Genomic DNA, 72,089 nt, shown 5'->3' with positions numbered 1-72,089 from the left:
ACGGCGTTTGGAGTTGCGCAGAATAGGTATCTCAAACTTGCTCCAATTTCAGGCCAGTATTCCAGCTGCCGGCATTCTCCCTCTTCATGTAAACCTTGCAAAATAAGAGAGAAAAGGCATAAGTATTGTACCGTGAAGTGAAATAACAGCCCAAGAAGCGATAAATATCAACATGAAAACATGATGCAAAATGGACGTATCAATGCTGACCTTCTTGATTTCGCGTGCCGATTGGAATGCAGACTCGGAAGCTGGCTTCTTCGAGCGCATTAGTTTGGCGGGATCTGTTGTGTGCCGGTACTCATCGAGCTCTGCCATTGCCATCTGCTGGTCGGCAATCTTGGGACCCTGCTGCAAACATACTTCTGCTCTATGTCGATCGCGAGTGATGGTGATGACTCCCTTCGGCCCTGGCATCTTCATCTGCAAATAAACGTAACATGGTCGGGCCATGAAACGTACATATGCTAGACGACCAAGTATGGCGTGGTAGGCACTCTTGAAGTCCACTACCTCGAATGTGAGTTTCTCCTTGCGGAAGTTCTTGTCAGAGCCGAAGACGACATCTAACGCGATATGGCTGAGTGACTTGGCCTTCTTCCCTGGGATCACTCCGTGAAACTGCATATTGATGTCCCTGAGTTTGGACATCGGGATGCCCATCCCCTTGAGAGTGTCGGCGTACATGATGTTCAAACCACTCCCTCCATCCATCAACACCTTGCGGAGTCGAACTCCTTCTACCACCGGATCGACAACAAGAGCCTGACGTCCTGGAGTGGAGACATGGGTCGGGTGATCCGAATGGTCGAAGGTGATGGCAGTCTGTGACCACTTGAGATACTTTGGGGCGGAAGGAGCTGCCATGTTGACCTCTCGGTTGACCACTTTCAGTCGACTCTTATTTTCAACATCAGCAAAGATCATCAGAGTGGCATGGACCTTTGGAAAGGGGTCTTCTTGTTCTTCATCCTCTTTCTCTTGGTGTTTCTCACTCGACTGATCCTCTCTGAATTTCTGGATCAACAACCTGCACTGCTAGGTGGTATTTTTAGGCACTATGGTGTTGCCTTCTTCGTCTATCTTCATGTGGATTGCACACGGCTGATCAAGGACATCTGGTCCCGACTGCTTCTTGAATTTCTTGGTGGGGAATTGGCTCTTGGCCTTTCCCGTGAATTTTCCCGCTCCCACAGCGGCTGCTTCTGCCGGCGATGTGCGCTCCACCTTCTACTTCTGCTTCCGGTTGGAATTGGCATCTCCGTTGACTGCCTTGCCTTTGCCGCTGCGGAGGCGGTCTTCTTCTTCTCCATTGGCATAGCGCGTTGTTATCTCCATCATTTTGCTCATAGACATATCTCCTGTCCGACCGAACTTCAAGTACAACTCTCGGTACATGACGCATGCTTTGAAAGCGCAGATTGCGTGATGCTTGGTGACATTCTCCACCGTGTGGTGCAGAGTGGTCCAGCGCTGGATGAAATCACGCAAAGACTCACTCGGCTCTGGATACAGTGTTGTAGCTCGGAGACACCAGCAGGGCGCTTGCAGGTGCCCTCGAAGGTCTTGATGAACACTCGGGCCAAGTCTGCCCAGCAGTATATGCTTGATGGAGCTAGTTGATTCAGCCAAGCACGGGCCGAACCATCCAGCATCACTGGCAAGTGCTTCATTGCGACGTTGTCGTTGCTGCCGCCGATCTGAACTGCCACTCGATAATCATCTAGCCATGTTTCTGGCTTAGATTCTCCAATAAACTTGCTTATTCCGGCCGCCAACCTGAAGTTGGGGGGAATATCAGCGGAGCGGATTGCTCGGCTGAAACACTCGGGGCCGGAGATGACAAAGCCATTTCCACTCGGGCGATCACCGTCGTATCAGTCACGATGGTCTCGGCCTCTATCAACTCTCTTCTGAGTGAGATAGTCCCTTACATCACACCTTTGGTCGCGGTCATCGCCCATCGATCGCCTTTCGTCGTTGCGCCGGGGAGCGTACGAACCACTCCGCGAAGGAGAGCGTGAGCGATGGCGATCCTCGCGATTGAATCGGGGGGAAGCGGATTCCCCCTGGTCTCTGTGTCGATATTCTCGGTGATCTCCTTCTTTGTGATGCTCCGGAGAACCTGGGCTATAAACCGACCGAACTGTGTCTGCTCGGACGGAATTGTTGTGCAGTCTGTTGTGAAACGGAAACACAGCAGAATTATACTGTTGTGCCGCCTGCAAGAGGGCACGGATCTGCTGCACCCCTGTGCCCGCTTCTGAATTTGACGGCTGGATGGAGTCTGCAATCCTTGCGGCCGCAGCCAAATTGAGGATAGGCGTGCGGAATACCTCGATGTTGTCGTGATGAGAACGCTGACCGGATGCTGGAGGGCGCGGATGATGACGTGCACCCGAAGTCTCTCCGGTTTCCCGCTTGTCCCGATTGGTCCTTGGCGGGCTCTCGTGTGAGCCGGTCATGAAGATCTCCGCCACAGGGCTACATCTCTCGCACTCGGAAGAAGAGCCAGACGGATCTCACACCGAGTGAGATCCAGCACACGGAGGTGTAGCAGGTTCGAGGGCCGCTACCCGCTGCAAAGACGCTTGACGCGCGAGTGCATGACGCACCCAGCGCTGGAGCCCCGAGCGACCGGATCGCTTGTTGCGACGTGCGATGGGGTGCACAGTCGACGGCGGAGTCAACGGTTGGCGAAGGAGAAGTCTGCACGAACTGGCGCAGAATAACGTTGCCCCGCGAACTGGAAGCGCCTCGACATCGAGAGGAGCCTCCTGAAGCCATGCCGAATCGTCGGCGACGAAGACAAGTGTGCCGAACACGATCTCGTGACCCACGCACAAATCACCGCTAGAAGACACGGTGAAGGAGAAAAAACGCAAACTTGCCGGAAGTCGCCTAGACGCCTGCCCCACGGTGGGCGCCAATTGTCGTGGGTATAAGCCTGACAGTAGATGTGTAGGGTATGAAAGTAGAGGGCAGAGTCCTAGCTACGGCAAGGTTGTATGAGTTCAGGCCCCTCTGCGGTGGAGGTAACAGCCATACGTCTCAGTGCTCTGGAGCTTTTGTGTCGAGTGGAATACAGGTGTTACAGAATGCAAACCCTTGTGCGAAAGGGGAGGGGTGGCTTATATAGAGTGCGCTGCCCCTCATAAGTGCCAGCCTTCAAGTGTGTAATAAGTGAGACTGAATGCACACGTTATAGGTAACGTATGCCATAAATGACATTAACTACAGTAGTCTAATATCCGACCGTTAGCCTCGCTGGGGTGGCTTCTGACCTTCTATGTCGACTGGCTTCTAGTCTTCACCGAGTTGAATCGAGTCGTCGAGTATAAGATAATCCTCCGAGTGGTTCTCTACCGAGTGGACCATAGATTGTCTTAATCTAGTCGGTAGGTCTCTTGTGATCTTCAAGCTAATAATGAGGTGCCCTTGGGTAGGACTTATAGGTCAGGCCTATGACCCTACCCTAGGGCTATAACCCCATCACACACAGTTTTGGTGTTGATCATGTTTCTCTCGTGGAAGAGGCTTAGTCAACGCGTGTGTGACATTTAGATCCGTGTGCACTTTGCAAATATCTATGTCCTCCTCCTAGATGTAATCGTGGATGGAATTGAAGCGTCGCTTTATGTGACTGGTCCTCTTCTGAAAGCTTGGTTCCTTGGCTAGAGCAATGTCACCAATGTTGTCACAACATAGAGACATTGGATCCAGTGCACTCGGCATAACTCCAAGATCTTGCATGAACTCCTTCATCGAGACACCTTCTTTAGCCGCCTCCGAGGTAGCTATGTACTCCGCTTCGCATGTAGAATCGGCCACCACGCTTTGCTTGGAACTGCACCAGCTTACTGCTCCCCCATTGCGAATAAATACGTATCCGGTTTGAGACTTAGAGTCATCTGGATCAATGTCAAAGCTTGCATCGACGTAACCCTTTACGATGAGATCTTGATCACCTCCATAAACAAGAAACATTTCCTTAGTCCTTTTCAGGTACTTAGGGATATTCTTGACCATTGTCCAGTGTTTCATTCCTGGATCACTTTGAAACCTACCCACCATACTTATGGCAAGGCTGGCATCAGGTCTTGTGCACAACAATTGCATACATGATAGAGCCTTTGGCAGAAGCATAGGGGACGACACTCATCTTTTCTCTATCTTCTACAGTGAATGGGCAATGAGTCTTACTCAACTTCACACCTTGCAATGCAAGCAAGAATCCTTTCTTGTACTAATCCATTTTGAACTTCTTAAAAACTTTGTCAAGGTATGTGATATGTGAAAGTCCTATTAAGTGTCTCGATCTATCTCTATAGATTTTGATGCCTAATATGAAAGCAGCTTCTCCTAGGTCCTTCATTGAAAAACTCTTGTTCAAATATTCTTCTATGCTTCCCAAAAACTCTATATTATTTTTAATCACCAATGTGGCATCCATATATAATATTAGAAATGATATAGAGCTCCCACTCACTTTCTTGTAAATACAACCTTCTCCATAAACTTGTATAAACCCAAACGCCTTGATCACCTCACCAAACCGCCGATTCCAACTCCGAGATGCTTGCACGAGTCCATAAATGGATCGCTGGAGCTTGCACACCTTGTCAACATTCTCTGGATCGACAAAAACTTTAGGTTGCATCATGTACAACTCTCCCTTAAGTAAACCATTAAGGAACGCTGATTTGACATCCAGGTGCCAATTCATAATCGAAAAATGCAGTTATTGCTAACATGATTCTGACGGACTTTGGCATTGGTACGGGTGAGAAAGTCTCATCGTAGTCAACTCGTTGAACTTGTGATTTTTTTGCCACAAGTCAAGCTTTATAGACGACGACATTACTGTTCGCGTCCGTCTTCTTCTTAAAGATCCATTTATTCAGAATGGCCTTTCTCCCTTCAGGTAATACTTTGAAAGTCTATACTTTGTTTTCATACATGGATCCTATCTCTCATTTCATGGCCTCTAACCATTTGTTGGAATCTGGGCCCACCATCGCTTCTCCATAGCTCGTAGGTTCATTGTCGTCCAACAACATGATTTTTAATACATGATTACCGTACCACTCAAGAGTAGTGCGTGCCCTTGTCGACCTACGAGGTTCGATAGCAGCTTGATCCGAAGCTCCATGATCATCATCATTAGCTTCCTCTTCAATTGATGTATGATCTACACAAACATATTTCCGCATTGCGCTATTCTCTGGTTGAAGTGAAGGTTTATCAACCTCATCAAGTACTATCTTCCTCCCACACAATTCTTTTGAGATAAACTCTTTCTCAAGAAATGTTCCGTTCTTAGCGACAAACACTTTGCCTTTGGATCTGAGATAGAAGGTATACCAACTATCTCTTTTGGGTATCCTATGAAGACCCATTTCTCCGCTTTGGGTTCGAGCTTTTCTGGTTGAAGCTTTTTGACATAAGCATCACATCCCTAAACTTTAAGAGACGACAACTTTGGTTTCTGGCCAAATCATAGTTCATATGGCATCGTCTCAACGGATTTAGATGGTGGTCTATTTAAAGAGAATGCAGTTGTCTCCGACGCATAACCGCAAATGATAACGGCAAATCGGCAAGAGACATCATATAACGCACTATATCTAATAAGGTACGATTACGATGTTCGGACACACCATTACGTTGTTGAAAGGATCGATATGGTGACTAGAGGGGGTGAATAGACAACTAACAAATTTTAATATTTTATTTTAATAAATTAAGAATAGCAACAAATAGCTTCTCTAGATATGCAACTAAGTGAGCAACATATATGATGCTAACAACAACAATAGTAAGCAAGAAGTAAATACAAGTAAAGGTAAGAAATAACCACAAGTGGAACCGATGAAGACGAGGATGTGTTTCTGAAGTTCCTTCCCTTTGAGGGGGAGTACGTCTCCGTTGGAGCGGTGTGGAGGTACAATGCTCCCCAAGATGATACTAAGCCACCGTATGGTCCACACGCCCTCACACAATGCGACGTGTCGTGATTCCACTGAGTGGTGCCCTTAAAGCCGGCAATCGGACCTGTACAAACAAGGTTGGGGCTCTCTGCACAACTTAATTGGAGGCTCCCAACGAAACCACGAAGCTTCATCATAATGGAATATGGTTTCGAGATGACCTCTTCCGTCTATGGTGCTCAAACACCTAAGTGTAACAAAATCCTTACAAGAAACTTTGGACCAATATGGCTTCAATGAATGACTGGTCTACCGGCCTCATCTCAAAAAGACCCAATTGTAGAAGGATGTCCGCCTCCATGGTGATGCTTATCTCTTGAGAAGTTTGGAAGGAGTGGAGAGTTCATGGGCCAGTGCGAGAGTAATTGTAATTTATCTCCAATGTGTGCTGATCTTATTTGTGCTAGCTAAAGTGACATTTAACTCTGAATACGCAAACAAGCTAACGCTAAATCGATAATATGAAATGAAAGTGACATTTAATTATGAATACGCACACAAGATAATGCAAAATAGATATGAAGAAACAAAAACAAAGAAAAAAATGAATTTTACACCCATAGTTATTTGGAGACAAGTGGACTATTATTTCATAGTATAACATGAGTGTCTATTTACCACTCAACCAAGCAACACATCCATACTGTCACTACTTTGTATTGTTTTTTGACCGTTGTTCCGCGGTATTTTTTTTATCTATATCTATATTAGTATAAAATAACCCAAAGGAACAAATCCAATTAATTCCGGCCTTCAACTCATGTCGGTCCAACGACCTAGATTGCTATGGTGAGCGCTCAACATAAATTTTCTTCCTAATTTCAATGTGCATTCCACGTATGCATGTACTAGTTTATAAAAAATAAAACTATATTCAAAGTAATAAGAGAGAACGAAAAAAAAACATTCAACAATTTATCTCTAACACGAAGGGAAAAAAAGTTGAAATCATACCAAGGAATTCATCCAATGATCAAGTTCTACCTAACTCTTGAAGTTAGTTCTATGGTCGACCGAAATAAGATCTTGCTTAAGCTTGAAGCACACACAATTCTCTTTAGGGATACCATTCTTCAATGAATTCATTCTTTTGCATCCAGATATTCCAGCAACCCTAATATTATGGAGCGGATGGAATATATGATACTAGTGTATGATACTACATCTATAATGCATAATATTATAACTTTGGAGTTGTTCGATGATCCTCCAGCTCCATAGAATCTAAGGATCTGCGAAGCATCCTTTTCCCCGTTTCATGATTTTTAGTTGCTGCTCCACCAACTCCGGAAGTGGGGTTGCGGAGCCGGAGGGCCTCCGAACAGGTCCCTAGTATCATAGGTACATTATTTGTTGTTATGCATGACACATAATAATAAGTCATTTAATGTCATACAGTATCATATTGTGATACTCAATCCTCTTTTTCTTCATTTAATCGTGTGACACGTTAATAAAAATGTCTAGTTGTCATGCATGATACTAGTTATGATACTTTTATTTTGACTAGCCTAACAATTAGAGTGAATTTGAGATTTACCCCCTCTTTTTTATTTTTGATGCAAATTACCTATTCCTTTTATCACACTTAACAAAACTTGTGCCGCATTTTATCTTTTCTTTTAAACTAATTTCAGGACATTCTATCAAGCAAGTTCTACTTTTCAGGGCACACATACGAGATACGCCCTTTTTTTCTCCATGGACGGTTTTTTCACGCCCTTGTTCACCCTCTTAGGGACTGAGCTCTTAGGGACCGAGCTTCAGTGACTTACTGCATCTTTCTTTGAATGTATGACAGATGTGCCCAACAGGTGGCTGGCACACATGTCATACATCCAAAAACAGATGCAGTTACGTAAGTGAAGTTGCCTCCCCCTCCTAGCCGGTCCGGCTTTCTGCCCACCGAAACACATCGCGTGTCTTTCCTGCGGTACATGGTCGAGACACACCGCATCATCTTCCGCACTACTACAAAGCAGAACAAGACCCCCATCTCCTTCCCGCCTTAACGAAATTTGTATCACATTTTATCATTTTCATTTCTCTCAAATAAGATAAGTCATTCCAAAAATGTCAAAAGAGGGGTGAAAACTGAAGTTTACTCTAAAAACAAGTACTTCCTTCGTTGCAAGATAAGTGTCGTCGGTTTTTGGCCAATGTCTTAAACTAAAATGCAGCCAGTTTTTCCGTCGACATACATAACGAGAAGGTCGTTTATTTCGTTGTACACCGATGACTGGGCATAGCGAGAGAAACGGTGGTTCTCTTCGTCCTGTACGAGTGTAGACGGACAGAGCGATGATTGGGACGCCGCACTTGCTAATAGGAGGAGGCCCCAGCGCGAAAAAAGCAACGACATGATTAGCCTAACATGCGGGCGGAATCCATCTGCTGTCACACACGCGGGGCCCCTGGGCTTCGAAGAATCGTGGTCCTGGCGCTTCCAGACTTCCAGTGCATGGCAGCTGTGCCTATGTACGTGGTACAATTGTAGGGTGCTCGTGTTTGGCCAGGGATAAAACCGGATAAGATACACAGACGAGCGAAGAGCGTGATGTCGAAGCGATTCGTTTTGTGGGTGGGAAATGCCCGATATAGGGGCGTCGTCGAATGTCAATTCCATTTGCCGCTGTCATAACTTTATATATAAACATGACAACTTGTAACGGTGGGGCTTTCCTGCCTACAAACGCTCAAGGGGAGACACTTTTGTTTGTTTTGTTCTGCCTCTAAACAATATACTCCAACATAGTTCCAAATGACCTAAAAACAAGTACTCCATCGGTTATAAATATAAAATGTTTTGAGTATTTTAATATGAACCATATATAAACTTAAATGAGTGACTAAACACATTAGAGCATCTACAGCCGCATATCTCTAATTTCACTCTTCAAACGTCCGTAGACGTGCCCCGTCGGTGACCAAGGGTGTTCGTTTTAAGCCTCTATTCGTCCGTCCCTACAATCATGCTTTTGTTTTCTTTCTCGTAAGTTCGGTCACTTACACGTGATTGATGAAGATGAAGAGAATGAAAAAGAATGAATAAAGAAAGAAAAAAGATGATCAAGTGTGGGTTCGTGTTCTATGTGTCAGACTGACTCAACGCGTGTGTGAGTCCTTATATCCTCCCTACATTAGTTCTCAATATGAAGGTTCATGGTTAACTCACACGTATAGTTATGATATGAGGGATTCATTTAGGTCAGTTTTCTATTTCTTCGTTCTCTCGTGTCACTGGCCGGTCGCGTTTGCAAACATTTGAAGAGGATTTGAAGACTCGGCGTGTAGATGCTCTCAAAACGAGTGTGTGCGTACATTCATTTGTCTTAAAGCATCTTATATTTTGCGAACGTCAAAGAGCGTGATGCAGTTAACCGTTATACTTATGTCACAGCATCTACAGCCAGATCCCTTAACCTTCCTCAAACGTCCGGGTAGGTCGCCCGATCATTGTTCGGTCACAAAAGTTCGACCCATACGAGCCTCTGAAACCTGCATCAAACGGTCGGGTTGATCGGCACCCCATTTTCAGGCTAAATATAGGGCGGATATGGAGAGCACGGGCACGCCCGCCTCGTCGGCCTGGCGGCTTGGCCGCATGCGGACTCGCCGGAAACCCGACGGTCTGCCGCTCCGGCTCCCCGCCCGAGGTCGGGGCCGGCTATTTAAGCCGGACGGCTCCCCCGGCCCTAGCTCATCCGCCTCCGTCTTCTCTCCACTGCCACCCAAGGCCCTCCTCCTCCTCTCGCAGTTCCCTCTCTGTCAGGATGGTCCAGAGTCTCATCACCACATATGCGAGCTCACTCCAGAGCGACAACTTCAAATCGAGGCGGTGACCCAGGCTCGTGCGCGTGTTGAAAATATGCCCTAGAGGCAATGATAAATAGTTATTATTATATTTCCTTTTTAAAGATAATCGTTTATTATCCATGCTATAATTGTATTGAATGAAAACATAGATACATGTGTGGATACGTAGACAAAACAATGTCCCTAGTAAGCCTTGATACGTCTCCAACGTATCTATAATTTTTTTATGGTTTCATGTTATTATCTTGTCAAACTTTGGATGTTTTGTATGCCTTTTATATATTTTTTGGGACTAACCTATTAACTCAGTGTCAAGTGCTAGTTCCTGTTTTTTCCATGTTTTTGACCCCTTTCAGAGGAGGATTTTGAACGGAGTCCCAACGGAATGAAACTGCCAAAAAGATTTTTTCTGAAACAGAAAAAGATCGGGAAGCCGGAGAATCAGGGAAGGGGGCCTGCAGGTACCCCACAAGCCCTCATGGCGTGGCCAGGGGGCCCGCGCCACCCTGGCTTGTGGGCTCCTTAGGCCACCTCTGCCCTAGGTTTTGCGCCTATATATTCCCTAAAATCCCAGAAAAAATCAGGAGATCATCGAAAGTACTTTTTCGCCGCCGCAAGCTTCTGTCTCCGCAAGATCCCATCTGGGGCACGTTCTGGTGCCCATACCGTGCGGTGACCTCACCCAGTGGCAGAAGGGGTAGCGAGGCACGTATCGTGTTGATTCCATCAAGGGTAAAAAGATGGGGTTTTCATCATTGGCTTGAGATTATCCCTCTACATCATGTCATCTTGCTTAAGGCGTTACTGTGTTCGTCATGAACTCAATACACTAGATGCATGCTGGATAGCGGTCGATGTGTGGAGTAATAGTAGTAGATGCAGAAAGTATCGGTCTACTTGTCTCGGACGTGATGCCTATATGTATGATCATTGCCTTAGATATCGTCATGACTTTGTGCGGTTCTATCAATTGCTCGACAGTAATTTGTTCACCCACCGTAATACTTGCTATTTTGAGAGAAGCCTCTAGTGAACACTATGGCCCCCGGGTCTACTCCACACCATATTTTCAGCCTTACACTTTTTACTTCGTTGCACTTTCTGCCTTCAGATCTCACTTTGCAATCAATCTTAAAGGGATTGACAACCCCTTTAAAGCGTTGGGTGCAAGCTCTTTTGTGTTTGCGCAGGTACTCTGGACTTGACGAGATTCTCCTACTGGATTGATACCTTGGTTCTCAAACTAAGGGAAATACTTACTGCTCCTGTGCTGCATCACCCTTTCCTCTTCAAGGGAAAAACCAACGCAAGCCCAGTCTCCGTCAACGTGTCAATTTCTGGCGCTGTTGTCTGTTGCCGTAGCAAGCCTGTAGTTGGCTAGCCAGTTGATCAATGATAGTCAAGGTTGTATGGCTATGTGAAAGTGTTATCACTTGATAACTGGATCACATCATTAGGAGAATCATGTGATGGACTAGACCCAAACTATGAACGTAGCATATTGATCGTGTCATTTTATTGCTATTGTTTTCTGCGTGTCAAGTATTTGTTCCTATGACCCTGAGATCATATAACTCACTGGCACCGGAGGAATACCTTTTGTGCATCAAACGTCACAAACGTAACTGGGTGACTATAAAGGTGTTCTACAGGTATCTCCGAAGGTGTCCTTTGAGTTAGTATGGATCAAGATTGGGATTTGTCACTCCGTGTGACGGAGAGGTATCTCGGGGCGCACTCGGTAATACAACATCACACGCAAGCCTTGCAAGCAATGTGACTAAGTGTAAGTCACGAGATCTTGTATTACGGAACGAGTAAAGAGACTTGCCGGTAACGAGATTGAAATAGGTATGCGGATACCGACGATCGAATCTCGGGCAAGTAACATACCGAAGGACAAAGGGAATGACATACGGTATTATATGAATCCTTGACACTAAGGTTCAACCGATAATATCTTCAAAGAATATGTAGGATCCAATATGGGCATCCAGGTCCCGCTATTGGATATTGACCGAGGAGTGCCTCGGGGCATGTCTACACAGTTCTCGAACCCGCAGGGTCTGCACACTTAAGGTTGGATGATGTTTTAGTATAGTTGAGTTATATGTGTGGTTACCGAATGTTCTTCGGAGTCCCGGATGAGATCACGGATGTCACGAGGGTTTCCGGAATGGTCCGGAAACGATTGATATATAGGATGGTTTCATTTGGTTACCGGAAGGTTTTCGGGCATTACCCTCCCCCTCCCTCCTATATATAGTGGTGATTTAGGACTGATTTGAGACAACTTTTGCCACGTGCAACTCAGATCTAGACACCATAGTTCTTCCTCTAGATCGTATTTCTGCGGAGCTCGGGCGGAGCCCTGCAGGAATAGATCGTCACCACCACCGGAGCGTCGTCACGCTGCCGGAGAACTCATCTACTTCTCCGTCTTGATTGCTGGATCAAGTAGGCCGAGATCAGGATCGTGGGACGGATCGCGGGATGGTTCGTGGGGCGGATCGAGGGATGTGAGGACGTTCCACTACATCAACCGTGTTTCTTAACGCTTCCTTCTGTGCGATCTACAAGGGTACGTAGATCCAAATCTCCTCTTGTAGATGGACATCACCATGATAGGTCTTCGTTTGTGTAGGAATTTTTTTGTTTCCCATGCAACGTTCCCCAACAATGGCATCATGAGCCAGGTTCATGCGTAGATGTTATCTGGAGTAGAGCACAAAGGGTTTTGTGGACGGTGATGTTCGATTTGCTTCCCTCCTTAGTCTTTTCTCGATTCGGCGGTATTGTTGGATTGAAGCGGCCCGGACCGACATTATTGGTACGCTTACGAAAGACTGGTTTCATCGATTGACATGCAACCTCGTTGCATAAAGATGACTGGTGGGTGTCGGTTTCTTCAACTTTAGTTGAATTGATTTTGACCGAGGCGGTCCTTGGAGAGGTTAAATAGCAATTTGCACATCTCCGTTGTGGTTTTTGCGTAAGTAAGATGCAATCATACTAGATACCCTTAGCAGCCACGTAAAACATGCAACAACAAATTAGAGGACGTCTAACTTGTTTTTGCAGGGTATGCTTGTGATATGATATAGCCAATGACGTGATGTGATATATTGGATGTATGATATGATCATGTTGTAATAGTTATTATAGGCTTGCACTCGATGGTACGGCAACCGACAGGAGCCATAGGGTTGTCTTTAAACTAACGTTTGTTTTTGCAGATGCGTTTACTATATACTAGGATGTAGCTTTAGTAGTAATAGCATAAGTTGCACGACAACCCCGATGGCGACACGTTGATGGAGATCATGGTGTGGCACCGGTGACAAGAAGATCGTGCCTGTGCTGTGGTGATGGAGATCAAGAAGCACATGATGATGGCCATATCATGTCACTTATGAATTGCATGTGATGTTAATCCTTTTATGCACCTTATTTTTCTTAGAACGACGGTAGCATTATCAGGTGATTTCTCACTAAAATTTCAAGACGAAATTGTGTTCTCCCCGACTGTGCACCGTTGCTACAGTTTGACGTTTCGAGACACCACGTGATGATCGGGTGTGATAGATTCAACGTCCACATACAACGGGTGCAAAACAGTTGCACACGCGGAACAGTCGGGTTAAGCTTGACAAGCCTAGCATGTGCAGACATGGCCTCGGAACACATGATACCGAAAGGTCCAGCATGAATCATATAGTTGATATGATTGATACGTCTCCAACGTATCTATAATTTTTGATGGTTTCATGCTATTATCTTGTCAAACTTTGGATGTTTTGCATGCCTTTTATATATTTTTTGGGACTAACTTATTAACTCAGTGCCAAGTCTGAGTTCCTGTTTTTTCCATGTTTTTGACCCCTTTCAGAGGAGATTTTGAAATGGAGTCCAAGCGGAAGAAAATTCCCGAAAAGATTTTTCCTGGAAAATATGAAAAATACCGGAAGAAAAAGATACCGGAGAAGAGTCCCGAGGAAATCACAAGCCTGGGGGGCGCCCCCACTCCCCCTGGCCGCGCCCCAAGGGCTTGTGACTCCCTCGTGGGTCCCCGTGACTTGTTCTCGACGCCATCTGGTCTTATAAATACGGAAACCTCCAGAAAGAAACCTAGATCGGGAGTTCCGCCGCCGCAAGCCTCTGTAGCCACCAAAAACCAATCTGGAGCCCGTTCCGGCACCCTGCCGGAGGGGGAATCCATCTCCGGTGGCCATATTCATCATCCCGGATATCTCCATGACGAGGAGGGAGTAGTTCACCCTTGGGGCTGAGGGTATGTACCAGTAGCTATGTGTTTGATCTCTCTCTCTCTCTCGTGTTCGTGAGATGTCTTGATCTCGATGTACCGTGGGATTTGCTACTATAGTTGGATCTTATGATGTTCTTCCCCCTCTCCCTTCTTGTAATGAATTGAGTTTCCCCTTTGTAGTTATCTTATCGGATTGAGTCTTTGAGAACACTTGATGTATGTCTTGCACGTGTCTATCTGTTGTGATCAACTTGCGGGTTTGTGACAATTGGGAACCTATGAATATGGGTTGGCACACGTGGATTCACGTGAGTACTTGATGTATGTTTTGATGATCAACTTGCGGGTTTGTGACATTGGGAACCTATGCATAGGGGTTGGCACACGTTTTGACTCTCCCGTAGAAGCTTTGGGGCACTCTTTGAAGTTCTATGTGTTGGTTGAATAGATGATTTTGAGATCGTGTGATGCATATCGTATAATCATGCCCACGGATACTTGAGGTGACAATAGGTGACATTAGGGTCTTGGTTGATATGTATCTTAAGGTGTTATTCTAGTACGAACTCTTGAATAGATCGATCAGAAAGAGTAACTCTATGGTGTTTTCATACCCGACAATAATCTCTTCGTTTGTTCTCCACTATTAGTGACTTTGGAGTGACTCTTTGTTGCATGTTGAGGGCTAGTTATATGATCCAATTATGTTATCTTTGTTGAGAGAACTTCACTAGTGAAAGTATCAACCCTAGGCCTTGTTTTCACGCATTGCAATACCGCTCGTGCTCAATTTTGTTACTAGTTACCTTGCTGTTTTTGTACTTTCAGATTACAAAAACCTTTATCTACCATCCGTATTGCACTTGTATCACCATCTCTTCGCCTAACTAGTGACCTATACAACTTACCATTGTATTGGGTGTGTTGGGGACACAAGAGACTCTTTGTTATTTGGTTGCAGGGTTGCTTGAGAGAGACCATCTTCATCCTATGCCTCCCGTGGATTGATAAACCTTAGGTCACCCACTTGAGGGAAAACTGCTACTGTCCTACAACCCTCTGCACTTGGAGGCCCAACAACGTCTACAAGGAGAAGGTTGCGTAGTAGACATCAAGCATTTTTATGGCGCCGTTGCTAGGGAGGCTAGGTAAGCGGCACTAACATCCCGTCAACGAAGCATTTTTCTGGCGCCGTTGCCGGGGAGGTTAGCGCTTGAAGGTATATCTTTAGATCTTGCAATCGAATCTTTTTGTTTCTTGTTTTTTCGCTAGAAAACTACAAAAAAAATGGAATTGAGCATGCCTCATATGCTCCATCTTTTCAATGTCTTTCGTGAACATGATGGGAAGGAAAATTGTGCTCAAGTGCTGAAAGAAGAATTACATAGAATGCTTGGAATAGAATATGTGAATGATGAGCATGATTGCAATGTTGTTAGCATGAATTGTATGAATACCCATGATGCTAATGATATGCAAAGCCACAAGCTTGGGGATGCTATATTTGATGAAGATGATCTTTTTAGTTCTTCCACTTTGAATGATCAAAATTATTTTGATGAAAGCATGCCCCCTATCTATGATGATTATTGTAAGGATACTTATGCTTTAAAGAAGAGGGATGATAAAACTTGTCATCCTCTCGAGAACCCCTTTGCTAAACCTTGCTTTTTCATTGTGGACACAATTTGTAGTGCTCAAGTCTTTGCGATACTCCCACTACTATTCTTGAGAATAGATTTCCTTATGTGGAGAGTAGTAAAATTCCTATCCTTGTAGATCATGAAAATAAAGCCTTAGGTGCTGGTTATATTTTTGAATTCATTCATGATGCTACTGAAAATTACTATGAGAGAGGATTATATGCTTCTACTTATTGCAATAGTATCAAGCTTCCTCTCCATGTGTTGAAATTTTTGAAGCTATGCTTGTTTTGCCTTCCTATGCTAGTTGATTCTTGCTCCCATAAATTGTTTGATCACAAAATCCCTATGCATAGGAAGTGGGTTAGACTTAAATGTGCTATCCATATGCTCCATGATGCTCTCCTTGTGTTTCAATCCTTACCTTTTATGTGAGCATCATTGAAATCAATGCCTAGCTAAGGGCGTTAAACGATAGCGCTTGTTGGGAGGCAACCCAATGAATTTATTTTTGCCTTTTGCTTTCTGTTGTGCTTTGTCCACAGTTTCATAATTCTGTTGTGATTGTATTTTTTGTGTTTCTTTTTGTGTTTGAGCCAAGCAAAACCTTTATGACTAGTCTCGGTAATGGTTGTTTGATCCTGCTCGAAAAATACATAAACTTTTTGCTCACGAGATGATTTTTCATTTTTATTCAGAAAGAGATTTTGAGTTGATTGTTTTTTCTGCTGGTAGATATGCTTTTTTCCCAGGCCGTCGTAATTTTTCATATTTTTGGAGGTAACAGAAGTATACGAAGTATACTGATTGCTACAGACTGGTTTGTTTTTGACAGATTCTGTTTTTGTTGAGTTGGTTGCTTGTTTTGATGAAACTATGGTTAGTATCGGGTGGTACTAGCCATGGAAAAGTGAGAATACAGTAGCCCAATATCAATATAGGTAGAATTCAAGTTTGCTACAGTACCAAAAGAAGTGGTAGTTTGTTTTCTTGTGCTAATGTTATCATGAGTTTCTGTTTAAGTTTTGTGTTGTGAAGTTTTCAAATTTTGGGTGATGTTCTCATGGACGATGAGATAAGGAGTGGAAAGACCTCAAGCTTGGGGATTCCCAAGGCATCCCAAGCCAAATTCAAGTACACGAAAAAGCCTAAGCTTGGGGATGCCCCGGGAAGGCATCCAATCTTTCGTCTTCAATCCATCGGTAACATTACTTGGAGCTATATTTTTATTCACCACATGATATGTGTTATGCTTGGAGCGTCTTGTATCTTAGGAGCCTTTTCTTTTTCTTTTGTCACAATCACCCTTGCTGCACACCTTTTTGAGAGAGAGAGAGACATGCACTCATCGTGATTTTGCTAGAATGCTCATAGTGCTTCACTTATATCTTTTGAGCTAGATACTTTTGCTCTTGAGCTTCACTTATATCTTTAGAGCTCGGAGGTGCGTGATTTGGTAGTTGGCTTATGCTATGAAAGTAGTCCCAAATGTGATAGGTACCCAAAGAGGATGCAAAAACCTCCATCTTCATGTGCATTGAGTAGAAAGAGAAGTTTTGATTCCTCTCAAATAGTTTTGAGACATGGATTTGGTAATATTAAGAGTTATGTTAGTAGGGTGTTGTGAATCTAGAAATACTTGTGTTGAAGTTAGTGATTCCCGTAGCATGCACGTATGGTGAACCGCTATGTTAGGAAGTCGGAGCATAATTGATCTATTGATTGTCATCCTTTGTGTTGAGGTCGGGATCGCACGATGGTTAACACCTACCAACCCTTCCCCTCGGAGTATGCGTTTAGCACTTTGTTTCGATTACTAATAAAAACTTTCGCAATAGGTATGTGAGTTCTTCATGACTAATGTGAGTCCATGGTATAGATGCACTTTCACCTTCCACCATTGCTAGCTTCTCTAGTACCGCGCAATTTTCGCCGGTGCACAAACCACCATATGCCTTCCTCAAAACATCCACCATACCTACCTACTATGGCATTTTCATAGCCATTCCGAGATATATTGCCATGCAACTCCCACCGTTCCGTCTCATGACTTGTGCTGTCACTCTCATATTGCCATTGCATGATCGTAAGATAGCTAGCGACATGTTTCAACGTCATACGACATGCTAGATCGTTGCACATCCCGGTACACTACCGGAGGCATTTCCTATAGATTCATCATCATTTTGAGCTGTGAGTAAATAAAAGTGTAATGATCATCATTATTAGAGCATTGTCCCATGTGAGGAAATAAAAAAAGGCCAAAGAGCCCAAAAACAAAAAAAAAGGAGAGAAAAGAAAAGAAAAAAAACAAAGGTCTAAGAGCCCAAATAAAATAAGAGAGAAAAAGACAGAAGGGACAATGCTACTATCTTTTTCCACACTTGTGCTTCATGATAGCACCATGTTATTCATGATTGAGAGCTTCTTGCTTTGTCACTACCATATGCTAGTGGGAATCTTCATTATATAACTTGGCTTGTATATTCCAATGATGGGCTTCCTCAAAATTGCCCTAGATCTTCGTGAGCAAGCAAGTTGGATGCACACCCACTAGTTCTACTCTTGAGCTTTCACATACTTATAGCTCTAGTGCATACTTTGTATGGCAATCCCTACTCATTCACATTGATATCTATTAATGGGCATCTCAATAGCCTTTTAATACGTCGAGTCAATGTGACCATCTCCTCCTTTTTGTCTCACAACCGCCACCACACTCTATTCCACCTATAGTGCTATATCCATGGCTCACGCTCATGTATTGCGTGAGAGTTGAAAAACGTTTGAGAAAGTAAGAGTGCGAAAACAATTACTTGGCCAAGACCGGGGTTGTGCATGATTTACATTAGTTGTGTGAGGATGATGGAGCATAGCCAGACTATATGATTTTGGGATAACTTTCTTTGGCCTTGTTATTTTGAAAGTTCATGATTACCTTGCTAGTTTTCTTGAAGTATTATTGTTTTCATGTCAATAACAACCTATTGTTTCAAATCTTACGGATCTGAACATTCATGCCACGTGAAACAAGTTGCAAAGGACAACTATGCTAGGTAGCATTCCACATCAAAAATTCATTCTTTATCACTTCCGTACTCGAGGACGAGCAGGAGTTAAGCTTGGGGATGCTTGATACGTCTCCAACGTATCTATAATTTTTCATGGTTTCATGCTATTATCTTGTCAAACTTTGGATATTTTGCATGCCTTTTATATATTTTTTGGGACTAACTTATTAACTCAGTGCCAAGTGCGAGTTCCTGTTTCTTCCATGTTTTTGACCCCTTTGAGAGGAGATTTTGAAACGGGGTCCAAACGGAAGAAAATCCCCGAAAAGATTTTTTCTGGAAAATATCAAAAATACCGGAAGAAAAAGATACCGGAGAAGAGTCCCGAGGAAGCCACAAGCCTGAGGGGCGCCCCCACCCCCTGGCCGCGCCCCAAGGGCTTGTGACTCCCTCATGGGTCCCCCTGACTTGTTCTCGACGCCATCTGGTCTTATAAATACGGAAACCTCCAGAAAGAAACCTAGATCGGGAGTTCCGCCGTCGCAAGCCACTGTAGCCACCAAAAACCAATCTGGAGCCCGTTCCGGCACCCTGCAGGAGGAGGAATCCATCTCTGGTGGCCATATTCATTATCCCGGATATCTCCATGACGAGGAGGGAGTAGTTCACCCTCGGGGCTGAGGGTATGTACCAGTAGCTATGTGTTTGATCTCTCTCTCTCTCTCTCGTGTTCTTGAGATGTATTGATCTCGATGTATCGTGGGCTTTGCTACTATAGTTGGATCTTATGATGTTCTTCCCCCTCTCCCTTCTTGTAATGAATTGAGTTTCCCCTTTGAAGTTATCTTATCGGATTGAGTCTTTGAGAACACTTGATGTATGTCTTGCACGTGTCTATCTGTTGTGATCAACTTGCGGGTTTGTGACAATTGGGAACCTATGCATATGGGTTGGCACACGTGGATTCATATGAGTACTCGATGTATGTTTTGGTGATCAACTTGCGGGTTCGTGACATTGGGAACCTATGCATAGGGGTTGGCACACGTTTTGACTCTCCGGTAGAAGCTTTGGGGCACTCTTTGAAGTTCTATGTGTTGGTTGAATTGATGATTCTGAGATTGTGTGATGCATATCGTATAATCATCCCCACGGATACTTGAGGTGACAATGGAGTATCTAGGTGACATTAGGGTCATTGTTGATATGTATCTTAAGGTGTTATTCTAGTACGAACTCTTGAATAGATTGATCAGAAAGAATAACTTTATGGTAGTTTCGTACCCGATAATGTTCTCTTCGTTTGTTCTCCTCTATTAGTGACTTTGGAGTGACTCTTTGTTGCATGTTGAGGGCTAGTTATATGATCTAATTATGTCATCTTTGTTGAGAGAACTTCACTAGTGAAAGTATGAAACCTAGGCCTTGTTTCCACGCATTGCAATACCGTTCGTGCTCACTTTTGTTACTAGTTACCTTTCTGTTTTTGTAATTTTAGATTACAAAAAGCTTTATCTACCATCCATATTGCACTTGTATCACCATCTCTTCGCCGAACTAGTGCACCTATACAACTTACCATTCTATTGGGTGTGTTGGGGACACAAGATCATCTTTGCTATTTGGTTGCAGGGTTGCTTGAGAGAGACCATCTTCATCCTACGCCTCCCGCAGATTGATAAACCTTAGGTCACCCACTTGAGGGAAAATTGCTACTGTCCTACAACCCTCTACACTTGGAGGCCCAACAACATCTACAAGGAGAAGGTTGCGTAGTAGACATCAAGCATTTTTCTGGCGCCGTTGCCTGGGAGGCTAGGTAAGCGGCATGAACATCCCGTCAATGAAGCATTTTTCTGGGGCCGTTGCCGGGGAGGTTAGCGCTTGAAGGTATATCTTTAGATCTTGCAATCGAATCTTTTTGTTTCATGTTTTTTTCGCTAGAAAACTACAAAAAATGGAATTGAGGATGCCTCATATGCTCCATCTTTTCAATGTCTTTCGTGAGCATGATGGGAAGGAAAATTGTGCTCAAGTGTTGAAAGAAGAATTACATAGAATGCTTGGCATAGAATATGTGAATGATGAGCGTGATTGCAATGTTGTTAGCATGAATTCTATGAATACCCATGATGCTAATGATATGCAAATCCACAAGCTTGGGGATGCTATATTTGATGAAGATGATCTTTTTAGTTCTTCCACTTTGAATGATCAAAATTATTTTGATGAAAGCATGCCCCCCATCTATGATGATTATTGTGAGGATACTTATGCTTTAAAGAAGAGGGATGATAAAACTTGTCATACTCTCGAGAACCCCTTTGCTAAACCTTGCTTTTTCATTGTGGACTGTGAAATATTTGTGTTGTAGATCAATGGCTCACGCAATAGTCACCCTGAATTTTAATACGTTCCTAGAGAAAGCTGAGTTGAAAGATGATGGAAGCAACTTTGTAGACTGGGCTCATAATCTTCAGTTGCTCCTGCAAGCTGGGAAGAAGGATTATGTACTTAATGCTGCGCTAGGAGATGAACCACCCGCTACACATGACCAAGATGTTAAGAACGCTTGGTTAACACGTAAGGAGGACTACTCAGTAGTTCAATGTGCAATCTTCTATGGCTTAGAGCCGGGACTTCAACGTTGCTATGAGCGTCATGGCGCATTTGAGATGTTCCAGGAGATGAAGTTTATCTTTCAGAAGAACGCCCAGATCGAGAGGTATGAGACCTCCGATAAATTCTATGCTTGCAAGATGGAGCAGAATTCGTCTGTGAGTGAACATGTGCTCAAAATGTCTGGGTAATCAAACCGTCTAGTTGAGCTAGGGATTGAACTCCCGCAAGAGGCTATTGATGACCCACAAGTGTAGGGGACCTATCGTAGTCCTTTTGATAAGTAAGAGTGTCGAGCCCAACGAGGAGCAGAAGGATCTGACAAGTGGTTTTCAGCAAGGTAATATCTGCAAGCATTGAAATTATCGGTAACCAGTAGTTGTGTGGTAAGATAATTCACATCAAGTAGCAAGTAACAATAGTAACAACGATGCAGCAAAGTGGCCCAATGCATTTTCTAGCAAGGGACAAGCCTGGACAAACTCTTATAGGAGGTAAAGCGCTCCCGAGGACACATAGGAATTTCTGTCAAGCTAGTTTTCATCATGTTCATATGATTCACGTTTGCTACTTTGATAGTTTGATATGTGGGTGGACCGGTGCTTGGGTGCTTCCCTTACTTGGACAAACATCCCACTTATGATTAACCCCTCTCGCAAGCATCCGCAACTACGAAAGAAGAATTAAGACCAAGTCTAACCATAGCATTAAACTAGTGGATCCAAATCAGCCCCTTACGAAGCAACACATAAACTAGGGTTTAAGCTTCTGTCACTCTAGCAACCCATCACCTACTTACTACTTCCCAATGCCTTCCTCTAGACCTAAATAATGGTGAAGTGTTATGTAGTCTACATTCACATAACACCACTAGAGGAAAAACAACATACAATGCATCAAAATATCGAACGAATACCAAATTCACATGACTACTTATAGCATGACTTATCCCATGTCCTGAGGAACAAAAGTAACTACTCACAAAGCATAATAATATTCATGACAGAGAGGTATTGAATAGCATCAAGGATCTGAACATATAATCTTCCACCGAGTAATCCAACTAGCATCAACTACAAAGAGTAATTAACACTACTGGCAACTTTACAGGTACCAATCGAGTCGCGAGACGGAGATTGGTTACAAGAGATGAACTAGGGTTTGGAGATGAGATGGTGCTGATGAAGATGTTGATGGTGACGAGTCCCCTCCGATGAGAGGAGTGTTGGTTGAAAGGACGTGGATGTCGCCTAGAGGGGGGTGAATAGCTGCTTTAAAACAATTACGGTTTAGGCTTGAACAAATGCGGAATAAAACTAACGTTTAATTTGTCAAGCACAAAACCTACAACAACTAGGCTCACCTATGTGTACCAACAACTTATGCTAAGCAAGATAAACAACTAAGTGATAGCAAGATATATGAGAATAAACAATATGGCTATCACAAAGTAAAGTGCATAACTAAAGGGTTCGGGTAAGAGATACCCGAGGCACGCGGAGACGATGATGTATTCCGAAGTTCACACCCTTGCAGATGCTAATCTCCGTTGGAGCGGTGTGGAGGCACAATGCTCCCCAAGATGCCACTAAGGCCACCGTAATCTCCTCACGCTCTCGCACAATGCAAGATGCCGTGATTCCACTAAGGGACCCTTGAGGGCGGTCGCCGAACCCGTACAAATGGCAAACCTTGGGGGCGGTCACCGATACCCGTACAAATTTCTCGGGGCAATCTCCACAACCTAATTGGAGACCCCGACGCTTGCCCGGAGCTTTACACCACAATGATTGAGCTCCGAGACACCACCAAGCTTCTAGGATGCCAAAGCATCCATGAAGAACAATATCTAGGGTACTAAGTACCAAAGGTAATACGCTTCTCAAACTTCACTTCCAGGTATCACCGTGGAGAACTCAAACGATGCAACTAATGCAATGGCAAGGGCACACGGAGTGCCCAAGTCCTTCTCTCCCAAATCCCACCAAAGCAACTAATGCTAGGGAGGAAAATGAGAGGATGAACGAAGAAGAACACGAAGAACTCCAAGATCTAGACCCAAGGGGTTCCCCTCACTTAGAGGAGAAAGTGATTGGTGGAAATGTGGATCTAGATCTCCTCTTTCTTTTCCCTCAAGAACTAGCAAGAATCATTGGAGGGATTGAGAGTTAGCAAGCTCGAAGAAGGTCAACAATGGTGGAAGAACACAAGCTAAAGATATAAGGTTCAATGAGGAAGAAGACCCCCTTTTATAGGTGGGGAAAAATCGAACCGTTAAGCCTCATAGCCTGCACAAAGCGGCACTACCGCTCATGGAGCGGTACTACCGCTCGGTAGGTTCACCAACCATGCTGAGGCCAAAAAGTATGCGAAAAACAGTCCGACGGAGCGGTACTACCGCTCCTGGAGCGGTACTACCGCTAGGGAGCTGTAGTAAAAAATTACTACCGCTCCGGGGGCGGTACTACCTCTCCGGGGGCGGTACTACCGCTACAAGAGCGGTACTACCGCTCGCACCACGAGCGGTACTACCGCTGAATACTGAAACTGCTGTAACTGTCGCATACGGACTCCGAATTCAACGAAACCAAGTTTGTTGGAAAGCTAAAGATATGGGCTAACACAATATTGATAGAAATATAAATAATAAGTAAGTGAGAAAAGTCCCATAAGAAAATGGTGAGAACCCTTCTTCGAATAAGACCGGTAAAAACTCCCAACATCGAAACATCATAGAAGATGCATATGGACTCCGTTTTCGATGAACTCGAGCTTGTCATGAAGATGAACATAAGCTCTAAAACTCAAAAATAGAAACACCAAACAAATACCAAGAAGTATGATGCAAGGATGCAAATGGTTTGAGCTCTCAACAAACGATACGATCAAGCTACTCACTTGAGAGCCCCCTTGACAGTACGACAATCTATCCTAAAACAGAAAACCTATCAAGGGCAAAGCTATACCATGCACCTCGTCCTCTTGAGCTCGATGACGATGATCTTGGCTTCCTCAACATGGACCACATTTCTTGGTTGCGTTCGCTTGATGAATACTAGTTGATTGCTCCCCCATACACATTATGGGTGAACCGCTCTTCAGCATATCTTCACAAGTCCATTACCACCACAATGGACGGCAAGAATCAAGCATGATATATTCGTGCTGATCCACTTGAACTTGCACACCGCAATCTTGATGACGATCACCACTTGACGTCATCCTTCATGGGTTGTATGGGATCTTTCTTTTGCCGCAAGCCCATGGAAGCACACCTAACCCCCACATAGAACTCTCACAAAGACCATGGGTTAGTACACAAACACGTAATGGACAATGCTTACCATACCATGGGATCACTTGATCCCTCTCGGTACATCTTGTACGCTTTGTGTGTTGATCATCTTGATTTACTCTTTGTCTGAGATCTTGATCAACCTTGTGTCTCTATGACCATTCTTTGGATAATACCTTGAATACCATCTTGGTCATCATATAAACTCCTTGAACCCAACAGATGGACTTCAAGAAGTGCCTATGGACAAATCCTATAAATATAACTTAAGGCAGCCATTAGTCCATAGGAATTGTCATCAATACCAAAACCACGTATGGAGATATATGCTCTAACAATCTCCCCCATTTTGGTAATTGATGACAACCACTTCAAGAGAGTTTATATAAGGAAATAAGCATAACCAAGCGCACACATACAAAGAAATAATGCATGCGTGCAAGATGTAAATGCTTACGCAATAAAAGCAAAACCCTCTAAACATATCCAAAGTAAACTCTCTAAACTTCTCCCCCATTGGCATTGATTGCCAAAATGGACGAAAAGTTTAGAAAGCCAATATAGTAGGTGGTCCTCCAAAAAAGTGTGTACTTCTCAGCAAATGAGTACAAAGAAATACACAAATACAATGATAAGTAGTTGGAGGAAAACAAACTATATTGAGGACCCAAAGATTGCAAATAAAAGGATCGTATGCCACAAAGACATACAAAAAATAGAGGCAAGCAATCAAAAGATACCAGATGGAACAAACAATCATATGGTCCTTCGAACCACATGAATAAAAGATATTATGATAAAGGCAATAGAGTGTTTTATCAAAACTAGAGAAGCTCCCCATGATTTGTGCACTAATACGAGATTTTTGTATTTGACACAAGTGCACAAAATAGGATCGTTGCTCCCCCAAAATTAATAAAAACACACAATGAGTGCAAGAAGATAGATGAGACAATAAGCATATCAATTGCACAAAACAAATGGTTAGCAACATGTAAAAGAAGCAACTTAAGAATAGGCTCAACCAAAATAATGTGTGTGAGTCATGGCAAAGCACTTGAGAAGACTAAGATAAGGATGAGCATTACTCATCAACATAGTCTTGATGAAATGAGACACAAAGTGCAAGACATATCATTCCCACACACACATACTAGAAAATGGGTTCACAAGCTTACTAATAAACAAAATAAGAACCAACGCTTGTGACAACCCATGGTGAAGATAGGAAGTAAGAACCTTGTCAAGAGGAGGGATACCAATCGAAATGGCGAAACCCTCATCAAGACAAGCATGAGGAAAAATAATCTTCACGGCCAAAGAGTGCATCAAGATGTAGGAAAATAAGATACGCACTCAAGACAAACCCTTTCACGAAGCCACCAAAAACTGAAAAAGGAAATGCAACGGTGGACATGAAAGAAAAGAGGATATCAATTAGAGATGTAACTTCTCTCATGTGTAAAAGATTCTAAGTAGAAGACAATCATGATGATATATATCCACAAAGAAGGATGTACACATGAAATGGTTACAAGAAGTAACAAACTAGATATCCAAAAGGAAGTCATAAATATATCAATAAGATCTTTTGCTTGGAAGCATAGCACATGGCCTAATATTTCCTTATTGTACAATATGAACTTACAACATACGAACATCAAAGACATCCCAACTAGTAGTAAGACATCATCGTTCGGATGCTTTGAGAAAGGAAACAAGTACTACAAGAACGAATCAAGAGATTCATGCCATGATGCAACCTGGAAAAGAAAAGACAGGTTGGGGCCTTTGAAAGAAAAGAATGCATGAAGTGGATACTTGTTACCGAGACAACATTGGATTGATGTAGTAGATAGTTGTTCTTTGATCATCCTAACTTGGCTCCAATAATCACATGGTCTCAACACCTTCCTTATAGGTGAGCCGAGCATCCAATGCATCTCCAGTTGTTCTTGGAACAGCAAAACAAACAAAATGGTGCCCAAACTCATTGGGACCAAAGAGTTAGAAAACCAACAATACATAGGACAAACTCCACATACATATGTGCATATAGATATGAATTTGAATTTCATGCACACTTTAGCCAATTTATGACAAGGTGGATTTTCCCCTATATATTGTGTCAAAGAAAGAAAGCAAGCAAAAGAAGCTGTATATAGTAGATATGCATGCTCAAGACTATCAAGAATCAACTCAACACAAAGTTGATAAGTCACCAAAAGACAAGGTATCAAGTGATAATAAGATCCCAAACAAAAAATATCACTTGAAGGATGTCAATTAAAAGATACCTCAAGGAATGAGATATCCATTGACACATGCCAAATAAAAGGAAACAAGATACCAATTGAAGGAAAACAAACACGAGGTATCTAATTTCCAAAAGAGAGCTAGGTTCCAACAAACCAAACCCTTGACAAATTTTCATGATGGCACAAAGCATCATAAAGAGAAAGACTTGCCTCCCATCAACACACACTTGATGGGGATCAAAAGATTTTATGATGGGTGAATAAAGAGAGTGTTCTAAAGAAAATAGGATAGCTCCCCCAAGGGACGTGCATTATATAGAATTTGCATTTAAATACAAAATGCACAAGATGGGATCATCACTTTCTTTATATCTATAAAAACACTAGACATGTTAAAATAGATCCACAAGAGGAAAGGAAGACAAACAAAACACAAAATCCAATGTAAAGACGATTAGCAATTCCTACCACATGATGGGAATACCAATTGTCAAGGACAAGAAGTATTTTGGAAATGATACTCATTGGTAGATCGCAAATATATCCAAGATCATCTTTATCCATAAAACACAAGCAAATGACACTTGTAGAGCTAACATTCCACCTAGGAACAAGATAATTTACAATATCAACACTAAGTGGCAACACCTCAAATGTACACATTTTCTAGGTTTGTAATATGCACATAGCATAATTACTCCTCCATAATGTGATAAACCAACAATATTAACAAGTGGCAAATTAAAACCAACAAGAGATAATTAATGGACCATATAGAATTTGAATTTCTCACGAGTAAGACATACCACTTAGAAACTAGATAATCTTGAAATATCAATACTAAGTGGTATTCCCCATGTATACACATTTATAGGATTGTGAGGTGTGCAAAGCACATCACTCCCCCACAATGGGATAATCCATTAATCTCTCACAAGAGCCAACAAAGATACAAACAAGATGCAAAAAGGCTCAATACAAGACTCACATGTACATGATATGCAAACCAACATACACATACTCGATTACTCAAGATAAGCAAGTTGGAAGCACAACATATACAAACACATGCAAGGTACAAAACCACAACATGCAAAGGGGCAAGCAACTAACAATGTAAACAGTTTAAGTACAAGTTACCGTAAGGAGGCACATTGGATATAAGATAGAAACTCGATAATCCAAATGACTTGGCTTGAGATAATATGAATGATGAAGACCCCTTAATTCTTCATTATGTATCCAAGTCTCTAATGTCCTCCACATTCACCTATTGATCAAGTTTGAACTTGTTGGTCCCCAACCACGTTGGGTCCTAAGAGGTTAGTCACAATAGGCTTGGCAACCCAAATGGTACTTTTCTTGACACCACTTTGAGTACCAACAAACTTGGCAAACACATTGCCAACCTTATCCTTCCCAAGAGAATAGATATCATCAATAATGATTGGGTTGGATAAATTACCTCTCGTGCAAGAAGAAGCGAAGTGACCCTTCTCACGACATAAGTAGCAACATCTACCCTTTAATTTCTTCCCTATTGATTTCTCAACATGAGGAGTTTTGGCTTGGGTCTTCTTGGGAAGGGGCCTTTCTTCAACTTGTAGTTGAGTATGTGATTGAACTTGTGGCTGCTTCCCTTGTTGCTTGTGACTTTGGGGCTTCTTCTTTAGTGGGCAACATCTAACATGGTGCCCTTCAATTTTGCACTTGAAGCAAATAATCTTGGCCGAATTCTTGACTTGTTCTTGGCCCTTCTTCTTTAAGTTTTTGGACTTCTTCTTCTTGTTGGAGTTGAATCCAAGCCCATCTTTGTCATTCAGGGATTTTTTTTCCCACACAATACATTGTTGAGTGTGGACATCCCTTCATGACTCTTTTCCAAGTCTTTCTTCAAAGAAGTGACTTGGGCCTTGAGCTCTTCGATTTCCTCTACATGGTTAGTATCAACACAAGTACTAGAAGAAGTATAAGCTTCATTGTTAGAGCAACAAGGCAAGGAAAGTAATTCATCACAAGAGGTAGCAACATTATGAGTAGAAGAATTACGAGGACTAGCACATGGCAATATAGCATTTTGACTAGAAGTAGTGCCATTGTCCACATGAGGCTCACTTGATGTTACCTTGGTAGTAATAGCCTCATGAGCTAATTTTAGCGCATTATGGGATGCTAGAAGATCATCATGAGAGCTTGTGAGCATTACATGACTTTCTTCCAATTTCCCATAATTTCTAGATAGCAACTCAAGTTGAGCCCTTAGCTCAACATTCTCCTTTAAAATGGATGCTTCACAAGAAGTAGAGTTAGTAGCACAAGCATCATCATTAGCAATAAGAGGAGAAGGCACCTTGGCAAGCTCTTTAGCATATTAAGCTTCAAGTTGAGCATGAGACTCGATGAGTTCGATGAGCGAAGTATTAATAGCCCTTGAGCCATTTTCGAGGTGCTCATAGTCCTCAAGGAGTTTAGCATGTGCAACTCCAAGCTTATCATTTTTAGATCTAAAATCATTAGCCACCTCGAGAGCTCTATCATGGGATCCCTTTAATCTAGATAATTCTAGAGCAAAGGTTTCCTCAAGAGATTCCTTGGTGGTTTGTTCATTTTCAAGAGCTTGAGATAGCTCCGTGATCTCATTAGCGTAATCACGCTCATGACCTTCCATTGTCTCAATGGTGGCCTCATGCTCCTCAAGATGAGCTTCCAACTCCTCGATGTATTTCTTGCCCTCAGTGGCAATAGACATGATTACCAAGAAGTTGGAACAAGCAAGTTTATTCTTATAAAGAGATTTAAAAATGATTTCACCCTTAATTTTTAAGGATGCAATATTATCACTCTCTTCATCATTATCCTCATCCCCATTATCATCAACATCATCATCATGAGATATATTGGGATTCAAAGTAGGAGATACCTTTGAAGCCTTAGCCATAAGGCAAAAGTGAGTCACAATAGATGATGATGTAGGATCCCTTGAAGCATCATTCAAGGCCACATCTTGTTCCATAGAGTGATGAATTTCCTCTACATTGTTAGCACAACAACTCGAGGAAATATATACATTTTTATCATGGCAACAAGATATAGGAAGCATATCATCATGAGATTTAGTCAAGCAGTTTTTACATGATATGCAAGGACTATCAACACAAGCATGTACAAAATTTAGAGTGCTCGAATTGTTAATGCCCAAAGATGAAGCATTGCAATAATATAGTGATGAAGGATCATCAACAATAAGCCCACTATCATCATTGCAACGATCTCCACTACTCACCATATCATTACCTTGTGGAAATCCATATGTAGGTGAAGTAGATGAAGTTGAGAAGACCACACGACTGGAGGTGGAGGGAGAACAATTATTCCCACAAATCTTGGACATACCATATTTATCTTGAAGCTTTGTCCACAACTCATGAGCATCCCGGAATGGCATGAGTTCAAATATAACTACATTGCTCAAAGCATCAAAAAGCACATTAGAAGCTTGAGCATTGAGATAAGAGTTTTTCTCATCCTCAAAAGATATATTTTGAGAATCCTTTGGAGGAGAAAAACCCATATCTACAATTCGCTCTAAATTTGGGTCCATGACCCTAAAGTGATTAAGCGTGCGAATTACCAAACATCAAAATTTGTGCCATCGAAACTAAGAGTGTCAATGAATCCTAAACCCCTAGTCGACATCCTTACTCTCTAGGTGATTAAACCTAATAAAAAGAAACCTAGATCTGATACCAATTGAAAGGACGTGGATGTCGCCTAGAGGGGGGTGAATAGGCGCTTTAAAATAATTACGGTTTAGGCTTGAACAAATGCGGAATAAAACTAACGTTTAATTTGTCAAGCACAAAACCTACAACAACTAGGATCACCTCTGTGCACCAACAACTTATGCTAAGCAAGATAAACAACTAAGTGATAGCAAGATATATGACAATAAACAATATGGCTATCACAAAGTAAAGTGCATAAGTAAAGGGTTCGGGTAAGAGATAACTGAGGCACGCGGAGACGATGATGTATCCCGAAGTTCACACCCTTGCAGATGCTAATCTCCGTTGGAGCGGTGTGGAGACACAATGCTCCCCAAGATGCCACTAAGGCCACCTTAATCTCCTCACGCTCTCGCACAATGCAAGATGTCGTGATTCCACTAAGGTACCCTTGAGGGCAGTCACCGAACCCGTACAAATGGCAGACCTTGGGGGCGGTCACCGATACCCATACAAATTGCTCGGGGCAATCTCCACAACCTAATTGGAGACCCCGACGCTTGCCCGGAGCTTTACACCACAATGATTGAGCTCCGAGACACCACCAAGCTTCTAGGACGCCAAAGCATCCACGAAGAACAATATCTAGGGTACTAAGTACCAAAGGTAATAAGCTTCTCAAACTTCACTTCCACGTATCACCGTGGAGAACTCAAACGATGCAACTAATGCAATGGCAAGGGCACACGAAGTGCCCAAGTCCTTCTCTCCCAAATCCCACCAAAGCAACTAATGCTAGGGAGGAAAATGAGAGGAAGAACGAAGACGAACACGAAGAAATCCAAGATCTAGACCCAAGGGGTTCCCCTCACTTAGAGGAGAAAGTGATTGGTGGAAATGTGGATCTAGATCTCCTCTTTCTTTTCCCTCAAAAACTAGCAAGAATCATTGGAGGGATTGAGACTTAGCAAGCTCGAAGAAGGTCAACAATGGTGGAAGAACACGAGATAAAGATATAAGGTTCAATGGGGAAGAAGACCCCCTTTTATAGGTGGGGAAAAATCGAACCGTTAAGCTTCATAGCCCGCACAGAGCGGTACTACCGCTCGGTAGGTTCACCAACCATGCTGAGGCCAAAAAGTATGCAAAAAACAGTCCGACGGAGCGGTACTACCGCTCCAGGAGCGGTACTACCGCTAGGGAGCTGTAGTAAAAAATTACTACCGCTCCGGGGGCGGTACTACCGCTACAGGAGCGGTACTACCGGTGGCACCACGAGCGGTACTACCGGTGAATACTGAAACTGCTGTAACTTTCGCGTACGAACTCCGAATTCAACGAAACCAAGTTTGGTTGAAAGCTAAAGATATGGGCTAACACAATCTTGATAGAAATATCAGTAAGAAGCAAGTGAGAAAAGTCCCATAAGAAAATGGTGAGAACCCTTCTTCGAATAAGACCGGTAAAACCTCCCAACATCGAAAACATCATAGAAGATGCATATGGACTCCTTTTTTATGAACTCGAGCTTGTCATGAAGATGAACATAAGCTCTAAAACTCACAAATAGAAACACCAAACAAGTACCAAGAAGTATGATGCAAGGATGCAAATGGCTTGAGCTCTCAACAAACAATACGATCAAGCTACTCACTTGAGAGCCCCCCTTGACAGTACGACAATCTATCCTAAAACAGAAAACCTATCAAGGGAAAACCTATACGTTGCACCTCATCCTCTTGAGCTAGATGACGATGATCTTGGCTTCCTCAACATGGACCACATTTCTTGGTTGTGTTGGCTTGATGAAGACTAGTTGATTGCTCCCCCATACACACTATGGATGAGCCGCTCTTCAGCATATCTTCACAAGTCTATTACCACCGCAATGGACGGCAAGCATCAAGCATGATATATTTGTGCTTATCCACTTGAACTTGCACACCGCAATCTTGATGACGATCACCACTTGACGTCATCCTTCATGGGTTGTATGGGATCTTCCTTTTGACACAAGCCCATGGAAGCACACCTAACCCCCACACAGAACTCTCACAAAGACCATGGGTTAGTACACAAACACGTAATGGACAATGCTTACCATACCATGGGATAACTTGATCCCACTCGGTACATCTTGTACGCTTTGTGTGTTGATCATCTTGATTTACTCTTTGTCCGAGATCTTGATCAACCTTGTGTCTCTATGACCATTCTTTGGATAATACCTTGAATACCATCTTGGTCATCATATAAACTCCTTGAACCCAACAGATGGACTTCAAGAAGTGCCTATGGACAAATCCTATAAATATAACTTAAGGAAACCATTAGTCCATAGGAATTGTCATCAATTACCAAAACCACATATGGAGATATATGCTCTAACATTGGTGATGACGATGGTGACGATTTCCCCCTCCAGGAGGGAAGTTTCACCGGCAGGACGACCCTGCCGGAGCTCTAGATTGGTTCTCCTCAAGTTGCACCTCGTGGCGGCGACGATTCCTCCCGAAAGCCTCCTCTTGATTTTTTCTGAAACGAAACCCTCCTTATAGAAAAATAGGGGGCCAGAGGGCCAACAGGGAGCCCACAAGCCCCCTAGTCGTGGCCAGGGGGGTAGGCCGCGCCTAGCAGGCTTGTGGCCTCCTGCTGGCTCCCCTCTGGTACTTCTTCGTCCCAGTATTTTTTATAAAATCCAAAATAAATCCTCGTTGATTTTCACGGCTTTTGGAGTTGCGCAGAATAGGTATCTCAAACTTGCTCCTTTTTCAGGCCAGAATTCCAGCAGCCATCATTCTCCCTCTTCATGTAAACCTTGCAAAATAAGAGAGAAAATGCATAAGTATTGTACCGTGAAGTGTAATAACATCCCATAAAGCGATAAATATCAACATGAATGCATGATGCAAAATGGATGTATCAACTCCCCCAAGCTTAGACCTCGCTTGTCCTCAAGCGAAAGCCGAGATCAATAAATATGCCCACATGTTTAGAGAGAGAGGTGTTGACAAAACAAGATATGGACATGCAGGCATCATGATCATAGTTAGAACAACAATAACATCATATAATCTCTCATGCTAAAGTGACAATTCCTCACGCAGTAAAGTATAGATCAAGAACCTTATTGAGAATTAACAACCAATAGCCTTTAGTCATTGAAGCAATTGCAATTTATCATAACATCGGAAAGAGCCAAATGAGAGCTTGTAAAGCAAATCCACATACCCAGTCATCCCTTTGTCTTCTACAATTGCTACAACTCACGTGGTACTCATGAGATCAAAGTGTTAGTCAGACACAGAGAAAGATAGGGGCTTATAGTTTCGCCTCCCAACTAGTTACCTCAAGGGTAATGTCAACAATAATAATTCATGAATACTTACTTCCAAGTTGACATATGAATATAGATCTTTACCTAGCATATGACGTCAGCCAAGAAAAAGGCGAAATAAGTAACTGGTGTAGATCACCATGACTCTTTCAAGGGCAAAAAGTAAAGGTACAAGATAGGCCCTTCGCAGAGGGAAGCAAAGGTTGTCATGCGCTTTTGAGGTTTGGATGTGCGACCTCTTAGTGTGAAGGAATGTCACTTTATATTGCCCCCTGTGATAAAGAACTTTATTATGCAGTCTGTCGCTTTTATGTCTTCCTCATCACAGGTTCGTACAAAGCTTATTTTCCACACACCGATAGATCATACATATTTAGGGAGAAATTTTTATTGCTTGCACCGATGAAAACTTACTGGAGGGATCTTATTCAATCCATAGGTAGGTATGGTGGACTCTCAAGGCAAAACTAGGTTGAAGGTTTATGGATGCACAAGTAGTATCTCTACTTGGTGCGGGAGTTTTGGCTGATATGGGGTGGAAGCAATCATCACATGCTAAGGGATCTCTAGTCATATAATCATTGTTCGGAACCAAGCAAGCATAATTCATTATGTTATCTTCCTTGTCCAACATCTACTTCTAAGCATGTAATAGTTTAGTGAGTGTTCACAATCATAGATGGTGTCAAAGATGATATATTTATATGTGAACCTCTCCTTATTTATCACTTCCTATTAATTGCAACAATGACCAAGGTCTACGTTTGTCCACCCTTAACAAGTTTCAATCAACATTCTTTTTATATGTGAAGTCATCACTTCCCATAAGATCATTACATGATCTTTCATGCTTCTGTTCTCTTATTATTCTTTTCTTTCAGATCATGGCATGAAGCAAGGCCCTTAACTAAAACACTCTTTATTATATGATTCACGAGCTCGAATACATCGGGGGTGACACAAAGCAAAACATAGACAAGTGAGTATGAAAGGATCGATATGGTTGGCTAGAGGGGGAGTGAATAGACAACTACCACTTTTTAATTAATCTTAGCAAGTTAAGGTAAACACTATACGGGTTCACAAATAATATGACAATGAGGTGACCCATATAGAAGCTAACAACGAGAGCTATTAAGACAAGTAAGATATAGTCACGAGCATAAGCAAATACAAAGTAAAGGATAGATATAACCACAAGTGGAACCAATGGAGACGAGGATGTGTTACCGAAGTTCCTTCCCTTTGACAGGAAGTACGTCTCCGTTGGAGCGGTGTGGAGGCACAATGCTCCCCAAAAAGCCACTAAAGCCACCGTATTCTCCTCACGCCCTCGCACGATGCAAGGTACCGTGATTCCACTATAGGTGCCCTTGAAGGCGACGACCGAACCTTTACAAACAAGGTTGGGGCAACTCCACACAAAGCTTGGAGGCTCCCAACTAAACCACGAAGCTTCACCACAATGGAATATGGCTTCGAGGTGACCTCAACCGTCTAGGATGCTCAAGCACCCATGAGTAACAAGATCCGCAAGGGATTGGTGGGGGAATCAACTTTTCTCTTGGTGGAAGTGTGGATCTAGGCCTTCTCAACCAATCCCTAAAGAATCAACAAGTTTGATTGGGTAGGGAGAGAGATCGGGCACTTTTGAGCTTGGGGAGCAACAATGGAGCTTAGAGAGGTAAGAGATAGGGTTCCTCGGCTAGAAGAACCCTTTATATAGTGGGGGAAATTCAGACCGTTTTCCCACTCTCTGCCCGAGCTCCAGCGGTACTACCGCTGGGCCTCCAGCGGTACTACCGCTGGCCCCTTGGTAGTGCACAAACACTACTACCGCCGAGAAAGTCTTCGCAAAAGGGTCCGTGCATGAACTACCGCTAGGTAGGTGGAATAAAGCACCTGGAGCGGTACTACCGCTGACCAGGGGCGGTACTACCGCCAGCTGCAGCGGTACTACCGCTAGCAGTCCAGCGGTACTACCGCTGGGGACCATTTTGCAGAGATGCTAAAACAAATAGGCGAGGGCCGCTCCAAAGATAAAGGAAAGGGAGAATGTGAAGTGTGCGTGTGTAAATATAGATTCCACCCAAACCTTTCCTGTAACATGTTTGGGTTGAGGGAAATCTTGATGGCGCTTTGATTGTCACATAGAAGAGGCACTTTGTCACAAGTGACACCATAATCCTCTAAAGTTTGCCTCATCCATAGCAATTGTGCACAACAACTTGCAGCTGCCACATACTCAGCTTCGGTGGATGATAAGGAGACGCAGTTCTGCTTCTTTGAAGACCAACTTACCAAAGAGCGACCAAGGAATTGGCATCCTCCAGACGTTGACTTCCTCTCCACACAATCTCCAGCCCAATTTGAGTCAGAATAGCCAACTAGATTGAAGTTTGCTCCTTTGGGATACCAGAGGCCAAAGTTTGGGGTATGAGCCAGATATCGAAAGATTTGTTTGACAGCCATGTAATGTCTTTCTTTTGGTGCGGATTGAAACCGTGCACATATCCCTACACTCAACATAATATCCGGTCTAGATGCATAGAGGTAAAGGAGGGATCCAATCATGGAGCGGTATACCTTTTGATCCACTGCTTTACCATTGGGATCACTGTCAAGCTTGCATCTAGTTGGCATGGGGAACTTGACCGGTTTGACATCTTCGAGCTCGAACCGTTTGAGCATGTCTTGAGTGTACTTGGCTTGTTTGATGAATGTCCCTTCTAGACCTTGTCTAATCTCGAACCCGAGGAAGAACTTCAACTCTCCCATCATGGACATCTCAAACTTCTCAGTCATTAGTGCATCAAATTCTTCATTGAATGAAATGTTAGGGGAGCCAAAGATAATATCATCAACATATAGTTGGCATATGAACAAATCCCCTTTAACCCTCTTAGTAAAAAGAGTGGGATCAATCTTCCCAATTTCAAACCCACGATCTTGTAACAACTCAGTAAGATACTCATACCACGCGCGTGGGGCTTGTTTAAGGCCATAGAGTGCCTTATTGAGTTTGTACACATGATTGGGGAGCTTGGGATGTTCGAATCCCGGGCGTTGTTTGACATAGACCACCTCATTCAAAGGACCATTAAGAAATGCACTTTTCACATCCATTTGCTGTAATTTGAAGTTATGATGAGAAGCAAATGCAAGTAACATGCGAATAGATTCTAGACGAGCAACAGGGGCAAAGGTTTCACCGTAGTCGATACCCTCGACTTGGGAGTAGCCTTGAGCCACCAATCTTGCCTTGCTTCGAATCACAATTCCATTTGCATCTTGCTTGTTCTTGAATATCCATTTGGTCCCGATGACATTATGTTCCTCCGTTGGCCGAGGCACTAAATCCCAGACTTGGTTGCGCTCGAAGTTGTTAAGTTCTTCGTGCATGGCCATAAGCCAATCCTCATCATCGAGCGCTTCCTGTACCTGTTGAGGTTCACAATACGAGACAAACGCGTGATGCTCACAATAATTCCAAAGATGTTGATGGGTGGATACTCCCCTTTTTAAACTGCCAAGAACATTCTTCATAAGATGTGACTTGACTCTCAGCTTGTTCGCATTCTTGGCTGCTCGACGCTCCAAGAGTTCTTCATTAGATAACGGGGGAGCATCGACTTGTTTCTTTTGTTTGCCCTTGCATCTTGAGCCGGTTGTTGGAGCCCCAGACGGGAATTGTGAGACAGTCTCCTGATCATCTTGTCCTTTGACTTGAGCAGGTTCACTAGTTTGATCTTGTATTAGTGGTTGCTCTTGATCTTGATCTTGTGCTTCTACTTGTTCTGGATCTCGGGGTTGCACTTGATCTTGATCATGAGTAGGCTCGGGGTCTTGGGGTAGTGCTTGAATATCATGGGGCACATCACCATTGTTAGGCAATTGATCTTGACCGAGAGCTTGATCAACTTGTTGAGAGTCTTCTCTTTGTTCATCGGAAGCGTGTGGGGCTTGTGGGGGTGATGGCTCCACTTTAGTAGAGCATTGTCCTTCTCCTTCGGCCACAAGGGGTTCCTCAATGGGGAGTATTTGACCAATCCCCATTCTTCTTATGGCTTCGGGAGGAATTTCATCACCTATATCACAAAGACCACTTTGCTCCACTTGGGAGCCATTATTTTCGTCAAACTCTATGTTACATGTCTCCTCAATTAGTCCGGTGGACTTGTTGAGGACACGGTAAGCATGAGAGTTTGTAGCATAACCAACAAAGATACCCTCATGTGCTCTAGAATCAAATTTAGCTAACCGAGCTCCCTTTTTGAGAATGAAACACTTACAACCGAATACCCGGAAGTACTTGAGATTGGGTTTGTTTCCAGTTAGAATCTCATACGGAGTCTTGTTCAAGCCTTTGCGGATGTAGAGCTGATTGGACGCATGACATGCTGTGTTGATGGCCTCTGCCCAGAAGTTGTATGGAGATTTGAATTCTGCCATCATTGTTCTTGCAGCGTCTATCAAGGTCCGGTTCTTCCTTTATGCCACGCCGTTTTGCTGAGGGGTATATGGTGCAGAATATTGGTGCTTTATTCCCTCATCACCTAGAAACTCATCTAGGGTGTAGTTCTTGAACTCGGTGCCGTTGTCACTCCTAATCATCAAGATCTTTGCTTCATGTTGACGTTGCGCTTCATTAGCAAAGTTGATGACCGTTTGTTGAGTTTCACTCTTCCTTTTAAAGAAATATACCCAGGTATATCTTGAGTAGTCGTCAACAATCACTAAGCAATATTTTCTGCCTCCAAGACTATCAAATGTTGGAGGACCAAACAGATCCATATGGAGAAGTTCCAATGGCCTCTTAGTGTAGATAAGAGTCGTTGGACGATGAGCAGTTTCATGAATCTTTCCTTGTATGCAAGCACTGCAAACACGATCTTTAGCAAAGCTCACATTTGTTAGTCCACGAACATGGTCCCCTGTCAGAAGACTTTGCAAAGATCTCATATTGACATGAGCTAAACGGCGATGCCAAAGCCAGCCCACGTCAACTTTAGGCATTAAACATGTCGCAGTCTTAGTGGGTCGCTTTGAGAAGTTCACCACATAGAGACCATTTTCGACATGTCCAACATAGGCTACTTTAAGAGTCTTGCTCCTTAGGAGGACCACAGTGTCAATATTAAAGAATGTGGAAAAACCCATGATTGCAAGTTGATGAACCGAAAATAAATTGTAGGCAAGTGACTCAACAAGCATGACTTTCTCAATAGATAAATCTTGAGAGACGACCACCTTACCAAATCCCAATACCTTTGACGAGGATGCATCGGCGAATTGGACATGGGTGGGCATAGATGGAGAAGGATGCACATCCACCACTAAGTCCTTGCTTCCGGTCATATGATTTGTTGCTCCACTATCGAGCAACCATGACACCCCACCGGAAGCAAACTCCTGCAATAGATCAAGGCTTGGTTTTAGGTACCCATTTTTTAATGGGTCCTTTCATGTTAGAGACAAGGGTCTTAGGAACCCAGATAGCCCATTCAATATCTTCATCGTAGGAACCAACAAATCTGGCATAAACATGCCCATCACTAGCACAACATAAAACATAAGAAGAGTTGAGTTTGCCGGCTGTGTTAGTAGGAACGGTTTTGCCCTTCTTGTGGTTCCCATAGTCCACCTTGTTCCTGTTCACCTTCTGAGTCCCCTCACCCTCTTTGACAAAGATGTACATGAGGGTGAGAGATCGTTTGTTCTTGTTCTTCTTTTTACCTTTTGACTTGGAGGTAAGTCCAAGTCCTTCCTTTCCTACAACACCCTTTTGCGTGCTCAAGAGATCGTTCAGACTCTTCTCACCTTGTCTGCATGCCACAAGGCCCTTCTCAAGTTTCTCCTTTAACTTGGCATTTTCCTCCACAAGATGAACATGCTCACAACAGGGGTTAGTTGCACAAGTATTATCAATTAACACAAAGGGAGGACAAGTAGAGATCTCCTTGGTAAGCTTTGCTTGGAGTTGATCATGAGACTCTTTCAGAGAGAAATGAACACCTTTCAAGGCTTTGTGGGCCTTGTCAAGTATGTCAAACTCTTCTTTGAGTCTTTCACGGCCAACCTCAAGAGCATACTTTTCAGATTTAAGCATGCGAGTAAGAACAACATCATGATCTAGTTTCTTTTGCATTTTAGCACAGTCATCGTTATATGACTCCTCAAGAGCCAAACGAAGTGTGCGCTCTTCTTCTAGAGCACTAGATAATTCGGCAATTTCATCGGCATAGTCACGACTATGTCCTAAAGCTCGGAGATGGTCTCCTCATGAGACTCAATGAGGTCAGTGGCCTCACCCAGTTGTTCCAAGAGAGCAACAAAGTGCTTCTTGGGTTCTCCCTTAATAGTGCACAGAAACTTATCGAGATCATGCTCATTAAGTTCTCCAACATCACTATCTTCGACACAATTTAACAATGAAGGAGCAGAAGCAATGTTGGTCTTAATGATGGGAGTTACCTGATTGGTACCTTTTGCCATGAGGCACTTGGTGATGTGGTTCTCGTTGGGGGCGTTGAAGAGAGACACTTTCTGGGAAGAGGTAGTGGCAATAGCAACAGTCGCCGTTGCCACTGTATCATCATCATCACCATCATCATCGGAAGGATACTCCTCCAGGGCCACCATCCCTTTTGGGTGAGGTTTCTTCACAAAGTTGTTCTTGATAGGAAATGATTTGGTTTTGTCTTTGCGAATGAGCTTGCCTCCGTTGTCTTCCCTTTTCTCATAGGGACATTCTGCCACGCAGTGACTCATGTTGCCACAGTTATAACATGTCCTTACTCGTTGTTTGGGTTTGAATCCACTCGAGTTGTTCTTGGTGAAGGTGGGTCTTGAGTTCCTTTTATTTCCCCAGAATTGCCTTGATGCAAGAGCCATGTGCTCATGATAAGCATACTTTGTGTCTTTAGGGCAGCTCTCCTCTTCCTCATCTTCTTCTTCTTCTTCAAGCATTGCTCTTGCTTTCAACGCAAGTTTGGGTGCCTTTGATCGAACACGAGCAAGTGCATTGTCAGCTGTTTCGTTCATGATTGACATTGCAATGAACTCATCCAACACTTCACTGGAAGACAAGGAGTGGAAGTCTGGCCGCTGACGAATGACAGATGACATGGCTTTATTGAAAGGCATGATGGCTTTGAGAAACTTGCGCTTGACCCATGTATCATCCACATCCTTACTCTCATGATCCTTTAGTGCCACAGCAATAGCAGTCACCCTCCGATAGAGATCACGAGGGTCCTCATCTTCCTTCATCACAAACTCATCGGCCTTATCAAGTATCACTTCATAGTTGGATCGTTGAATACTTGAGCTTCCCTTGTACAACACCATAATATGCTCCCAACAATCCTTGGCCAATGCGAAGGGACGTAAGTGGGGAAGATCTTCAGGTGGCACAGCAGACTGGAGAATAAACAACGCAGAGTGATTATATTGATTGTGTGCATCTTCTCTTGGAGTGAGGTTGCTTGGGTCATGGGGATAATATCCTTGCTCGATAATTCTCCACAAGTTTGTTGAGCTGTGATTCAAATCATACTTAATAGAAAATACCCAGTTAGCAAAGTCACCTTTCACAAGTTTAGGAGGAGGACCAACAGGATTAAGACGAGGTGCGAGAACGGGTCCTCCATATGCCATGGGAGGTGGAACTGGGGCATATGTTCCAGTCCCATCCTTTTCGTGAGGTGAAGCAGGTCGCATACCTTTAGCCGCTTCCTTAGAGGAGTTGGCCTCCGAATCGGAAATGGTGGGTTTAACCACTAAAGCCGGTTCGGGTGAACTTTTAAGACCATCAGTTAATTCTTTAAGCATGGTTTTGACTTCGCTCGTCAAGGACGTCTTGAGGGCTGCCATAGCCGTATTCAAGTCGTCCCTTGTGACCGAAGTCAAGTCCATGTCCTCGGGTTGCCCACGGTTAACTTCCTCTCCGCCTTCCATACTCTTCGGGTGGTTAAACCCTTAATAAAGAGACGTGGCTCTGATACCAATTGAAAGGATCGATATGGTTGGCTAGAGGGGGGGTGAATAGACAACTACCACTTTTTAATTAATCTTAGCAAGTTAAGGTAAACACTATACGGGTTCACAAATAATATGACAATGAGGTGACCCCTATAGAAGCTAACAACGAGAGCTATTAAGACAAGTAAGATATAGTCACAAGCATAAGCAAATACAAAGTAAAGGATAGAGATAACCACAAGTGGAACCGATGGAGACGAGGATGTGTTACCAAAGTTCCTTCCCTTTGACAGGAAGTACGTCTCCGTTGGAGCGGTGTGGAGGCACAATGCTCCCCAAAAAGCCACTAAGGCCACCGTATTCTCCTCACGCCCTCGCACGATGCAAGGTACCGTAATTCCACTATAGGTGCCCTTGAAGGCGGCGACCGAACCTTTACAAACAAGGTTGGGGCAACTCCACACAAAGCTTGGAGGCTCCCAACTAAACCACGAAGCTTCACCACAATGGAATATGGCTTCGAGGTGACCTCAACCGTCTAGGATTCTCAAGCACCCAAGAGTAACAAGATCCGCAAGGGATTGGTGGGGGAATCAACTTTTCTCTTGGTGGAAGTGTGGATCTAGGCCTTCTCAACCAATCCCTAAAGAATCAACAAGTTTGATTGGGTAGGGAGAGAGATCGGGCACTTTTGAGCTTGGGGAGCAACAATGGAGCTTAGAGAGGTAAGAGATAGGGTTCCTCAGCTAGAAGAACCCTTTATATAGTGGGGGGAAAATTCAGACCGTTTTCCCACTCTCTGCCCGAGCTCCAGCGGTACTACCGCTGAACAGGAGCGGTACTACCGCCGCCTGGTGGTACTACCGCTCGCTGCAGCGGTACTACCGCTGGGCCTCCAGCGGTACTACCGCTGACACCAGCGGTACTACCGCTGGCCCCTTGGTAGTGCACAAACACTACTACCGCCGAGAAAGTCTTCGCAAAAGGGTCCGTCCACGAACTACCGCTAGGTAGGTGGAACAAAGCACCTCGAGCGGTACTACCGCTGACCAGGGGCGGTACTACCGCCAGCTAGCGGTACTACCACTGGCTGCAGCGGTACTACCGCTAGCAGTCCAGCGGTACTACCGCTGGGGACCATTTTGCAGAGATGCTAAAACAAATAGGCGAGGGACGCTCCAAAGATAAAGGAAAGGGAGAATGTGAAGTGTGCGTGTGTAAAGATAGATTCCACCCAAACCTTTCCACTACGGATCCCCTCTTAATAGTATGGCTTTCCTATGACTCAAATAAAGAGAATCGTAGAGAGCGTCGTGCTTCCGTTCCATGAGAGAGGAGACGAGTCGTCTTGTGCCGTTGACGTGTGTTATCTGAAACCTTAACACACACACGGTTAGTCCTGTATGGTACTGTCATCAATCACCAAAATTACTTAGGCATAAACTATGCCCCAACAGAGTAATTCATAGACATTTCCTGACGTTTGCCGATATTACCTATTCTTTGACATTCGTCACAAGACAAGACAAACTTACGGGCATCCTTGAAGAGAGTGGGCCAATAGAAACCTAATTGCAATACCTTGTGTGCAGTTCTATCTCCCGCATGGTGTCCTCCGTAAGCTTCGGAGTGACACTTATGTAGGATCTGTCCATGTTCATGTTCAGGTACACAACGTCTAATAACTCCATCTACTCCTTCCTTATAAAGGTGAGGATCATCCCAAAAGTAATGTCTCAAATCAAAGAAGAATTTCTTATTTTGCTGGTATGTGAAACTAGGTGGTATATATTTGGCAACGATGTAATTTGCATAATCAGGATACCACGGTGTACTACGTGAAGTATTGATGACATTTAATTGCTCATCGGGAAAGCTATCATCAATAGGTTGTGGGTCATCAAGAACATTCTCCAACCTAGACAAGTTATCTGCTACGGGGTTCTGAGCACCCTTCCTATCGACAACATGCAAATCAAATTCTTGTAGCAAGAGAACCCATCTGATAAGTCTAGGTTTAGCGTCTTTCTTTTCCATGAGGTACTTAATAGCAGTGTGATCAGTGTGAATAGTGACTTTGGAATCAAATATGTAAGATCTGAACTTTTCACACACAAACACGACTGCTAAAAATTCCTTTTCAGTAGTAGCATAGTTTCTTTGGGCACTCTCTAGAGTTTTACTAGCATAGTGAATAACATTCAACTTCTTATCAACTCTTTGTCCTAGGATAGCGCCAACAGCATAATCACTAGCATCACACATGACTTCAAAAGGTAAGTTCCAATTAGGTGGTTGAACAATAGGCGCGGTTATCAAGGCCTTCTTAAGTATTTCGAAGTCTTTCTCACAATCATCGTCAAAAACAAAAGGAATATCCTTTTGCAAGAGATTGGTAAGAGGCCTAGAAATCTTAGAGAAGTCTTTAATGAACCTTCTATAGAAACCAGCATGACCAAGGAAACTTCTTATACCTTTGATACCAAGGAGACTAGTGCCTTTATGATCATCAAGAGTATATCCAATAGCAGCATGGTGCTTCCTTAGAGTTTTTACTAACTTCTTTTCTTCATGCTTTGAGAGGCTAGCACTAATAATAACAGGATATATCTCTTTTTCATCAAGATAAGCATACTTAAGAGTATCAGGCAACTGTTTGAGCTCGAACACAGGATCACCCTTTGGTGGGGGTGGATCTCCAAGCAGTTCAACAGGAAAATTATTCTTAAGGATAGGATATTGTTCAAAGATAACTCTATCTATCTCATCCCTTTCATCCATATGCATATCATTTTCATGCTCCAGCAAGTATTGCTCTAAAGGATCAGTAGGAGGCATGGCAATAGAAGCTAGGGCAATAATTTCATCCGTACTAGGCAACTCTTTTTCATGAGGTTGTCTACCAAACTTGGAGAAATTGAACTCATGTGACACACCTTCAAAGCCAACAGTGACAGTTTGCTTCTCACAGTCAATATGAGCATTGACAGTATTGAGAAAAGGTCTGCCAATATGATGGGACAAAAGTTATCTTGGGTGGTAGCAAGAATGAGAAAATCAGCAGGATACTTCGTTTTACCACTCAAGACTTCAACATCTCTAACAATTTCCAATGGGCAGATAGTATCTCTATTGGCAAGCAGAATAGTGACATCAATAGGTTCCATCTCAACAGGTGCAATCTCGTATTTAATTTCATCATATAGAGATTGAGGTATTGCACTAACACTAGCACCCACGTCACACAATCCATGATAACAATGATCTCCTATCTTAACAGAAACAATAGGCGTGCCAACAATAGGCCTATGTTTGTCTCTAGCATGTGGTTTAGCAATTTTAGCAGCGTCTTCACAGAAGTGAATATCATGTCCATCAACATTGTCGGACAGGAGATCTTTGATAATAGCAATGCTAGGTTCAACTCTAATTTTCTCATGGGTGTAGGTGTTCTAATGTAGCCCCTACGTATCACAGTTGAAGCTTTAGAATGATCCTTTATCCTAACAGGGAAAGGTGGTTTCTCAATGTAAGCACTGGGAACAATAGGATCATTATAGGCAATGACTTTCTCTTCAACTGGATTGGGTTTAACTACATTGACTTCTAAGGGATGATGATATTTAAACCACTTCTCTTTAGGGAGATCAATATGAGCAGCAAATGATTCACACAATAAAGCTACTATCTCAGAGTCAAGACCATATTTAGCGCTAAAATCACAAAAGGTATTTGTTTCGACAAAGGATTTAACGCAATCAAACTTGAAATTCATACTCGACTCCTTACCTTCATCAAACTCCCAATCTTCAGAGTTGCGTTTAATTCTTTCCAATAAATTCCATCTGAAGTCAATATCTCTCTTCATAAAAGAACCGGTACAAGAAGTGTCAAGCATGGTGCGATCATCATGAGAAAGCCGAGCATAGAAGTTCTGAATGATAATTTCTCTCGAGAGCTCATGGTTGGGGCATGAATATAACATTGATTTAAGCCTCCCCCAATCTTGAGCGATACTTTCTCTGTCACGAGGCCAGAAATTATAAATATAATTCCGATCACGGTGTACTAGATGCATAGGATAAAACTTTTGATGAAATTCCAATTTCAACCGGTTGTAGTTCCATGATCCAGTATCATCACATAGCCTATACCATGTCAATGCTTTATGCCTCAAAGATAAGGGAAATACCTTCTTATTGACCTCATCCTCGGGCAAACCTGCAAGCTTAAATAAACCACAAACTTCATGTACATAGATTAGATGCAAGTCTGGATGTGATGTTCCATCCCCTGTAAAAGGATTAGCTAGCAGTTTCTCAAGCCTACCCGAAGGACATTCATAGAAAATATTTTCAGTAGGTGCAGCAGGTTGAGGAGCAACTCCTTGTGCTTCCGTTCGAGGTGAAGATACCCCAAACAAGCTCCTCAAAGGATTAGTTTCCATAGTGACAAGTGATAATAAATTTCAGCACACTATATAAATGTTTCCTTACCAAATTCCACTTACCAAAGGCGCTTCACTCCCCGGCAACGGCGCCAGAAAAGAGTCTTGATGAACCATAAGTGTAGGCAATCTATGTAGTCCTTTCGATAAGTAAGAGTGTCGAACCCAACGAGGAGCAGAAGGATCTGACAAGTGGTTTTCAGCAAGGTAATCTCTGCAAGCACTGAAATTATCGGTAACAAGTAGTTGTGTGGTAAGATGATTCGCAACAAGTAGCAAGTAACAATAGTAACAACGGTGCAGCAAAGTGGCCCAATGCCTTTTGTAGCAAGCGACAAGGCTGGACAAACTCTTATAGGAGGTAAAGCGCTCCCGAGGACACATAGGAATTTCTGTCAAGCTAGTTTTCATCATGTTCATATGATTCGCGTTCGCTACTTTGATAGTTTGATATCTGGGTGGACCGGTGCTTGGGTGCTGACCTTACTTGGACAAACCTCCCACTTATGATTAACCCCTCTCGCAAGCATCCGCAACTACGAAAGAAGAATTAAGACAAAGTCTAACCATAGCATTAAACTAGTGGATCCAAATCAGCCCCTTACGAAGCAACACATAAACTAGGGTTTAAGCTTCTGTCACTCTAGCAACCCATCATCTACTTACTACTTCCCAATGCCTTCCTCTGGGTCCAAATAATGGTGAAGTGTTATGTAGTCGACGTTCACATAATACCACTAGAGGAAAAACAACATACAACGCATCAAAATATGGAACGAATACCAAATTCACATGACTACTTATAGCATGACTTATCCCATGTCCTCAGGAAAAAAAGTAACTACTCACAAAGCATAATAATATTCATGACCACAGAGGTATTGAATAGCATCAAGGATCTAAACATATAATCTTCCACCGAGTAATCCAACTAGCATCAACTACAAAGAGTAATTAACACTACTAGCAACCTTAGAGGTACCAATTGGAGTCGCGAGACGGAGATTGGTTACAAGAGATGAACTAGAGTTTGGAGATGAGATGGTGCTGATGAAGATGTTGATGGTGACGAGTCCCCTCCGATGAGAGGAGTGTTGGTTATGACGATGATGATGATTTCCTCCTCCGGGGGGGAAGTTTCCCCGGCAGGACGACCCTGCCGGAGCTCTAGATTGGTTCTGCTCAAGTTCCGCCTCGTGGCGGCGGCGATTCCTCTCGAAAGCCTCCTCTTGATTTTTTCTTGAACGAAACCCTCCTTATAGCAAAAGAGGGGGGCCAGAGGGCCAACAGGGAGCCCACAAGCCCCCTAGGCGCGGCCAGGTGGTAGGCCGCGCCTAGCAGGCTTGTGGCCTCCTGCTGGCTCCCCTCTGGTACTTCTTCGCCCCAGTATTTTTTATAAAATCCAAAATAAACCCTTGTTGATTTTCACGGCTTTTGGAGTTGCGCAGAATAGGTATCTCAAACTTGCCCCTTTGTCAGGCCAGAATTCCAGCTGCCGGCATTCTCCCTCTTCATGTAAACCTTGCAAAATAAGAGAGAAAAGGCATAAGTATTGTACCGTGAAGTGTAATAACATCCCATAAAGCGATAAATATCAACATGAAAGCATGATGCAAAATGGACGTATCAGCTATCACTGACAGAATCTTTCAATCACTGCCACCAAGCTACAAGAGTTTTGTGTTGAACTATAACATGCAAGGGATGAACAAGTCACCCGGCGAGTTATTCGGGATGCTGAGAGCCGTAGAGTGAGCACTCCATAAAGAGCATCAAGTGTTGATGGTGAATAAGACCACTAGTTTCAAGATAAATGGCAAAGGAAAGAAGGGTAATTCCAAGAAGAGCGGCAAGCCTGTTGCCAATATGACGAAGAAACCCAAAGCTGGACCTAAGCCTGAAACGGAGTGTTATTATTGCAAGGGTATGGGTCACTGGAAGCGCAACTGCCCCAAGTATTTGGCTGATAAGAAGGCAGCCAAGGAAAAATCAGGTATATTTGATATACATGTTATTGATGTGTACTTAACTAGCTCTCGTAGTAGTGCCTGTGTATTCGATACCAGTTCTGTTGCTCATATTTGCAACTCGAAACAGGAAATGCGGAATAAGCAAAGGCTGGCGAAGGATGAAGTGACGATGCGCGTGGGAAACGGTTCCAAGGTTGATGCAATCGCCATCGGCACAGTTTCACTTCAGTTACCGTCAGGATTAGTTATGAACTTAAATAATTGTTATTTAGTGCATGCGTTAAGCATGAACATTATATCTGGATCTTGTTTATTGCGAGACGGATACTCATTTAAGTCAGAGAATAATGGTTGTTCTATTTCTACGAGTAATATCTTTTATGGTCATGCACCCAATTGAGAGGATTGTTCATATTGAATCTTGATAGCGATGATACACATATACATAACATAGAGACCAAAAGAGTTAGAGTTAACAATGATAGCGCCATGTTTTTATAGCACTGCCGCTTAGGTCATATTGGTGTAAAGCGCATGAAGAAACTCCATTCTGATGGACTTTTGGAGTCACTTGACTTTGATTCACTTGACACGTGTGAACCATGCCTCATGGGCAAGATAACTAAGACTCCGTTCTTCGGAACAATGGAGCGTGGAAGTGACTTGTTGGAAATCATACATACCGATGTGTGCGGTCCGATGAGTGTGGAGGCGCGTGGCGGATATCGTTATTTTCTCACCTTCACTGACGATTTGAGTAGATATGGTTATGTATACTTGATGAAGCACAAGTCTGAAATGTTTGAGAAGTTCAAGCAATTTCATAGTGAAGTTGAAAATCATCATAACAAGAAGATCAAGTTCCTACGGTCTGATCGTGGGGGTGAATATCTGAGTTTTGAGTTTGGTACTCACTTAAGACAATGTGGAATTGTTTCATAGTTAACACCGCCTGGAACACCACAGCGTAATGGTGTGTCCGAACGTCGTAATCGTACTTTATTAGAGATGGTACGAGCTCTGATGTCTCTTACCGATTTGCCATTATCGTTTTGGGGTTATGCATTAGAGACAGTTGCATTCACTTTAAATAGGCGACCATCAAAATCCATTGAGACGACACCATACGAACTGTGGTATGGCAAAAGAACGAAATTGTCGTTTCTTAAAGTTTGGGGATGTGATGCTTATGTCAAAAAGCTTCAGCCTGAAAATCTTGAACCCAAAGTGGAAAAGTGCGTCTTCATAGGTTACCCAAAATAGATAGTTGGGTATACCTTCTATCTCAAATCTGAGGGCAAAGTGTTTGTTGCTAAAAACGGAGCTTTTCTTGAGAAGGAGTTTCTCTCGAAAGAATTGAGTGGGAGGAAGATAGAACTTGATGAGGTTGTCGAACCTCAAATCCCTCTAGATGGTGGCGCGGGGCAAGGGGAAACCCTTGTCGTTGCGACGCCGGTTGAGGATGAAGTTAACAATGATGATCATGAAACTTCGGATCAAGTTCCTATCGAACCTCGCAAGTCGACAAGATCACGTACTGCTCCTGAGTGGTACGATAATCCTGTCTTATCAATTATGTTTTTGGACAACAATGAACCTGCGAATTATGAAGAAGCAATGGTGGGCCCATATTCCAACAAATGGCTGGAGGCCATGAAGTCCGAGATAGGATCCATGTACGAGAACAAAGTGTGGACTTTGGAAGTACTACCTGAAGGCCGCAAGGCTATTCAGAACAAATGGATCTTTAAGAAGAAGACGGACGCAGACGGTAATGTGGCCGTTTATAAAGCTCGACTTGTGGCAAAGGGTTTTTCACAAGTTCAAGGAGTTGACTACGATGAGACATTCTCACCGGTAGCGATGCTTAAGTCCGTCCGAATCATGTTAGCAATAGTTGCCTTTTACTATTATGAAATCTGGTAGATGGATGTCAAAACAGCGTTCCTTAACGGTTTTCCTAAGGAGGATTTGTATATGATGCAACCCGAAGGTTTTTTCGATCCAAACAATGCTAACAAAGTATGCAAGCTCCAGCGATCCATTTATGGACTGGTGCAAGCATCTCGGAGTTGGAATAAGCGCTTTGATGAGGTGATCAATGCATTTGGGTTTATACAAGTGGTTGGAGAATCTTGTATTTACAAGAAAGTGAGTGGGAGCTCTATGGCGTTTCTAATATTATATGTGGATGACATATTGCTGATTGGAAACAACGTCGAGCTTTTGGAGAGCATAAAGGATTACTTGAATAAAAGTTTCTCTATGAAGGACCTAGGAGAAGCTGCTTACATTCTAGGCATTAAGATCTATAGGGATAGATCGAGACGCGTGATAGGACTTTCACAAAGAACATACCTTGATAATGTTTTGAAGAAGTTCAAAATGGATCAGTCCAAGAAAGGGTTCTTGCCAATATTACAAGGTATAAAATTGAGTAAGACTCGGTACCCAGCAACTGCAGAAGATAGAGAACAAATGAGTTTCGTCCCCTACGCTTCAGCCTTAGGTTCTATCATGTATGCATTGTTGTGCACTAGGCCAGACATCAGCTTGGCCATAAGTATGGCAGGCAGGTTTCAAAGTAACCCAGGAGTGGATCACTGGACGGCAATCAAGAATATTCTAAAGTACCTGAAAGGACTAAGGAAATGTTTCTCGTTTATGGAGGTGACAAACAACTCGTCGTAAAAGGTTACGTCGACGCAAGTTTTGACACCGATCCGGATGACTCTAAATCACAAACCCGATACGTATTTATTCTTAATGGGGGTGCAGTAAGCTGGTGCAGTTCCAAGCAGAGGGTCGTAGCAGATTCTACATGTGAAGCGGAGTACATGGCTGCCTTGGAGGCGGCAAAGGAAGGTGTCAGGATGAAGCAGTTCATGACAGATCTTGGAGTTGTGCCGAGCGCACTAGATACATTAACTCTGTTATGTGACAACACTGGTGCCATTGCCTTAGCAAAGGATCCAAGGTTTCACAAGAAGACCAGACACATCAAACGACGCTTCAACCTCATCCGCGACTACGTCGAAGGAGAGGACGTGAATATTTGCAAAGTGCACACGGATCTGAATGTAGCAGATGCGCTGACTAAACCTCTTCCACGGGCAAAACATGATCAACAACAGAACTGTATGGGTGTTCGATTTATTACAATGTAAATCGCATGGCGATGTGAGGATTATATTATTGACTCTAGTGCAAGTGGAAGACTGTTGGCAATATGCCCTAGAGGCAATGATAAATAGTTATTATTATATTTCCTATTTAAAGATAATCGTTTATTATCCATGCTATAATTGTATTGAATGAAAACATAGATACATGTGTGGATACATAGACAAAACAATGTCCCTAGCAAGCCTCTAGTTGGCTAGCCAGTTGATCAATGATAGTCAAGGTTTTCTGGCTATGTGCAAGTGTTGTCACTTGATAACTGGATCACATCATTAGGAGAATCATGTGATGGACTAGACCCAAACTATGAACGTATCATATTGATCGTATCGTTTTATTGCTATTGTTTTCTGCGTGTCAAGTATTTGTTCCTATGACCATGAGATCATATAACTCACTCGCACCGGAGGAATACCCTGTGTGCATCAAACGTCACAAACGTAACTGGGTGACTATAAAGGTGTTCTGCAGGTATCTCCGAAGGTATCCGTTGAGTTAGTATGGATCAAGACTGGGATTTGTGAAAGTGTGTTATATCGACTAGAGGGGGGTGAATGGGAGATTTTTAGAATTTCATCGCTGAGGAAATTCCTTTTGAGGAAATTCCTCACTGATGACTAACTTACAGCGGAAACAGTTACGGATCAGACGTGCAAACTTTCACAATAGCAGTATTACAGAGTGAAGAATGTGAAAAACAGATTGCACAGTAAGCACGCACGCAGAATACAGATGATGATTGACTTATGTGAAGAATTTGGGGTTGAGGAAATTCAGAGAAAGTCTTCAGCAAATTCTTCAAACAGTCACAGTGAAAGTCATCAACACATAATACACAGAAAGTAAAGAGTTGAGGAATTAGAACCCGATTCTTGGTGAAGACTGTTGTTGATGACCCAGTTCCAACTGCTGTGACAGTTGTACATCTGGTTTGGAGCGGCTTGGTATTGAAACCAAAGGACACCCAGTCCCGGGACACACAGTCCCTACCGTATTCTCCTTGAGCTAAGGACACACAGTCCTCGCCCAACACTCGTGGTAAGTCTTCAGGGCAGACTTCCAAACCCTCACAAACTCGGTCACCCGGCGATCCACAATTGACTGCTGGATTGCTCTAGACCATGACGCCTAACCTTCTGGAGGATGCACAGTCCTCAAAGGTAAAAGGCTTCAGTCCCACACAGGAACAACTTCTTCAGTGATGCTCAATCACTAGGTTTGGTTTGTGGTTTCGGTGGGTGGTGTATTTCCTCACTGATGATTTACTCTCGAAGGCTCTAAGGAATTTGGGTTGCTCTTATGACAAGTGTCAGTTTCTAACGGAGCAGCCAACCAGCTAGTGGTTGTGGGGGGCGGCTATTTATAGCCTGGGAGCATCCCGACATGATTTGACACTAATGCCCTTAAATAATATGACCGTTGGAGTGGATAAGACCAGTGACTTGGCGTGGTTATCGAAACGGTCGGGACCCTCAACTGTGAGAGTCCTCATGTCACTCATATTCCTCACTTGAGGCTTTTGGTAGTATTTGGCTTGGGTTGAGCATCATGAGGAAATCCATTCCATAGTGTTATTTTGACCCCCTTTAACAGTACGGTGTTCCTATTCATCAAATGCAAAGGAAGTAAAACAGAAAACGTAAATCTTCACGCTTCAATTTCTTCAGAATGATTTTCTTCAGGAACCACCGATCTTCTTAATATCAATATCTTCATGAGGAATATCAATTTCATCGCAGATTCCTCGCGATTCATTTCTTCAGCTTCAGACCAAATTCTTCAGCTGAAGACATATATTTTTAGGGGTCGATATTCTTCAAATATCTCAAACTCCTCAATGACTTATAGATCCTGTGTATACTCACAAACACATTAGATACTTAACCTATAAGTCTTCAAACCACCAAAATCACTAAGGGGCACTAGATGCACTTACAATCTCCCCCTTTTTGGTGGTTGATGACAATTAGGTTAAGTCTTCAACAGGGATAAAAAATATGAAGTGTAAATACTCATTTGAGGAATTTGAAGACAAGATTTACAGAGACTCCCCCTGAAGATGTGCATACCTTGAGGATTTTGCTTATATAGCAGATGCACATTGATGATTTATATCATGGAGATCTCCCCCTGAATCTTGTAAATCATGCATACATATAACATATCATTTGAAGAAAATGAAGATGCATGATGTCAAATGGTATCTGACGAATTCCAGCATGCGTGCATTAAAACTTGAGGAATGAGCATGCGAAGAAAAACGTTCAAATGCGTCAGAGTACCATCGGGCTTAAGTTACAACTCATTACATAAAAACTTCAGAAGAGCCAAGAGTTTGTAACTTAATTATAGTTTATAAGCCCCAAAACTATCCTGCTTGAAGACTAACTCTCGAGTTTCTCCCCCTTTGTCATCAAGTGACAAAAAGGGACAAACTGAGGACTAACGCCCGTGAAGACTTCATTTCTTGGCGGTTGATGAAGATCCTTGACGCTTCTTGGGTGTAGTCTTCTTCCTTGGGCCTGTTGCGGTGTCGAGTTGTTCCTCATCAGATTCGGCGGTGCGGAATGAAGAGAAGGAGTTGTCTTCAAGATCTGGCACTAGAATGGGCCTGAACTTCTTCTTGGGAGGCCACGACCAGTCAAAGTCCTTCTCAAAGTTCATTTCCTCAAGCTCAGTCTGGGTCTTCAGATGTGCAAGGGTAGCCCAGGTGCGATCGAAAACCTCATGCAGATAGTGATGATTAATCTTCACAGAGTTCTGGGTTTCAGTGAGGGTTTTCAAAATGGCACCAAACTGGCGTTTGACCCATTTGTGATTGTGATCCACCTTCTGATGAAGACTGAGGAGAAGCTCTCTGGTGGTTAGCACACGAGGAGTAACAGGGCTTGGTGGACGAGTCTCAGTATCGTCCCATGAAGAATATGCGTCTGGCTCTTTGAACTGGCCATCAAGGGGCCTGCTGCCTTCGTCAATCACAGACTTTCCTTTTCCCTCAATGGGCTCGAAAGTCTTCTTGTTGACCCGGATAGGAGGCATATAACCAACATGGTTTTGGAAATCAGCGTGGAAGTTGATGCATGTCCTTGTCTTGATGAATCTCATGATCCATGGGGCATAAATTTTGTGATCAAAGGGGCACATGGCATTGTCGGCCAAAGTCCTCAAGAAGAAATCATGGATATTCATAGGAACACTGTGAATGATGTTGAAGAGGATATTCTTCATGAGGCCGACAACATCTTCTTCATCGTCATGGCCTTTGATTGGCGCAAGCACACTGCAGAGAATGCGGTAGACAGACCGGGGTGTGTACTTGAGCTCATGGACGAGGAATGTGGTTCTTGAAGGTTTTCCTGCAGCCAAAGGCTTCATGAGGACTTCCATCATTCCATTTGGCATCTCACGCTCACCATAAAGCTTCACTGCCCCATCTGAACGAATTGGTACGGGCAGTTCTCTGAGAAGTTCAGAAGCAGGAGCCTTGTAGTGAGTGTTTTGGGTCATCCAATCAAACACCCAAGTGTCGATGTCATCAGCATTGCCAGAGATGTGAAGAGTTGCATAGAACTGAAGAATAAGTTCACTATTCCAGTCTGTTATATCTGAGCACATAGGGAGCAAACCTGCATCGTGGAGTACACTGAGGACTGGTTCCATGCAGGGTATTACTTCAAGCTCATCATGAGGAATGTGCCTGTGCTCGAATATCTTGTTGCCTCCACAGAGCACAGAAGCATAGTAGTTCATCTGAGTCCTTGTCCAAAACTTCAGATGCCTCATTTGAGGCTTGTCATAAGGATTCTCTCCGATGAAATACATGCGTTCCTCAAAGAAATTTTCTTTCTGAAACTTTGGCCGCTTCGAGAATGGCTGGCGCTGAACTCGCTTGATATTGTGCTGAGGAATGGGAGGGGAAACAACCATGGCAGTCTCTGGGTTGAGCACAATGAATTCATTGTCAGGGGCGGGAACATTTTCTTCAGCATTTTCCTCAGGTTGAGGAATTTCATCAGCTGGAACTTCTTGCTCTGGCTGAGCGTCAGACTGAGGAATTTTTTTTCTTAGCTTGAGGAGTTTGGTCAGCCTGTTTAGAATGAGGAGTCTGCTCAGAAAGTGCCTTTTCCTCAGCTTGTTTTTCTTCAGCTGGCTTTGTGGCAGAAGCAGATTCATCAGCTGATGCAGCTGAAGCTTGAGCAGTCTCTGTCTGAGGAACATGAGGTTTAGGACTCTCATCAATCTGGATCTCCTCATCAGTATGTTCCTCAGAGGCGACATCCTTCATTTCCTCATCTGCCCTTGTAGTTTGGTCACCAATGACGACCATTTCATATGAAGGCGCAACATTTAGAGGCATCGGGTCCAGAGGGGCAGATTCTTCAGTTTCTTTGAGGCGCTTTGCCTCTATCTTTTCTTTTGCTGAGGAAGCTTTTCTCTTCTTTGCTTCCTTCTCAGCAGCTCTTGTCTTCTTCGCGTCTAATGCAGACGGGATTATCTTCTTCACCTTTGAAGCTTTTGGTGAAGGTGTTCTTTCTGCAGATTCTTCAGCTGGTAGTGAGGAACCAGCTGGAACAGAGTCATCAGCCTGCTTTGATGAAGTAGCTGGATCAGGAGCAGTTGTATCAGGGGTTGCAATTTCATCAGTAGCGGTCTCGGTGATGATTTCTTCAATGGCCGGTTCATCAGCACGGCGCTCCTGGTGTTCTTCCTCAGCTTGAGGAGTTTCCTCCTCATCAGGAGATGTATCTTCTGGCTCCTCAACCAGGGGCTGAGGAGTTGGTGCTGGGGTTGGGTGTCGTTTGTTGTAGTCATCAACAGCACTAGTGGCTAGCTTGATGAAATTGCGCTTGATGCTTTTGCGGTCTGACAGTTTGTCACACTTGTCAGTCAAGACTTGCAGCTCTGCCTGGGTTGACACCAGTGCTTCAGGAGTTAGCTTGAGGAGATTTTGCCTGAGGAATTTCTCCTTTTTGGCCTTTGCAATCTTTGCGTGCTTGGCCTTCTGTTCCTTCCACTTGGCTTCGTTTACGAAGGTGGCCACCATGTGGCTGATGCCAGGAGGAAGTTTCAAATCATCAATGGGTGTGTTTGGGTCTTCATACCATACATTGATGAAGTCGAGGAGGACATTGGGGTCCATTGCCAGAGGAATAGCACTGCCTGATGCTTGTGCTACCCGTTCTTGCTTGTTTCTGATGATGGCTTGCAGGGTTTCATCATCATACTCATCACTTCCCTCTGATGCAGACGGGACTGTGATGATCTTGCTGGGGCTGGGCAGAGGTGCATGTTCAGTAGTTGCCAAAGTCTTCACAAGTGGTGTTGAAGACTTTGTCTCCGAGCTTGTTGCAGCTGGGAGTGAGGAGCTGGAGCTTGCTGTTGTAGGCTTCACGACATTCTTCTGTACTGGCTTTAGAGGTGGAGCTGAGGATTTTGGTGTAGATGAGATGGGTGCTGAGGGTTTTGGCGCTGATGGTTTTGGTGTTGACGGTTTTGGAACCGAGGGTTTTGGAGCTGAGGGTTTTATGACAAAAGCGTGTGCAGACTTCTCTTGAGGCTTTGGAGCCTTTGGCTTTGTTGGCGCAGACTGCTTTTGAGGAATCTCTGAGCCTGATGTTTCTGCTGCTGAGGAATGAGCAGCACCAGATGCAGCTGAGGATTCATTAAATTTCTTCACTGCAGTTTCAGCTTGCTTCTTGAGCTTGGCCAGATGCCTTTCTTTTTCATCTGGGTAGTCATCAAGTGTCATAAGACTTGAGGGATGTGCTTCTTGATGATCCTCAAGTGGGGCCCTTCTGCCAGGAGGCTTCAAAGCGAATTTCTTAGCATATTTTGGAGTCACAAACCTGTACTCCTTCCATTCCTTCGCCCATCTGCGTTCAATCTTCTGCAGCCTAATCTTTCTCTTGGCCATTGTCTCAGGTTCTTCTTCAGGCGTAAAATAGTCCAAGTATATGTCCTCAGGAATATCAGCAGCTGTGTTCTGCTCCAGTTTCTTTCCTCCCTTCTGTTTCCTTTCTTCCTCCATTTTCTTTAGACGAGGAATTTTCTGATGATTTTGAACTCTTGAGGATTCTGATGAGCCTTGAAGAGTTTCTTCCAGAAACGCTGCAAATGAGTTAATGTGATGAGAACCGAGAGATTCATCAGCTGACATGTGTGTACCTGTGAACAGAGTATAGTTGCGAGGAATTTGGAGAGGTCATATGCGTTCTCAGATTTGAAGAAAATGAAAAAGTTTGACAGTTTGAGGAATATAACCAGTGGTTGAGGAATTTGCCTAAACATACTATTCTTGGGTTCCAGAGTTGTACAGATCCGAAAATTTGCACAATTGAGGAATATCGTGAAAATCTTAGATGCTTAGCGAGTTCATCAATGATTGTGGTGATAGATAGTGTTTGAGGAATCACGTGCACATCGTATCTTGAGGAAAAACAGATTTCTCATAGAAGGGGTAAAATTTCAGATCTAATCTTCTGTAAAATGGGATATATTTACCCTGGAAGATGCGAACGAAGAACACAGAAAGTAGTGTTGGAGAGGCTCTTCGGTCGAGTGTCCAATGCACCCTAACTTGGTGGCAGAGGACGTCTACGGCGGCGGCGGACGTAGATGTTCCGACTCCGGCGTGATCCTGGCGACGAAAAGGTCGAGGCAGTGAAGCTCTTCCTTACCGGCGACAAGACTACCAGCGGTGGCGCTAGGGTTCAGTGGAGAGTACGATGGCAGGAGAGCGATGAGGCGAAGAAGAGGATACCGAGGGGGATAAGGATCTATTTATAGCCCGAAAGTTACTGTTTGGCGCAAAAGTTTCGGACCGAATAGCCCCTGCCTCTACGTCTCCGCACGACACGTGTAGCTCCCTTACGATGCGGTGGAGATAGTGGAGATCTTGGTTATCCGATCGTGGGAAGTGGGGGTTCAGTTACTGTTCCTTTGAAGAAAACAATTTTTGAAGATTTGAGGATTTTTGTTACAAAATCATCAGCTGACAAGGATGCAGTGAGGATTTTGAACAAAGTTTCAAGTAGAACGCATATGAAGAATTGAATAGACTGGATAAGTATAGCGTAGAGGGAAAGTAGGGTCCGATCACATTCACTTAGCAGAAACATCAACTTGAAGAAATAGCAATAAGTGAATGTTGTTGAGGACTAGAAATCACAGTCTACCTAGGCAAATGAAAGTCATCAAGTGTTTTTGAAGATTTTGTAATAGATCATCACAATGAAGAATAACTATTTTGAAGAAAAATGCATTGTGAGGAAATTGATCATTTGAAGAAAATCAACTTGAGGAATTTCACATTGGGCGGTGGCGTTACCCACCATATAAGAATGTTGATTACAGACGCCGCGTACAATTGTCGTAGGGCCGTGAGAATCAATTTCTTCGTTAATTTCTTCACATTCAGAGTGACTTTCTTCATTAGTTGAAGAAAATCGTTTCATCATGTGTTGCACATCTAAGTCATCAACTTTGCATAGGTGTTAGGATGTGTGCATGTTTTTACAAAACATTTGAAGACTCTAAGATATTTAGCTCACACCGCAACTTGCAAAACCTTTTCTCATCCAAGGGCTTAGTGAAGATATCAGCCAGTTGATCATCAGTCTTCACATGGTCGATGAGGATATTGCCCTTGAGGACATGGTCCCGAAGAAAATGATGACGAATCTGGATGTGCTTGGTCTTCGAGTGTTGTACTGGGTTATATGCAGTCTTGATAGCACTCTCATTGTCACAGTAGAGAGGCACATTCTTCATGTTGATGTCGTAGTCCTTGAGGGTTTGCTTCATCCATAGTAATTGAGCACAGCAAGAACCAGCAGCTATGTACTCAGCTTCTGCAGTGGAGAGTGATACACAGTTCTGCTTCTTTGAGGACCAGCAAACTAGTGATCTTCCGAGGAAATGGCATGTGCCAGACGTTGACTTGCGATCCGCACGGTCACCAGCATAGTCTGAATCAGAATACCCTACCAGAATTCTTCATGAGGAATTCCTTCAATGTATCATACCATGCCCGAGGGGCTTGCTTGAGGCCATACAGAGCCTTTTTGAGCCTGAAGACTTTGTCTGGATTCTTTGGATCCTCAAAACCTGGGGGCTGAGCAACATATACTTCTTCCTCAAGCTTACCATTGAGGAATGCACTTTTCACATCCATTTGATATAAGGTGATGTTATGATGATTAGCATAAGCAAGTAGAATTCGAATAGCTTCAAGTCTAGCAACAGGTGCAAAAGTTTCATCGAAATCTATTCCTTCAACCTCGGTGTAGCCTTGGGCTACAAGTCGTGCCTTATTCCTCACCACTTGACTGTCCTCATCCTTCTTGTTTCGGAAAATCCACTTGGTGCCGATGATGTTATGCTTGCGAGGATCTGGTCGTTTGACGAGCTCCCATACGTCATTCAGCTTGAATTGAAGAACTTCGTCTTGCATGGCTTGGATCCACTCCGGTTCCAGAAAAGCCTCAGCTACTTTTGAGGGTTCTGTGATGGATACAAAGGAAAAATGCCCACAAAAGTTAACTAAGTGTGAAGCTTTTGAGCGAGTGAGAGGACCTGGCGCGTTGATGTCGTTGAGGATTTTGTCAAGTTCTACTTCATTTGCAATCCTCGGATGAGCTGGTTGAGGATTTTGTCTGGGCTGAGGAAGTGGTGTTGTTGCAATTTCCTCAGGAGCATCTTCTTGGTTTTTATCAGCGATGGGGATCGTTTCTTCACCAATTTCCTTAGTGGGGACAATGTCTTCAATAGGCTTAAGCTTTATTGCTTCCTCAGGAGACAGCTTATCTGGATCAGAAGACAATTGCTCTCTTTGCGAGCCATTAGTTTCATCGAACCGCACATCTACAGTTTTAACAACTTTGTTGTGATAGTTGTTGAAGACTCTGTAGGTGTGCGAGTCCTTTCCATAACCGAGCATAAAACCTTCATGTGCCTTAGGTGCAAATTTTGAGCTATGATGAGGATCTCTAATCCAGCATTTTGCACCGAAGACTTTGAAATAACTTACATTGGGTTTCTTGTCAGTGAGGAGTTCATATGAGGTTTTCTTGAGGAATTTGTGAAGATATACCCTGTTGATGATATGACATGCAGTGTTGATTGCTTCAGGCCAGAAGCGGCGAGGAGTCTGATATTCTTCAAGCATTATTCTTGCCATTTCAACCAGAGTCTTGTTCTTCCTTTCGACGACACCATTCTGCTGAGGAGTATAAGGAGCAGACAACTTGTGAGTAATACCAAGTTCATCAAGATAGTCATCAAGACCAGTGTTTTTGAACTCGGTTCCATTATCACTCCTGATGTGTTTGATCTTCATGCCAAAGTTCGTCGAGGCCCTTGAAGAAAATCGTTTGAAGATTTCCTGCACTTCAGTTTTATACACTATGATATGCACCCAAGTGTATCTCGAATAATCATCAACTATAACGAAGCCATATAAAGATGCTGCATTTGTTAGTGTGGCATAGTGAGTAGGTCCAAATAAATCCATATGAAGCAATTCGAATGGACGTGTAGTAGTCATGATGGTTTTAGAGGGATGCTTGGATCTGGTCATTTTCCCAGATTCACAAGCACCGCAGAGATGGTCCTTAAGGAATTTGACGGATTCAATGCCGATGACATGCTTCTTCTTTGCAAGCGTGTGCAAATTCCTCATGCCTGCATAACCTAGTCTTCGGTGCCACAGCCATCCTTCTGAGGTTTTTGCTAGTACGCAAGTGGCTGGTTGAGGACCTGTAGAGAAATCAACAATGTACAAATCCCCTCTTCTTACACCTTCGAAGACTTTGGATCTATCAGATTCCATGATGACTACACATCTATATCTACCAAAGATAACAATCATATCAAGATCACAAAGCATTGAGACTGACATAAGGTTAAAACCAAGGGATTCAACAAGCATCACTTTGTCCATATGCCTATCCTTGGAAATAGCCACTTTGCCAAGTCCCAATACCTTGCTTTTACCTTTATCAGCATATGTGATTTGCTTGAGAGGTGATGGAGTTAGTGGCATATTCATCAGTAAGCTTTTATCACCAGTCATGTGATGTGTGCAGCCACTATCGAGAACCCACTCGGTATTTTTGGGTTTGTCATCCTGCAGATGAATTAGTACAGCTTACCATCTCATATACTTCAGATTTGAAGAATATGATACTAATTTCATCAGATCAGTAATTTCATCATAACAGAAATGTAAGGACGTGTGAAATATTTCTATTTCATCAATCATTAGCTTGCGTCCTATCAAGCATTTCTTCAGGTCTCCAGCAAATTCTTCAGATGATGATTTTCATCTGGAGACCTGACCTGCAGAAGTGATTAGTTTGATTTCTTCACCACCCACATCTGAAGGGGTGGCAAAGCGTTCATCATCCTGCGAGCACCATATGAGAAAGGTGGCATTGAAGCTAATGCACTTCTCTTAACAGTAGGGGGATTAAAGTACTCATATGAATATGCAGAGAACTAGTTTGAGGATTTATGAACATAATGATTTGAGGAATAACGCTCATATTCATATTCCTTATAGTTTCTCTGCATGTTAGACGCATAAGCACGGGTACGAGCATAGTTTTGACCAATTGAGGACTTTGATCCTATTGAAGATTTTGGTCCTCCTGAGGAATTTGATCTGGGGTTCAGATTCTTCAGTGGTGGTGTCATGAGGATATTCACCTGAAGATTTTCAAGACAACTTTTGGGAACCCAGATTTTCCTCAGAGGAGGGCCATTCCTGCAGTTAGTTCCAACATATCGAGCAAATACTTCACCAGATTGATTTCTGAACAGTTTATAGTTGGAATCAAATGACTCATCCGAGGAATAGGATAATTCACATGCAAAGCCAGTTAGATTATATGGATCAAAAGGAGGCCCAGTAGCAGCAACCCATGAGGTTTTGGGATACTGCTCAGGTTTCCAATAAGATCCATCAGCATTTAATTTCCTCTCAAAGGCAATTCCTTCCTTCCTCGGGTTCCTGTTCAAGATCTGCTTTTTGAGCACATCACAAAGGGTTTGATGTCCTTTGAGGCTTTTGTACATGCCTGTCACGTACAATTCCTTCAACCCTGCATTTTCATCAGTAACATTTGTGTTTTTCTCAAGTGAGGAAATAGACACAACACGTGCAGTTGAAGAATTTGTAGCAATGGTAGCATTTGATGATTCTGGTGAGGAATTAGCAGTTTCGCATTCAATGCATTTAAGACATGGAGGAATAAATTCAACTTGACTAGCGCTGATCTGTTGAGCTAGTAATGAATCATTTTCCATACGAAGATCATCATGAGACATCCTCAGCTTCTCAAGATCAAGCTTCCTTTGAAGAAATTCGTAGGAAAGCTTCTCATGATCAGTGAGGAGTGTATCATGACGATCCTGAAGATTATCAAATCTAGACTGAAGATTTTTCATGTCATCAGCGAGGATTTGATTAAGATTCATTTCATCATTCAACAGATCATCACTTTTGTCTAGCAGTTTTTGAAGTTTTTCCAGAGCAGTTTGTTGTTTAGTGGCAATTATAGCAAGTTTACTGTAACTGGGTTTCTTATAATCATTATGTTCAGAGTCACTTGAGTCAGAGGTGGAGGCATTATTTGATACCTTTGAACCTTTTGCCATGAAGCAATAGGTTGGAGCGATGTCATTAGCATAGTCATCAGTATGGATGGTGCACTCATTTTCTTCAAGATTGAAGATTGACTTGCTGACGAAAGTGGTAGCTAGTGCAAGACTAGCCTGTCCAGATTCTGAGTCTTCTCCAGAGCCTTCTTCTTCATCACATTCCTCTGATTCTGCCTCGGAATCCATTTCCTTGCCAATAAGTGCCCGAGCCTTTCTGAAGCTAGTCTTCTTGTGTGAAGAGGACTTTGAAGATGAGGATTTTGAAGATTTCTTCTTCTTCTTCGAGTCATCAGAACTGTCATCCTTGTATTTCTTCTTCTTTGATTCCTTTCCCCAGCGGGGACAATCAGCAATGTAATGACCTGATTTCTTGCACTTGTGACAGGTCCGTTTCTTGTAGTCCTCAGATGCAGATTCTGATTTCCTCATGTCTCTTCTTGATGATTTACCGAACTGGCCTCGTCGTGTAAATCTCTGGAATTTCCTCACAAGCATTGCAAGCTCCTCACCAAATTCTTCAGGGTCACAACTGCTCTCATCTGTGTCTTCTTCTTCAGATGAGGAAATTGCTCTTGCCTTCAGTGCACGTGGTCTGGAATAGCTTTGTCCATATAGATCTCTCTTTTCTTCTAGCTGGAATTCATGAGTATTTAGCCTTTCGAGGATATCAGCTGGATCTAGCATCTTGTAGTCTGGTCTTTCTTGAATCATCAGAACTAGGGTGTCAAATGAAGAATCTAAGCATCTCAGCAGTTTCTTCACAACTTCGTGATCAGTGATGTCTCGAGCTCCCAGTGCTTGCAGTTCATTTGATATGTCAGTGAGGCGATCAAAGGTGTCTTGGCAGCTTTCATTGTCATGTCTCTTGAAGCGATTGAAGAGATTGCGAAGAATATCAACACGAGAGTCACGTTGGGTTGATACTCCTTCATTTACCTTGCACAGTCTCTCCCAGATCAGTGTTGCAGAGCCCAAAGCACTTACTCTTCCAAACTGGCCAGGGCTCAGATGACCACAGATGATGTTCTTCGCTTGAGAATCGAGTTGCTTGAATTTATTCACATCAGCTACAGTGACACTTGCAGAGATGATGGGGACTCCATTTTCCACAATATACCAGAGATCATTATCAATAGCTTGTAAATGCATTTGCATTTTGTTCTTCCAGAAGGGAAAGTTCTTTCCTTCGTAGGTAGGACATGCTACAGTCACCTTAAACATGCCTGCAGTCGACATAACTAAAACTCCAGGTGGTTAAACCAAAATCACACAGAACAAGGGAGTACCTTGCTCTGATACCAATTGAAAGTGCGTTATATCGACTAGAGGGGGGGTGAATGGGAGATTTTTAGAATTTCGTCGCTGAGGAAATTCCTTTTGAGGCAATTCCTCACTGATGACTAACTTACAGTGGAAACAGTTACGGATCAGACGTGCAAACTTTCACAATAGCAGTATTACAGAGTGAAGAATGTGAAAAGCAGATTGCACAGTAAGCAGGCACGCAGAATACAGATGATGATTGACTTATGTGAAGAATTTGGGGTTGAGGAAATTCAGAGAAAGTCTTCAGCAAATTCTTCAAACAGTCACAGTGAAAGTCATCAACACATAATACAAAGTAAAGAGTTGAGGAATTAGAACCTGATTCTTGGTGAAGACTGTTGTTGATGACCCAGTTCCAACTGCTGTGACAGTTGTACATCTGGTTTGGAGCGGCTTGGTATTGAAACCAAAGGACACCCAGTCCCGGGACACACAGTCCCTACCGTATTATCCTTGAGCTAAGGACACACAGTCCTCGCCCAACACTCGTGGTAAGTCTTCAGGGCAGACTTCCAAACCCTCACAAACTCGGTCACCCGGCGATCCACAATTGACTGCTGGATTGCTCTAGACCATGACGCCTAACCGTCTGGAGGATGCACAGTCCTCAAAGGTAAAAGGCTTCAGTCCCACACAGGAACAACTTCTTCAGTGATGCTCAATCACTAGGTTTGGTTTGTGGTTTCGGTGGGTGGTGTATTTCCTCACTGATGATTTACTCTCGAAGGCTCTAAGGAATTTGGGTTGCTCTTATGACAAGTGTCAGTTTCTAACGGAGCAGCCAACCAGCTAGTGGTTGTGGGGGCGTCTATTTATAGCCTGGGAGCATCCCGACATGATTTGACACTAATGCCCTTAAATAATATGACCGTTGGAGTGGATAAGACCAGTGACTTGGCGTGGTTATCAAAACGGTCGGGACCCTCAACTGTGAGAGTCCTCATGTCACTCATATTCCTCACTTGAGGCTTTTGGTAGTATTTGGCTTGGGTTGAGCATCATGAGGAAATCCATTCCATAGTGTTACTTTGACCCCCTTTAACAGTACGGTGTTCCTATTCATCAAATGCAAAGGAAGTAAAACAGAAAACGTAAATCTTCACGCTTCAATTTCTTCAGAATGATTTTCTTCAGGAACCACCGATCTTCTTAATATCAATACCTTCATGAGGAATATCAATTTCATCGCAGATTCCTCGCGATTCATTTCTTCAGCTTCAGACCAAATTCTTCAGCTGAAGACATATATTTTTAGGGGTCGATATTCTTCAAATATCTCAAACTCCTCAATGACTTATAGATCATGTGTATACTCACAAACACATTAGATACTTAACCTATAAGTCTTCAAACCACCAAATCACTAAGGGGCACTAGATGCACTTACAATTTGTCACTCTGTGTGACGGAGAGGTATCTCGGGGCCTACTCGGTAATACAACATCACATACAAGCCTTGCAAGCAATGTGACTAAGTGTAAGTCACGGGATCTTGTATTACGGAACGAGTAAAGAGACTTGCCGGTAACGAGATTGAAATAGGTATGCGGATACCGACGATCGAATCTCGGGCAAGTAACATACCGAAGGACAAAGGGAATGACATACGGGATTATATGAATCCTTGACACTGAGGTTCAACCGATAATATCTTCGGAGAATATGTAGGATCCAATATGGGCATCCAGGTCCCGCTATTGGATATTGACCGAGGAGTGCCTCGGGGCATGTCTACATAGTTCTCGAACCCGCAGGGTCTGCACAGTTAAGGTTCGATGATGTTTTAATATAGTTGAGTTATATGTGTGGTTACCGAATGTTGTTTGGAGTCCCGGATGAGATCACGGACGTCATGAGGGTTTCTGAAATGGTCCGGAAATGAAGATTGATATATAGGATGGTTTTATTTGGTTACCGGAAGGTTTTCGGGCATTGCCGGCATTGTACCGGGAGTGACGAATGGGTTCCGGAAGCTCACCGGGAGGGGGGCAACCCACCCGGGGGAATACCAATGGCCTCAGGGGTGGTGCACCAGCTCTTAGTGGGCTGGTGGGACAACCTAAGAGGGCCTTGGCGCCAAGAGAAGAAAATCAAAGAAAGAATAAAAAAAGGGGGAGGTGGGAAGGAAGAGAAGGACTCCACTTTCCAATCCTAATTGGAGTAGGATTCCTCCTCTCCTCCCTGGCCAACGCACCCTTGAGGGCTTGGCCCTCAAGGCAAGCCTCCTCCCCCTCCCTCCTATATATAGTGGTGATTTAGGGATGATTTGAGACAACTTTTTCCACGTGCAACTCGGATCTAGACACCATAGTTCTTCCTCTAGATCGTATTTCTGCGGAGCCCGGGCGGAGCCTTGCAGGAGTAGATCGTCACCACCATTGGAGCGTCGTCACGCTTCCGGAGAACTCATCTACCTCTCTATCTTGCTTGCTGGATCAAGAAGGCCGAGATCATCGTCGAGATGTACGTGTGATGAACGCGGAGGTGCCGTCCGTTCGGCGCTAAATCGGAACGGATCATGGGACGGATCGCGGGACGGTTCGTGGAGCGGATCGAGGGACGTGAGGACGTTCCACTACATCAACTGCGTTTCTTAACGCTTCCTGCTGTGCGATCTACAAGGGTACGTAGATCCAAATCTCCTCTCATAGATGGACATCACCATGATAGGTATTCGTGTGCGTAGGAAATTTTTTGTTTCCCATGCAACGTTCCCCAACAGCGCGCTGCCCGCGTCGTTGTGGATCTCCCTTCGGACACGCCGCAAATGGAGGAGAAGGAGGAGCAGCAACAACATCAGGAGGAGGAGAGGAGCAGCCGAAGGCAATGGAGGAGGAGGCTCCCTGCTTGAGCATGGCGGAGGCAGAGGCGGAGTTCGCCATCGCCTAATCGGAGGAGATAGCGGAGCAGCAGGGCATCCTGGATTCCATCCGGAATGATGCCGAGGTGGAGGACAACTGCCGGCTCATCCGACAGGGGCAGGCGAAGGCCGATGCCCTCTTTGACAAGCTGGATGCGGAGGAGGCTGCAGCGGAGCAGCCGGAGGCACCGGAGGGAAGGAGCTGCAGCAGGCAATCATTTATCCGTCGGAGGGCATAGAGATCATCGACATCTTCGATGAGGAGTGCATAGGTTCTACGTAGTATGTAGGTTTCATATCTTGCATGTTTTTGTATGGATTTGTTAATCCTAATATAAGATGTCGGGTTGTAGAATGAATTATTTGAGACGTGACTGATTAGTGTCCGCGAACGCGCCCGACGTTTGAAGGGCCGGATTTGAGGGGTGCGGCTATAGATGTTCTTACAGCATCTATAGCCGGATCCCTCAAATGATCAGTCATATGCCCATGGACGGGCTCATGAGTGACCGAACAGGAGAGAGAAGGAAAAGAATGATCCAACCAGACCTCTCACATCGTCCCTATATGTCCGGACTGTCCGTGAACCCTCATATCCATCTCAAATATGGGAAATATATGAGGGCTCACGGATGCGCCCGCAACGGCGGAGCTATGTGTGTGTTAAGGGGGCATGGCCCGCCAAGATTAGACAAATCCCTGAAGAAATTTTCATTAGGTGCTAAGAGCAACTCCAACGGATCGACCCAAACGCACGGCGATTTTGTCCGCTTTTTGTCCGTTTGGGTCGGCCAGGCGGACATGAACGTCCGCTTTCGCATTTAGGTCAGCACATGCGCCCAACACTGGTCCGATCCATTTTGACGGCGCGAAAAATAAAAAGAATGCATGCATATTTAAAATAAAAACAACATTAATTAAACATTAAAGCCAGTCATGAAGGCCGGCAAGAGTCAACGCGTCCACATTTGCATTTAAGAAAATTAAAAACAAACTAAAATACGAGGCGGTGTGCTGCCCTAGGCGGCGGCCTCGGCGTCCTAGGGGTCCGTGAGGTCAATGAGCATCGGTGCAGGGCCGGCCCAGGGAAACGTCATGTTCCAGATGGCGTTCATATCCGGCGCGGACTGTGCCGCCGCGGCCTTGCGCACCTCCTCCTCGGTGTCGTGCTGCTCCTCCTCGGCGCCGCGCTCGAGCATCTCGAGGTACTCGCCTCGGCGGCGCTCCTCGGCCATCCGTCGGTTGGCGCCAATGTTGAGGTGTTGGGTAACGTAGCATAAATTCAAAAAAAATTCCTACGCATGTTCAGATCTTCCTATGGAGAGACCAGCAACGAGAGAGGGGTAAGAGCATCTTCGTACCTTTGAAGATCGCTAAGCGGAAGCGTTGCTAGAACGCGGTTGATGGAGTCGTACTCGCAGCGATTCCGATCTAGTGCCGAACAACGGCACCTCCGCGTTCAACACACGTGCAGCCCGGTGACGTCTCCCGCACCTTGATCCAGCAAGGAGGAGGGAGAGGTTGGGGAAGAAGACCAGCAACACGACGGCGTGGTGTTGGTGGAGAGACGAGGTCTCCCGGCAGGGCTTCGCCAAGCGCCGGCAAAGAGGAGGAGGAAGAAGTGCAGGGCTGCGCCGAGGGAGAGGGAAAACTGTGTCCTCCAAAGGCCAAAAGTGCCCACTATATATAGGGGAAGGGGAGAGGGGGTGCCACCCCTAGGGTTCCCACCCTAGGGGGTGCGGCAGCCCTCCCAGATGGGGTTTGTGGCGGCCAGATGGGGAGGAGGGGGTGGCGCACCCCTCTGGTGGGCCTAAGGCCCACCTAAGTTAGGGTTCCCCCCCCCCCTCTTTTTCTTTCCCCTGCGCCATGGGCTGAGTGGGGAGGCGCACCAGCCCAACTAGGGGCTGGTTCCCACCCCCACTTAGCCCATCTTACCTCTTGGGGTCGCAGCCCCCCTTCGGTGGTCCCCCGAGACCACCTCCGGTGGTCCCGGTGGTCCCGGTACGTTACCGGTGATGCCCGAAACACTTCCGGTGTCCGAAACCATCCGTCCTATATATCAATCTTTACCTACGGGCCATTCCGGAGCTCCTCGTGATGTCCGGGATCTCATCCGGGACTCCGAACAACTTTCGGTAATCTCGTATAACAATTCCCTATAACCCTAGCGTCATCGAACCTTAAGTGTGTAGACCCTACGGGTTCGGGAGACAGGCAGACATGACCGAGACACCTCTCTGGCCAATAACCATCAGCGGGGTCTGGATACCCATGGTGGATCTCACTAGCTCCACGATGATCTCATCGGATGAACCACGATGTCAAGGATTCAATCAATCCCGTATACGATTCCCTTTGTCTGTCGGTATAGAACTTTCCCGAGATTCGATCGTCGGTATACCTATACCTTGTTCAATCTTGTTGCCGGTAAGTCTCTTTACTCGTTCCGTAGCACGTCATCGTGTGACTAACTCCTTAGTCACATTGAGCTCATGATGATGTTTTACCGAGTGGGCCCAGAGATACCTCTCCGTCACACGGAGTGACAAATCCCGATCTCGATTCGTGCCAACCCAACAAACACTTTTGGAGGTACCCGTAGTGCACCTTTATAGTCACCCAGTTACGTTGTGACGTTTGATACACCCAAAGCACTCCTACGGTATCCGGGAGTTGCACAATCTCACGGTCGAAGGAAAAGATACTTGACATTAGAAAAGCATTAGCATACGAACAATACGATCTAGTGCTAGGCTTAGGATTGGGTCTTGTCCACCACATCATTCTCCCAATGATGTGATCCCGTTTTCAATGACATCCAATGTCCATGATCAGGAAACCATGATCATCTATTGAGTAACGAGCTAGCTAACTAGAGGCTTGCTAGGGACACATTGTGATCTATTCATTCACACATGTATTAGTGTTTCCTGTTAATACAATTATAGCATGAACGATAGACGATTATCATGAACAAGGAAATATGATAATAACCATTTTATTATTGCCTCTAGGGCATATTTCCAACAGTCTGCCACTTGCACTAGAGACAATAATCTAGTTACATTGTGATGTATCGAACACCCATAGATTTATGGTGCTGATCATGTTTTGCTCGTGGAAGAGGTTTAGTCAACGGGTCTGCAATATTCAGATCCGTGTGTACTTTACAAATATCTATCACTCCAGTTTGGACATGGTCCTGGATGGAGTTGTAGCGGCGCTTGATGTGCTTCGTCTTCCGGTGAAACCTGGGCTCTTTGGCTATGGCAATGGCTCCAGTGTTATCACAGAAGAGTGTCATAGGACCCGACGCGCTTGGAACCACTCCAAGGTCGGTGATGAGCTCCTTCATCCAAATTCCTTCATGAGCCGCTTCTGAAGCAGCTATGTACTCCGCTTCACATGTAGATGCTGCCACGACTTCTTGCTTGCTGCTGCACCAGCTCACTGCCCCACCATTCAACACATATACGTATCCGGTTTGTGACTTAGAGTCATCCGGATCTGTGTCGAAGCTAGCATCGACGTAACCCTTTACGACGAGCTCTTCGTCACCTCCATAAACGAGAAACATTTCCTTAGTCCTTTTCAGGTACTTAAGGATATTCTTGACCGCTGTCCAGTGTTTCGCACCGGGATTACTTTGGTACCTCCCTACCAAGCTTATCGCAAGGTTTATATCAGGTCTGGTACACAGCATGGCATACATTAGAGAGCCCACGGCTGAAGCGTAGGGGACAGAACTCATCTTCTCTCTATCTGCTGCCGTGGTCGGCGACTGAGTCTTACTCAATCTCATACCTTGCAAAACTGGCAAGAACCCTTTCTTTGAGTTTTCCATATTGAATTTCTTCAATATCTTGTCAAGGTATGTACTTTGCGGAAGACCTATGAGGCGTCTCGATCTATCTCTATAGATCTTGATGCCTAATATGTATGCAGCTTCTCCAAGGTCCTTCATTGAAAAACTCTTGTTCAAATAGGCCTTTATGCTCTCCAACATCTTTATATCATTCCCCATCAATAATATGTCATCCACATATAGTACGAGGAAAGCTACAGAGCTCCCACTCACTTTCTTGTACAGACAGGCTTCTCCGTAAACCTGTATGAACCCAAACGCTTTAATCACCTCATTAAAGCGAATGTTCCAACTCCGAGATGCTTGCACCAGCCCATAGATGGAGCACTGGAGCTTGCATACTTTGTTAGCACTTTTAGGATCGACAAAACCTTCTGGTTGCATCATATACAACTCTTCCTTAAGATTCTCGTTAAGGAATGCTGTTTTGACGTCCATTTGCCAAATTTCATAATCATAAAAGGCGGCAATTGCTAACATGATTCGGACTGATTTCAGCTTCGCTACGGGAGAGAAAGTCTCTTCGTAGTCAACTCCTTGAATTTGTCGAAAACCCTTTGCGACAAGTCGAGCTTTGTAAACGGTTACATTACCGTTTGCATCAGTCTTCTTCTTGAAGATCCATTTATTTTCTATGGCTCGCCGGTCATCGGGCAAGTCCACCAAAGTCCATACTTTGTTCTCATACATGGATCCTATCTCGGATTTCATGGCTTCAAGCCATTTGTTGGAATCTGGGCCCGCCATTGCTTCTTCATAGTTCGAAGGTTCACCGTTGTCTAACAACATGATTTCCATCACAGGGTTGCCGTACCACTCTGGTGCGGAGCGTA

Source organism: Hordeum vulgare, chromosome 4H (assembly GCF_904849725.1).
Source record: "Hordeum vulgare subsp. vulgare chromosome 4H, MorexV3_pseudomolecules_assembly, whole genome shotgun sequence".
NCBI lineage: Eukaryota > Viridiplantae > Streptophyta > Magnoliopsida > Poales > Poaceae > Hordeum > Hordeum vulgare.
Note: the sequence above shows the minus strand (reverse complement) of the source record.